Source organism: Lactuca virosa, chromosome 4, assembly GCF_052849685.1.
Source record: "Lactuca virosa cultivar CGN04683 chromosome 4, Lactuca_virosa_CGN04683_v6, whole genome shotgun sequence".
NCBI lineage: Eukaryota > Viridiplantae > Streptophyta > Magnoliopsida > Asterales > Asteraceae > Lactuca > Lactuca virosa.
In genome coordinates this window covers 59212057-59281815 of record NC_136429.1, presented here as the reverse complement: position 1 = coordinate 59281815, position 69759 = coordinate 59212057, and the positions used below count along the sequence as shown (strand labels likewise).

At 38.6% G+C, this 69759-nt stretch overlaps 2 protein-coding genes across 2 annotated transcripts; one reads left to right on the top strand and one right to left on the bottom strand.

The window, feature by feature from the left end:
- Positions 1-17167: 17167 nt before the first annotated feature.
- On the bottom strand, positions 17168-17818 carry LOC145104513 (uncharacterized). The gene has a single exon (XM_079041743.1). It carries the CDS (start codon positions 17816-17818, stop codon positions 17168-17170), a length of 651 nt encoding a protein of 216 aa, XP_078897869.1.
- A 3695-nt stretch (positions 17819-21513) lies between these two features.
- On the top strand, positions 21514-23603 carry LOC145104512 (uncharacterized). The gene is made up of 4 exons (XM_079041742.1): positions 21514-21618; positions 21764-22625; positions 22688-22866; positions 22947-23603. Exons 1-4 carry the CDS (start codon positions 21514-21516, stop codon positions 23601-23603), a joined length of 1803 nt encoding a protein of 600 aa, XP_078897868.1.
- Positions 23604-69759: the final 46156 nt, after the last annotated feature.

Here is a 69759-nt window from a genome sequence, read left to right as displayed (position 1 = left end):
ATGTATGAATATATTAGAGTACATTATAATTTTGGGTTTTGAGTTTTTTTGGTTTTCTATTTTTTTTAATTATTTTAGTTATCTATGGTTTTTGTAACTTATTTTTTATTTTGATTCGAGTAAATTAAAAAGTTATGTTTATTTTCTTTATTTATATTTGTAAATATAACTATTTTATTTACTCGAATCAAAATAAAAAAGCTATAAAAACCATAAATAACCAAAATTATTAAAAAAAATAATTAAAAAAAAAACTCAAACACCAAAATTCTAATATACTCTAATATATTCATACATTTTACAATTTTTGGAAAAGGTAAAAAAAAGTTATCAAATTGATAAAAAATAAAACGAAACAACGAAAAAAATAAAAATAGGAAAAAATTAAAAAATAATACAAAAAAATTAAAAAATAATACGAAAAAATTGAAACAAAAATACAAAAAAAAAAACCAAAAAAGATGAAAAGTGTAAAATATATTAATATATTAGAGTGTATTACAATTTTGTTGTTTGAGTTTTTGTTGTTGTTTTTTTTTTCATTACTTGAATCAAAATAAATAAAACAATAGAAGAATAATAAATAACTAAAAGTATAAAAAAAATAGAAAACAAAACGTGAAGTAATGATAATGATAAATGCAAACATAAAGTTGCTAACAATATTAACTATGGAGTATCCAAGTAAAAAAAACATGATCCGTAACGTCATATAATAAAAAAAAAACATTAACGATTCATATCATAAATAAGAAAAATTACAGACATGGTTATCAAATTTAAGTTTATTTACTTGAATAAAAATAAATAAAGACACTAAAAAACCATAAATAACTAAAACTATAAAATAAAAATAGAAAACATAATGTCAAAAAGATAAAATAAAAAAAAGTTATCAAATTGTTGAAATTATATATATACATATCTATAAAATTTATATTTGTATTTTATATGTATACAAAATTTATATATACACAAAATTTTAAATTTAAAAAATTACACAAATGATCCTTGAGGTTTGTAGTATATTGCAAATTTGGTACAAAGGTAAAATAGTCTTTTTCATTAAAATCTAACAGCTGAAAAGTTAGATTTAACGGTAGGGGGGCCTTACATGTAATTTTGCAAACCAAGGGGACCAGTGTCATGACGTTTTCCTTGAAAGTCCTCAAAGTGAGATATTTTGCAAACCACATTGACCAATTATGAAAATTTGTCTTTTTTTATAAAAATGTGTTGTATACAAATGCATTTATTATAAAATAGGTGTTTGTATTTTTCTTTTTTATAAAATACGTGTTTGTATATATATATATTTTTTTTTATAAAAAACGGAGTTATAAAGGTTTTTATATAGAAAAAAAAATGTTTTTTATGTGAAAATGTGTTTTTTTTGTAAAAATATGATTTTATAAAGCAAAAAAAAAACATATTCGAAACAAAATTTTGAAAAAAAAGATGTAAAGAAACTAAATCTAGATGAATTTATAATAAAAATTTTAAATCTAGGCTAAAAGTGTAAAATTTGGACTATATTTGTAATAAAATTTGAAATTATGGCCAAAAGAGTAAATTTTGGATCAAATTTGTAAAAAAAAATAAAATATGGGCAAAAAATGTAATTTTTGAAAGTTAAATGACCTGTTGACTTGGTAAAATAATCAAAATGAATATAGTTTTTGATTTTTGGGAATTAATTGATTAAAAAAGATAATCACTAAATCAATTATGAGGTCTAAACATTAAAATTTTTCAGTAGATTTTCGTTAATTAAATTACTAATAGATCTACTTATGAGAGCGGTACATAGGATAGACATATTGGTGAGGTAATTAGATTTCAGAAAAGTTATATGCCGAAATGATCCTACATACCCAACTGTCACGACTGACGAATCCTTACTTGATAGTCATGAAGTATAAAATAAAATTAATAATAAATTAAAATTTTATATAAATATGTAATTCATCATACCGAGAACTCATATCTTCCTGGAAATTTCAAAAATAACTATAAACTCACAAACTCAAGAATTTAGGTCAAATACCTTAAATAAAGTTAGTAAAGTACATATGTCAAACCACAACTAAACGTACACTGTACACCTAGGTTTAATTATGGTCGGACTACAAACTACATATGTCAAATACCTTAAATAAAGTTAGTAAAGTACATATGTCAAACCACAACTAAACGTAGACTGTACACCTAGGTTTAATTATGGTCGGACTAAAGCACAAACTAAACTGATATACGGTAGTTGATAAACTAAACTTTTGAGAATTCCAAAAATTCAAAGAATAATTATGTAGTTCAGGACGTTAGTTACTTGAAATAAAATACACTACTTAAAACTCGTTATGATACTTATAAAACACTTATAATTAACTTCATATCCATTATAGATCATAATAAAGTACTAACACACATAAACATCAACCCTGTCTGACGTTTTACATACGTGTTACTATCACCAAGATGTCTTCACCCTTTAGGATGATCGCATCTAATCTTGATGGTGAACCGGTTGCTCCATATTACTATAAGGACAATGTAGTTCCACACTCACCACCTCATTCCCCCACCCCATACTTACCATCTCCTCTGTGGATTGACGGTGAGGAAGAACCCTCTGATGAGGAAGAGCCCAGTGAGGAGGACAAGCCTAGTGAGGATTCTGTTGAGGAAGAAAAGTATTCTGAAGAAGAAGAGCCCGTACTACCCCCACCTTCATTCTGACCCTACCGATCCGTTCCAGGTGATTTTCTACGCATGAACACACCTAGGAAGAGGATCATATGACCTCTTCATCAGAGGAGATCATTCACGTCGTGCCTTCATATGAACCAACACTAGAGAAGACCTGACCATCATCTCGGAATTCGGGTTGGTTTACTGATACCTTGGAGCAGTGGAGGACTGATGAGGGAATACTTTCCATGTATGAGGTGGCTGAGTCATCTCAGGCTCCCCGACCCATCTTTCTCACTAGAGAGCCAGTAGATAGCATCGTGTCCCTTCTAGTGGCATGTAGTGCTCGTCTTGGTTATCAGATTAGATCAGTAAGTGATGACATAAATATGATGGAGGATACTATCAGAGCCCTGACTAGGAGGGTGCAGAGCATCAAAAAGGGTCGCTATCTTGACGAACAGGCCCTTCACATGTTGCATTACATGCTGGGAACTACACAAGGGAACATGGGGCCCACAACACCAGGATCTCGGAACTAGAGTACATGACCCATCATGTAGAGCCAAGGGTGACAGCAACGAATATGTGGGCAGTAGTAGCGGAGCAGGGATTGAACTCAGTGCAAGTACAACTTCCTGAGCTAGTAGACATATTAGTCTCTCATTTTGGACTCAAGTAGAACTACTATGGGCGGGTTGTGCCCTAGTATTAGTATTAGTATTAGTATGTGGATAAGAGGGAAAGCTTGTAAAAGTAAAGTTATGTAACCTTGCTTATTTTTTTTTGGGCATTTTCTTTTGGAAAACTTTGTATAGAGATTTTCGTCCGTAAAACCCTACATGTTTTGGGATTTTGCGGCAAGCTAGGACTTGTGTTGGATAACGAAAATGGATGTGTGTGTTATATATATATATATATATATATATATATATATATATATATATATATATATATATATATATATGATGCACATCTTTATAATGAATCTTGTTATGAAAATAAAAACTATTTTGAATATTGTGATTATTTTAACTTAGTTGGAAAAACATATGCGGACACTACAACTTATGATATCAACTATACTTACGCACTTATAACAAATATATTTTGCAAATGGCTTATACTCTCTTGAACATTTTAAAATAGGACGAAAGTCATGTCACCTAGAAGATAGGGGTTAGCACGGTGCGGTTTGGTACGGTTTTGGACCAAACCGACCCAAAAACCGAAAGTGCGGTTTTTATATCCATATAACCGATAGGTGCGGTTTTTTTATTGGTTCGGTTTTGTGGTTTATTGCGGTTTTGGTTTTTTTCGGTGCGGTTTCGGTTTTTAATCTCGATAAAGAAATGGTGCGGTCTTCTTTGGATGGTGAAGTTATTTTTATGTCTAACCTTAATTTACAGGTTTCGACTTTCATTTATTTTCCTTATTAAGGTTTGACTTTCTTATATGACAACTAGCACCGGTAATACATAACATCGATTCATATTATATCAATATATCCCATTTATTTTTTTTCAAGTTTTTCAAGTTGCAACTTTCCAACTTAAACTTGCAACCACAAGATAAATAAAATATCATTTATGAATTATGACAAACTTGATCAAATTTCATTAAGCACTTGAAGAGGTACCCGAGGTCGTCCACGCCACAACCAAAACCAACATCGCCACTAGACTCGGCGAGTATCAAAGTATTGATTATGTAATGTGTCGCCGATGTCTGGCCACTTATGAGGCTAATTAGGGAAACACATATGGGAAAAGTGGCAGCGGGGGTGGAAGCGACATCCATATTGATAATAGAGGCGGTCCAAGAGTGTGCATCTACAAAGACTTTCATGAACTCCAAACCAAGATCTTTTATGGCAACGGGGGAGTAGTCTGATCCGCTAGATTGAAAAGACTGAATCGGTTTTTATGTATTTCTATTGGTTCTAAATATTTTCTAGGGTTTATACATTTTTTTTATGAACTCTCCCATATATATATATATATATATATATATATATATATATATATATATATATATATATATATATATATATATATATATATATATATATATATATATATATAATATGTTTGGTGCTTAAGATTTTAAGAGATTTGATATAATATTTATTGTAGTAGTAAACTTTAAAGTTTCAGCTTATTTTGAATTGTCATATTTTCGTCCACTGTTTTCACTTTTAAACTAAGTGTAGAAACTAATAAAATACGTTTGGATTGAATTTTCAATCTCATTCATTACAAAACTTTTATTTACAAAACCTTCATTCACTTTTCACAACGCTGAAGAACATGAAAATCCTCATTCACAAAGCTTAAATACATGTTGGTATATATAATTACCAACATGTATCAACCGAAATTATTGGTATCCAAACAAGTTGATATCAACTATATTTGGTATGACAATGATAACAAAATTTATATACCAACTATAATTGGTACAATATACGATTTAAAAAAAATGATTGGTACCATATCAATTCGACCCCTAATATTTCTGGTCTCAAAATATATTTTTTTATATAAATTACATTTTTATATAGTTATAAACTACGTTGTAGTACTTAATACAAATCAAAATATATCATTGCGACAAACTTATTTTACTATTTTTATTAATTTTTATCTTTACAATAAGTTTAAGCTGTTTAGCCTAAATTTTGTATCATAATTTTTATTGTGTAATACTTACTATAAATCTAAATATATCATTAAAATTATTTTAATTATATCTACATTATAAAATAGTTATTTTTTTTTAAATATATATTAATCTATTAGACATGACATACTCTATTTCAAAATTCATTTTTCTTTATATCATTAAAAATACATTAACGCTTTTTTCTATATATAGAATTATACAAACATTTATATCCATATAAAATTAATAAATTGTTCATAATTTTCTATTGTATATAATATCATTTCAAAAAATTCATTATAACGTTATAACTTATAATCATTAGCCAAATAAAAGTAAAAGTTTCGAAAAATGGGCTGAAAAGCCCAATGGGTTTTTCCGTGGGACCGGAGGATAGACAGAAAGTTTCGATTTGATTGGTATTTAATGAGTATGTACGTAATACGTTTGCTCAATAAAAGAAATACTTAAAAGAAAAAAAAAAAAAAAACGTTTCCCATCCCTTCCACTTGTCTTATTTGCCATTTCCAATTTTCACCAATTAATTCTATGTCGGTGTATATTCTCGATAATGTTATTTATTTTTTGAGTAAGTTATAAAAATACCCCCTCTAAGTATTGTAATATGCAATTTCAGTCTACTGAAATGATTGGTCATGTGGTTTAGCTCCGTTAGAAACGTTAAAGCATTGTAAAATAACTATTTAACCCTCCAACACAAATATTAGATATACACAAGACCATAATGTAAATAAGACAAAAAAGCGTAACCCTTCTCCTCCCTTTATCAGTTTTTATTCAATTATATCCCTTGGCTCTTTTCATGACCTTGTTGGAACCCCAATACATGAACTTAGGAGCCTTCCATACCAAAATCAAAAGGTATGGTCTTCTGACATTCGAGATGACACATGGTGACATCGGGACTAGTGATATTATCGTCAACACCGATCATCCAGACTTAAGTTGTTGACATATTTCCAGTCAGACAATAGTTATGTTGAAATATGTCACACTTTCTTATGGTCAAACTTAATACTAATTCATTCTGGGGTAACTTTTGTATGTTTCTATTTCTTGCTGGGTATATTGTGTAACTTATGCAGGTTATCGGGTTTTAGCGTGGGTCCTAGGTTGCTCCATGGAGCTTCTGCTGATTCCTTTACCAGGTAGTATTTATTGTGTATTTTGGAGCTCGTTTGTAACACACTCATTTCATTTCTCTGATAGAACTCTCTCATTTTCATATTAGGGTTTGTATAGATTTAGGGTTTGTTCTTATGTGAAGTTCATTCTTCTGTTTCTTGTATTCATATGCGTGTGAGTGTGAATGTAGTGAGATTTTCCTTTGTATGTTGATGCATAATTGAATTGGTTTATAGTGAATAAACTGCTCAAGTTGGGAATCTCTTGCATTTTTTACTTTCTTCACATGGTATCAGAGCTTTTAGGCTCCGATTCTTCTTCTCCGACGCTCGTTGGTGGTTTTTCTCTCCGATCGTCGATATAAAAAGGTTTTTTCTAATCATTTGCTTGTTTTCTGTTATTTCTTCACAATTTACGTTCGATCTAGGGTTTCTCTTTGAAATCTCTAGGGTAGTTACATAAACTGTGATTTTTTCGGCTATTTGTTTCAATCTAGGGTTTACGCCTCTTTCTTCCCAATCGAAACAAATATATGAGTTTTTTACTTAAGATCATGGTACTGCGAGTTCTTTTGTGTTCTTGCAGTGCAATTGCTTACTGCTTGTGGTGTATATTTCATATGTTGGAGTTTCGTTGATGGGATGTCAAGTCCACCAAGCAAATTACACCCTTTGTTTGCAAATAAAACGTAATATAATGGTAAAAAGGGGTATCGATCCTCGGGGAAATGGTTGTATTCAATCACCAATGCAATCCAATAGAACTAGTATAAATAAACTAACTAACTAAAATTAAACTAAAAGGGGGTGTTGTGATTACTTGAAAACTAAAAGACTTGAATAACTAAAAAGCTTGCAATTAAGCAAGATGATGAGATGCTCAAATATTGAAGACAATTGGTTAACCAAGGCAATTCAACACAATGAACATTTGTGTGTTTATCATTAGGATTCAATATGAAGCTTATCATTCACCCCAAATTGGTTATAACAATCATGAAGCATGATATGCCAAGATTCCTCATAGGTAGTATGGAGGTTGGGGAAGCCCACAACACACCTTCTTAATCAAAATCAAGGATTCAATTGAAGCAATTGAACCTAAGAAGTTGATTAGCCTTAAGAATGAAGGAATCCCCAATTCCTAGAGGATGTCAATGCCTACACATACATAAAGGAGTCATGATTCATAAGCTAAAGATGATTTCTACCATCATAAAGCCCTTGTTCTAAGTAAATTCAATGATTCAATGCTAAACCAAAGAAAAAAACCAACAATTGTTCATTCAAGTACCAAGCTCATGATCAAAATATTAAACAAGCATAAGAAATTTGAACTAGAATCACAAACATAAGATAAATGACAATTAAGCATGAATCCTTCAAAACCCACAAATATCCAAGAGTTTTAGCCAAAGTTAACCAAAATAGAGAAATTAGCCACTCATGGCAACAAAATAACAATCACAAAAGTATAATTGCATCAAGAAACTACCAATTACTTACAAAGATGAGAAGTAATGAGTATCAAGCTCCAAAAATCGCCTCTCCAGGTCTCCAATGGTGGAAAATCGAAGTGTGTGCTGATACATCCAACCCCCAAGGTAAATGGTAAGCAAAATGACCAAAATGCCCAAAAAGTGTGCAGTTGCGTGGGTACCCTCGCAAGTGTTGCACGACTGAGACTCCACCCTCGCAAATATTGTTGGAATGCTATTGGCTCATTTTTCTCCACTACACACCCCACTACCCAAGATTCCCTTGGTCCCCTCCACACATCACATGATTCAAATTTGAACAATCATCTTCAAGCTATAATTATGGATAGTCCAAGCCCAAAATAAGAATCCATGACCCATCTTCACATGCCCACTTCATCCAAATCTTCAACTTTTTAAGCCCAAATCTCCTTTGATGGATCCATAAAGCCCAATAATGCATCGAAAAGCCCATCAATCCCAACTCCAGTCAAACCGCAACCACAACGAGCTCCAAAACCCTGCAAAATATCTCATGCAAAATAGAAAGTACACGACACAATCCATGATAAAGAAAATAAAGAATATACAATGCAATACCAATAAAAAGAGAGAAAAATATTAAAATAAACTATAAAAAGGAAGGAAATAAAATAAACTATCAAATCACCCCAAGCTTAAACCTAACTTGTCCTCAAGTTAAAACAAGACTAAAATGAGCTCGGGATGAGCTAAACTAAAAAGAAAAAAGAAAGATACCATAGAACTTGGGCAACATCAGTCAACATGGTCATAATCAATCTTGCATGGACCCTACGTATCTTCAAAATGTTCCCTGCTTTAGAGCCATAAACCACAGTTTTGAACCACTTGAAGGGCGAATAGATCACGCCTGGATGTAGTCGCGGTGTGCAAGACAAAGGAAATAGAGGATGCGCCCAGTGGGGGCACTTTAAATCACCAATGCAGATCATAATGCATGAAGGAAAGGCGCCTCTTCATACACGATGATTCCTATATTTGTCAGGCTAAAGTGTATAGTAACGAAATAGGGTTTTGCAGCGCGGCGTCCGGGCAAACATCCGGCTTCAGGGGCTTCTCCCTTGTACTGTCCTTTACAATTTACCGTCTCATCTTCATTGCCTTTTCTCACCAAAATAAAAAATAAAATAAAATTAATGAAAAATCTACTTAACCTAAATCTAAACTTATCAACTTACATCTTCAATCTCGAAATTTTGTTATTTGGTTTTCAGTCTCCTTGCTGCTCGATCTTTTTTTTTTAGGAAAGTCTTGAACTTGGATTCTTGTTCTTCTTCTTTTTTGTGTTGCTCTTTTTCTTCATTCTTTTTGTTGCTTTTCTTTAATCTTCTTCATTCTCTCTTATTGTCTTCGCTTTTCCAATTTCTTCATTTTTTGTGTTTTCTTCTTGTGAGGTCTAAGGAATTTCACCATGTAACATAGGTCTCCAATAGTGAAAATGGAGTAATAGATGGAGGTTAACATGAACACCTAATGATCATTGACAATATGTCAAGATCTACTAAAAAGGGTGGGGAATGACTCAAAAATGGGTGTTACCGAAAAAACTTGGTCCCAAAAATGTGAATTGGGGGACCCGCTTCAAAGTTCATCAAGCACCTCAATGCAAGGTGTGATAAACAAAATATATCTAACTATCTACTCCAGACCCCTAGAAAAATGATGACCTATCCTAAAAAGGTGGTGAGAATCTAACTAAGTAAGGCTCGGATGAGACTCGGGAGTACTAAGGGGTATTCCCCCCAAAACCAAGATGCGAGTCTTCAATGTCTTCAAAATACCTTACCGGGATAATCTTTGCTCGCACACATCGGTTTGACAAACCACATCCCTCTGCACCTAGACTCAATCAAGCTACCTGCATCTGACTCCCACACAAGCGGTCTCAAAGTGGTCTGTAAGGCTCAAAGCGTGTCCCATTTATCCAATACAAGGAATTCCATATCAAGACCCGGGACCAATCTATGATTCAATACTTATGACTCGGCGCTATGGTACCTGTAGGGATGAGAAGACAAGAGAGAACAAAAATGCATGAACTTAAACTAGAATGCATCTAAAAAGTATGAAAATTAGAAAAGAAAGAAACAAAATATGCTTTTTTTTTGCAATTTTATGAATGAACTAAATGACTTACTCTAGATGCAACAATATACAACCTAAAATGCAATAAAAAATAAAATATAAGAATACCTCACCCCAAGCTTGAAATTAAGCATTGTCCTCAATGCTTAGGATGAGAATAAGGAAGGATCATACCGGGATCAAGGTGGAGGAGGCCCGCGAGGATGGTAACCGCCTTCTGGCTGAAAATGATGCCAAAGATCCTCCATGTAGCTGTTGGCGCGAGCTTGCTGCTCCTCGATGCGTCGAATGGCTGCTTCATTCCGGTTGCCCTGACAGCGCAAGGTAGCAAGCTGACTGTATATATCAAGAGGAAACTTGGGTCCTTGCTCGTTGTGTTGTTGATAGGACTGGTACTCATGTTATGGCTCGAAGTGTGCTCCCGAAGGATGATCATGAAAGGGTGGTGGTAGTTGTCGGATTGGGAGGTCATAATGGTCTTCGGCCTCGAATGGGCTATCAACATTGGCATTGTCTACCTGCATGTCATCATCATCACCTGCATCATCATCATTTGCTTCATCATCAACACGTAACTCTCCAGGGAAGAACCAAGTTTCGGGGTCCCTGGTGGTAAAGGCTGAAATGCTGGAGTGAGGTAAAATGTAGACAGATTCCTTGGCATGATTGAGCTAAGAGTAATGGCTATCGCTGGTCGGTAGCAACAATTCCATCCGAGTGAGAGCTACACAGTCAAGGAGGTAGATAGGTGGGTCATCCACTGGCACATACTCAAACTCGGGAAATTGAAGGCCCACACCCAAACCAATTAGGGTAATGAGACCTCCGATGCAAATGTCTCCGGTGGACTTCATGCATATGCTGTCACATTTATCTAGGAAAAAGGTGGTGAAACCGGGGCAAGACCAACCGCTGCTGGACATGCAATAGAGGAAATATAGTTCAACTGTGTTTATTTGTTTCGGTTCGTGACGACCAAAGATGGAAGTTGAAAGAATCTGGTGGGCGATTCTCCAATAAGGATGGATGATGTAAGGGTATTTTTGTTGACTTGGATTGAAGTTTGGAAGACTGGTGATCTGAGTCCAAAACTCTACTTTGGGCAAGCTCTTGAATTGAGTCCATTAGTGTTGTGGCTGTTGTATGTGCCCATGATAGTGTTGAGGGTGTCGTAGGTGAGTCGGTGCTGCCGACCCTGGAGTCTAAATGTGAGCACCTCCACCGCATTATCCTGTGCATAAGTGGAAAGGAACTCGAGTGTGGGTTGCTTGTATGTGCATGCGGAAAGAGCTAGGTAATCACGCCAACCCATGTTGAGGAACATTTGTTGCAAGCAATCGTCAAGGCCAAGGTTGATCATGGATTCCCGGTGGTAAAATCTGATGGCTTGGATTGCACGTTTTTAGTGGTTTGAATTGAATTGCTTGATTTGTGCACTGGTGAGGACAAGGTTACTATCACGATCGACATGATCAGTTGAGACTTTTTTTGATGATCTTGATGATTGAGCTTGGCGGGAAGAACCATGAGACGCATGAATCGTTTTGTTCTTTCCCATTGTACCTGTTAATAGAACCTAGCAAAGACAAAAACTTGACCAAAATTATCCCTCACACTCGCCTCACAGCAATCTAATCAATCCAAATAAAAAAATATAAATATAAATCGGGCAAACACTCCAAACTTGCAATTTGGCACAATTCAAGGCAATGTAATCCAATCAATTACTAACAAGTCAATTCTAAGCACCCTAATGCATAACATAAGACTAGAAAAATTATAAATTGAATGCAATAAAATTGAAAGGAATATACCAAATTCGAGTGTCGAAACCCGAAAAGAAAAATGCTAAAACCGCACCCCAAGCTTGAATTGGACCTGCAAGGTTGAGTCTTTTAAATCTCTGGTGAGAAACAAAAATTTTTGGAAATTTTCGTCAAAATGAGGGGCGGCGGTCGGCGGCGGCTGCAGACGGTGGCTGGTGGCGGAGCTAGGTTTTCCGGAGAGTGAATTCTTCCAAATTGAGTGTAGATCGGTGTGTACGGTTGTATTTGGTGAAGAATGCCCAAAGAAATATCGAATTTTGAGAAGAATTGGCGGAGATGTGGTGGTTTTACGCTTTTCCGACGAGTTAGAGAGGTGGTGGCGAGATTGATGTTTACTAGTGGAGAAAGGGTGGTGAGGTGGTTGGAATTGGTTGGGGGTTAGGATGGTTGGGAGGCGCCGGTGGTAGCAACAAGGAGGACGACTGTAGGAGCTGGTGACGACTTTCCGGTGATGAAGGGGTAAGGGAAAGAAGGGTGCTGTTGGCGGCTAGCGGCTGTAGGGGAAGAAGGTCGGTGACTGTCGGCAGGTGATGGCGAGGTTGGCAGCGCCGACCGGTGGCACCGATTGGAGGCAGTGGTAGGAGGTTCTTCGTCAGCGGCAATGTAAATCGGGTGAGCGACTTGCTGCTGTGTTCGCTGTGGACGGGAGTTACAAGGGGGAAGGGTTTAGGGAGGTCCGACGGGTGAATGGGATATAAGGTTGGGTCGGAAATGGGTCGGGGTATCAGGTGGGGCACGGGTCGGATGACGTTGAATCGGGTCCGGGTAGGAGTGTGAGTTGGTCTCGCAAAGGTAGGGTCTCTTTTGTTCTTAGCCGCGCAAGAGTGTGCGAGGGTAGGAGGCAGGCCGCGGAAGTGGTTGTGAGGGTGTGTTGTAGGCCACGCAAAACCTGCGCGGGTGGGGAAGTAGCTGCACGCACACATCAGAATACATCACGTGTTGGGGTAATTTTTTGAGCTCGTATTTGCGCGATTGGGGCTGGGTCGCGCAACGTTTGCGCTGGTACCCGCGCAAATTGCAGATTTTTTACACTTTTTGCAAACTTTACCAAGATCATTGCTAAACCTCAAGATGCTTGTTTTTGACAAACTTTAAGCCTAGAAACATCAAAACTTCAAGCGGAGATTATTTATTTACAATGCATTTATTTAACGTCTTTGCCAAGACATAGCCCCGCTTCCGTCAACCTTCGTAAATCGGAGTTTCCAATGTTTCGTTGTCGAATTCTCCCATGTCAAAGCCTTCATAAAATGGTTTCAAACGGTGCCCATTCACTTTGAATATTTGATTCATTTCCAAACTCTTAATTTCAACCGCACCATGATCAAACACTTTTATAACAATAAAAGGTATGTGCCATCGAGATCGCAATTTTCCCAGGAATAGCTTTAACCGCGAATGATAAAGAAGGACTTTTTGGCCCAGAATAAAATGCTTCCGAGTGATGTGCTTGTCATGAAACGCTTTTGTCTTGTCTTTGTAGATGCTTGCATTTTCGTAAGACTCGTTCCTCAACTCTTCGATTTCTTGAAGTTGCATCTTTTGGTGTTTCTAGATTTCTTCAATATTGAAATTACACTTTTAACCGCCCAATATGCCTTGTGTTCCAATTCCACCAGTAAATGACAAGACTTTCCATAGACGAGGCGGAATGGAGACATGCCAATTGGGGTTTTGTAGGTGGTCCGATACGCCCACAATGCATCTTCTAACTTCCAGCTCCAATCTTTTCGTGTAGTGTTGATTGTCTTTTCAAGAATTTGCTTGACTTCTCTATTTGACACTTCAGCTTGGCCATTTGTTTGTGGATGGTAGGCGGTCGATATCCGGTGTGTGACACCATATCTCTTCATCATGGCTTGCATCATTTTGTTGCAAAAATGAGTGCCCCTATCACTTACCAAGGCTCTTGGTACACCATATCTTGAAAAAATATTTGACTTCAAGAAGTCAATTGCGGTTTTAGAGTCATCATGCCTTGTAGCCTTTGCTTCCACCCACTTTGAGACGTAGTCAACCACTAAGAGTATATAAGAATAACCGAAAGAGACGGGGGAATGGGCCCATGAAATCGATTCCCCATACATCAAAGATCTCATAAATGAGGATATGGCTTTGAATCATTTCGTGGTTCATGGATACGGTTCCCATTCTTTGACATCTATCACAACTCTTGCAAAATAGATAGGTATCTCTTGATATTATTGGCCAATAGAGTCCACATTCTAGCACCTTCCGCATGGTTTTGTTTTGACCAAAATGGCCTCCGCATGCATATTCATGGAAAAACGTCAATATTGATTTGACCTCATTTTGGTGAACACACCTCCGTATTAGTTGATCCGGACAATGTTTCCAAAGATAAGGGTCGTCCCACACGTTGTATTTGGAGTCACTCTTCAACTTGGCCTTTGGTACTTGGTAAATGTGTGGGGAATTTCTTTAGTAACCAAGTAATTGACTATATCCGCATACCATGGAATGGTGTTTGAAAGATAGAAGAGGTATTCATCCGGAAATTCATCAAGGATGGAAGGAGAGGAGCCACCAATATTCAAACGACTTAAGTGATCTGCAACTAGGTTTTCGGCACCACTTTTGTCCTTTATCTCAAGATCGAACTCCTGTAAAAGAAGAATACACCGAATCAACTGTGGCTTGGCATCTTTCTTGGTCATTAGATACTTCAAGGCCGCATGGTCGGAGTATACAATTACTTTTGTCCCGAGAAGGTATTGTCGAAATTTCTCCAATGCGAAGACAATGGCTAGAAGTTCCTTCTTGGTGGTAGAATAATTAGCTTGAGCATTATCCAAGGTTTTGGAGGCATAGTAGATAACAATGTTGTAAAAATCGGTCTAGGCGGCCGATTAATCGGGGATTACTCACTAGGCGGTCTTCAACCGAATATGATTAAGGCTAATCGGTCGGCTTAATCGGTTTTGGTCAAAGTCGAACCTAGACAGTTCTAATCGGTCCTAGGCGGTCCTAATCGGTCCTAGGGGGCCAAATCGGACAAATTTTCAAATTTTCAAAATTTTAAATTTTCAAATATTAAACCAAAATTTTCAAATTTTCAAAAGTTCATAGTATTTCAATGTTCAACTAATATATAAAAAGATTTTAAAAAAAAAATTAAATTTTAAAGTTTTTCTCCAAAATTTTCAATATTTCTATGTTTTCACATATATAAATACCCAAATTTACTTCTTTTCTTAAGATATATTAAAATCTGAATAACTTTTCTTATTAATTGGATGATAAATTGTTGTGCTTGTTAAACTTATCATTAAACTTTTATGCTTATTTATTTAGATGCTTACAATTAAAGTTAGATTTATAAATTTTTGAATAATTTTCTTAATAATTAATAGTCCCCGATTAATCCCCGCCTAGCCGATTAATCCCTAGACCCCAGTTCACCGACTAGCTAACGTCTAACGTTTTCTGCAACCTTGGTAGATAACATGTGATGCTTTGCCCTCCTTTTGACCTAAAATCGCTCTAATGGCAAAATTGCTTGCATCGCACATGATTTCAAAAGGAAGCTCCCAATTTGGAGGTTGGATGATGGGAGCGGATGTGAGTAGGTCTTTAAGTTTGTCAAAGGCTTCTTGACATGCTACATTGAAGTCAAAGTCAACATCTTTTTGGAGAAAGAGGCACATCGGTCTCGTGATCTTGGAGAAATCTTTGATAAATCTCCTATAGAATCCCGCATGGCCCAAGAAAGATCTCACTTCTCTAACACATGTTGGGTAAGGAAGGGTTTGTATGACATCAACTTTGGCTTTATCAACTTCGATTCCCTTTTTGGAGACGATGTGTCCCAAGATGATGCCTTGATTGACCATGAAGTGACACTTCTCAAAGTTTAATACCAACTTCTTCTCAATGCATATTTTCAAAATCTTCTTATGGTTATCCAAGCATTCATCAAATGAATTGCCATATACGGTGAAGTCATCCATGAGCACTTCAATTATATTCTCAACATACTCGGAGAAGATGCTCACCATGTATCATTAGAATGTGGCGGGGGCATTGCATAATCCAAATGGCATCCGTTCGTAGGCAAATGTGCCAAAAGGGCATGTAAAAGTTGTCTTGTCTTGATCTTCGGGGGCAATGTGTATTTGATGAAAACCGGAGTATCCATCAAGGCAACAATAATGCAATTTGCCCGCCAATCTCTCGAGCATTTGGTCAATGAAAGGAAGGGGGAAATGATCTTTCCGTGTGCTTGAATTCAGCTTCCTATAATCAATACACACCTCTATCCATTTGGAACTCGAGTGGGTACCATTACTCCCTTGTTATTTTCAATAACCGTGATTCTCGTTTTCTTGAGAACAACTTGAACCGGACTAACCCATTTGGAGTCGGAAATGGGGTAAATCATATCCCCATCAAGGAGTTTGATTATCTCTTTCTTGACAACTTCCATCATTGGAGGATTTAATCTTCTTTGAGCTTCCCTCCTAGGCTTACAATCATCTTCCATGAGAATCTTGTGAGTGCATACATTAGGACTAATCCCCTTTATATCCGTTATTGTCTACCCCATGGCCTCTTTGTGATATTTCAAAACTTCAACCAATTGGTCTTCTTCAAAGTCTTTCAATTGAGAGGAGATGATCATTGGTAGAGTTTTGCCTTTACCTAGATAAACATACTTCAAGTGGCTAGGTAAGACTTTCAATTCAAGTGTGTGTGTGTGTGGGGGGTGGATTATGGAAGGGGGAATCTTGTTTGGAGAATGAGATAAGGCAACTTGAGAGACATCCTTCTTTGTTGAATTGTTAATTTCTAAAGTCTTCACAATCTCTTCAACTTCGGAGTCCAATGTATACATATCCAATGTTTTCTTCAAACTCTCACAATCAAGACTCATGTTGAGTACCATCTTCAAAATATCCCCATGTGATAACTCAACTACTTCATGGGTGATTGGCTCAATCACATCAACCCGATACAATGGAGAAATGTTGCTAGGGTACCTCATTGCTTCAAAGATGTTGAAGTGAATGGTCTCTCCATCAAACTCCATGGTGATCTTCCCATTATGGACATCAATAATCGTGTGAGCGGTATTCATGAAGGGTCTTCCAAGGAGGATCATGGATGACTTGAAAGGAGTCTTCTCTTCAAGGTCAATGACATAGAAGTCCGCAGGAAATACTAGTTGATTAACTTGCACTAGTACATCCTCCAACACGCCTCTTGGAAATACACTTTACTTGTCCGCTAATTGAATGATTTCTCCGATTTCTTCCAAAGGTCCAACATTAAGAGATTGAAAAACCGAGTATGGCATGACATTGATTGAGGCTCCAAGATCTAGCATGGCACTTTCAACATGCAAATCACCAATAGTGCAACGGATAGCAAACTTGCACGGGTCCTTGCATTTGGGTGGTAACTTCTTTTCGATAACCACAGACACATTTGCATTGACTTGAATCTTTTCATTCGCCTTAAATTTCCTCTTGTTGGTGCACAAATCCTTAATAAATTTGGCATAGCTTGGAATTTTCTTTATGACATCTAATAGTGGAAAGTTGATTTGGACCTTGCAGAAGGTTTCAAGAAACTCCTTCTCTTCCTCCTTTTTATTTAAAGGGGCCAACCAGGAGGGAAAAGGTGGTGGTATGACCAATGGCTTGATGGTCTTGATGGAAGATTCAGGTTGGTCAATGTTGGGAACAACCGGTTCCTTTGGAGGAACTACCACCTTTGAAGGCTCAACAATAATAACATCATCTTCTTCTTTTCTTGAAACTCTTTTAGGGTTGCTTTCTCCAAGTGTTTTCCCACTTTTCAAGGTGATTTCACTCACATTGGGATTCTTCTCGATTTGAGATGGAAGTTTACCCCTTTGTTCCATCTTGTTGATAGCGGTAGTCAAGTCTCCAATTTGTGCTTGAATGTTGGAGAAGGTGTTCTTGGTCTCTTGTTGAAATTGGGTTTGGCTTTGAGCAAGAGAAGTAATGAGTTATTTAAGACTCATTTTATGGTTACCACTTGATTGGCCTTGTTGATGAGGTTGTTGGTAATTTGGAGGGGGATGAGATGTTTGTGGATATGGACGTTTTTGTGATGGGTATTGTGGATATTGGGGTCTCATCATAATATTTGGCGGGTTTTGCTTTGGTGGGTATGGATTGTTTGGGTTATTCCTCCAATTTGGGTTGTAGGTGTTTTGAAATCCTATGGGTCTTGGTTGACCATGATATCCTCCCATTGCATTAACATCCTCCGGTTTACTACCAAGTGTGGGACGCTTATACGTACAATGCCCCGTCATTGCACAAATACAACACACCATCAATTGTTGATCACTTCCCACCACCATTTGACTTAACACATTAGTCAAATCCAAGAGCTTTGATTCCAAGTGTTGGGTGTTGCTAACTTCACCAACCACTTATGGATAATTTCTCTTCATGTCATTTCGAGTCCTGAAGTTTCTTTGATTTTGAGAAATGGTACCAAAAAGTGATCTTATCTCTTGAGGTGCCTTGTTGAAGATGTCACCACCACTTGAAGCATCAATCAGCATTCGATCTTTTTCATTCATACCCTCATAAAATTGTTGAAGAAGTAATTGTTCGGGTATGTTGTGTTGAGGACAACTTGTACACAAGTTGTTGAACCCGCTCCGAAAAATCATGAAAAGTCTTATTATCCCCTTGACGAATCCCCAAAATGTCACTTCTTTGACTTGATATTCGGGAAGTGGGATAGAACTTGCCATTAAAGAATTTGAGTAACTCTTACCATGTGTGAATAGATCCCGGTGGTAAGTTGAATAACCACTCTCTAGCTTTATCTTTCAAGGTGAGAGGGAAGGCGGTTAGCTTGAAATCATCCAATGTCACATGTTCGGGAAACATACTAACACATATCATATAAAAGGACTTCAAATGCCTTTGAGGATCTTCTCTATCCAAACCATGGAACTTGGTGGGTTGATGTATTAAACTTGAATTCAATTCAATCCCTCGGCGGTTTGCGGGATAAACAATACCAAGGGGTGTGTGAGTAACATCTGTCTCCATCATTTATCGAAGTGTCAACTCTTGAGGGGGGATTGGGTGGATTGGGGTTATTGGGATATTGTTGCATGTAATTGGGAAGTTGTTGGTAAGGTGGGTATGGGTATTGTTGATTATTGTACATCGGTGGTGGATAAGGTTGGTAGTTAGGATATTGGTTGTAGGGAGGTTGTTGTTGTGGGTACATTGGTTGTTGGTAAATTAGAGGTTGTGGGTAATTAGGTTGATTTGGTTGATGTGCTTGTTGTTGTTGAACTTGAAAAGCACTGTTTTGAGGTTGGTTGTTTTGATGGAAGTTTTGGCTTTGTGGTTGTGGTTGTTGATAATTGGGTTGATTTGGTTGATGAGGGGGTTGATTCCAAGGTGGCATATCTATGAGAGGTTCTTGGTGTTGTTGTTGTCTTGGTTGTTGGGGTGGGGTATTGGAATCTTGATTGTTTGGGTTTATTTTGGGATTGTGAGGTGGAGTGTGATTCATGGCTATGTAGTTTTCAAACAGAATGTCTTCGAAGGAATGACTAATAATTGGAGAACTCGGCTCGGTGTCGGTATCTATTGAAGTATGAACTTGATCTTCTATGTTGATTAGTGGAGAAGAGGAAGAAGCTTGAACGATTTGTTTTTGCTTTGCTTGTTTGGCTAACTTTTTCCACCTTTTTACTTCTTTTTCAATCTCCGAATTGTAGAGTAGTTCACCGGTTCTTGTAGACCTAGGCATAAACAATCAAATAACAATAACCAATATCCCCGGCAACGGCGCCAAAACTTGGTGGGAAGTCAAGTCCACCAAGCAAATTACACCCTTTGTTTGCAAATAAAACGTAATATAATGGTAAAAAGGGGTATCGATCCTCGGGAAATGGTTGTATTCAATCACCAATGCAATCCAATAGAACTAGTGTAAATAAACTAACTAACTAAAACTAAACTAAAAGGGGGGGGGGTGTTGTGATTGCTTGAAAACTAAAAGACTTGAATAACTAAAACGCTTGCAATTAAGCAAGATGATGAGATGCTTAAATATTGGAGAGAATTGGTTAAACAAGGCAATTCAAGACAATGAAAATTTGTGTGTTTATCATTAGGATTCAATATGAAGCTTATCATTCACCCCAAATTGGGTATAGCAATCATGAAGCGTGATATGCCAAGATTCCTCATAGGTAGTATGGAGGTTGGGGAAGCCCACAACACACCTTCTTAATCAAAATCAAGGATTCAGTTGAAGCAATTGAACCCAAGAAGTTGATTAGCCTTAAGAATGAAGGAATCCCCAATTCCTAGAGGATGTCAATGCTTACACATCCATAAAGGAGTCATGATTCATAAGCTAAAGATGATTTCTACCATCATAAGCCCTTGTTCTAAGTAAATTCAATGATTCAATGCTAAACCAAAGAAATAAACCAACAATTGCTCATTCAAGTACCAAGCTCATGATCAAAGTATCAGACAAGCATAATAAATATGAAGTAGAATCACAAACATAAGATAAATGACAATTAAGCATGAATCCTTCAAAACCCACAAATATCCAAGGGTGTTAGCCAAAGTTAACCAAAATAGAGAAATTAGCCACTCATGGCAACAAAATAACAATCATAAAAGTATAATTGCATCAAGAAACTACAAATTACTTAGAAAGATGAGAAGAAATGAGTATCAAGCTCCAAAAATCGCCTCTCCAGGTCTCCGATGGTGGGAAATCGAAGTGTGTGCTGATACATCCAACCCCCAAGGTAAATGGTAAGCAAAATGACCAAAATGCCCAAAAGTGTGCAGTTGCGCGGGTACCCTCGCAAGTGTTGCGTGATTGAGACTCCACCCTCGCAAATATTGATGGAATGTTATTGGCTCATTTTTCTCCACTACACACCTCACTACCCAAGATTCCCTTGGTCCCCTCCACACATCACATGATTCAAATTTGACCAATCATATTCAAGATTTAATTATGGATAGTCCAAGCCCAAAATAAGAATCCATGATCAATCTTCACAAGCCCACTTAATCCAAATCTTCAACTTTTTAAGCCCAAATCTCCTTTGATGGATCTGTAAAGCCCAATAATGCATCGAGAAGCCCACCAAGCCCAACTCCAGTCAAACCACAACCGCAACGAGCTCCAAAACCTTGCAAAATATCTCATGCAAAATAGAAAGTACCTGACACGATCCATGATAAAGAAAATAAAGAAATACAATGCAATGGGTCGGATTTTATCACCGATAAACTAGAGTAGGGAACGAACAAAGAGAGTCGACTCTTCGTCGTGTCTGCTTGTCAGCTCTGTGAGGTTTTCTTGTTCTTTTTTTCATCTCTCACTAATATTGCATTGGGAGATCCTAGTTGTCTTGTGTACACCAATTATTTTTTGCTTTCATCTATATGTAATTGTTGATTGGTTTTCTTTGACTCTGTGTTGGTTGTCCTGGGCCCCAAGAAACGTGGTGACCATCCGGACTTAAGATCAATACAGGTGTTTGTTTTGTTTTTTTTTTTTGTGATTTTATTGCTTATTCTCATGGATGGTCCTGATAAAACTCATGGAGGAAGTGGAAATGATGATCAAAATAACTTTGATGATCCTCTCTATGTTCATCCATCTGATAATGTTGTTACAACTACTGTTACAATGAAATTAATTGGTAATGAAAACTTTAGGTTGTGGAGGAGTTCTATGTCTATAGCTCATAGGGACAGAAATAAACTTGGATTTTTTAATGGAACTTTAAAAAAGAATAACGTTGATGAAGCTAAAAAAATCTAAATAGGATAGGGCTAATGTTGTTGTCTGTTCTTGGCTTCTGTCTTCTATTTCTGATTCCATCTATCAGAGTCAAGCTTATTCTGATGTTGTTGGGGACATTTGGAAAAATTGTTTTGAAACTTATAATAATTCTGATGGATCTGTTGTTTTCAATATTCACCAACAGATTAATTCTCTTAAACAAAATGGAATTTCGTTGTCAGATTACTTCAATAAGCTTGATTCCTTATGGAAGGAATTTGATGGTCTTACTAGTTTAACTGAGTGTACCTCTGAGGCTTTAATTAAACTCAAAGATCATTGTAATCTCATGAAACTTATGCAGATTCTTAGTGGTCTTGATGACTCTTATAATCAAGTCAAGAGCCATATTTTACTCATGGAACCGTTACCTAATGTCAAAACTGCTTTTTTGATATTGTCTAGGGAAGAGTATCTTCAAAGAAATGGTTCTTTGTCTTCTCTTCAGTCTTCTCAATCTTCATCTAAATCTCAGTCTACTGCCTTCAATAGTAGGTTCAATAATAGATTTAACTCAAATAATTCTAATAAAAATAAGAATCAAGTTGTTCAATCCAAGAATTGTGGTATTAAAGGTCATTCCATAGAAAAATGTTACAAGTTAATAGGCTATACTAAGGACTTCAAACCAAGGAGTGAATCTAACAATCAAAATAACTTTAACAAAAAAATTTATGTTAATTCTGCTACCACTTCTTCTGGGAGTTCTAATACTTCCAATCTATCTGAGTCTATTGGAGATTATGAGTTTCACCGGCTTACTAAGGATCAGTACATTAAGTTTTTACAACTTATCAATGATAAGCAAACTAATGAGGAAGTAACTACTAGTGCTAATATGTCAGGTACTTGCTTGTTTCAAGCTTTTAGTTCTTCTGTTAACTGCTAAAATGGATTGTTTACTCAGGAGTCAATCAACATATGATTGCTTCTAAATCCTTTCTTCGTGACACTGTGGATGTGTCTAAATTGGATCTTCTTGTTAGTTATCCTAATGGTACTTCTGTTAAAATTGAAAAAATTGGTAATATGAACTTGTTAGATTCCTTAACATTGTTTCATGTCTTTGTTGTTCCGGATTTTAATGTAAATTTGTTATCTATTCATAAAGTCTACATAGATGTAACTATGAGGTCATTTTTAATGAGCATAACTGTAAAATTCAGGGTTTACAATCAAAGGAGATGGTGGGGAATGGTAGAGAATCCGAAGGTATCTATTACATAAATAGTTTTCCTTCAGGTAAATTTTCTAAGATTAATAGTTCTTCCTCTATTTGTTGTGTTTCTAAACTTACATGGCATAATAGAATTGGTCACCCCTCTGTTCAAGCTTTAGTTTCTTTTAAAAACAAACTTAAATTTGGAAATGAAGTCCATCCTCCTTGTGATATATGTCATAAAGCTAAGAAAACCAGAGAGTCCTTTCATATTACTCAACATGACACATCTAAACTTGGTGAGTTAATTCATCTAGATGTATGGGGACCTTATAGAGTGACCAACATAGAAGGATTTAGATATTTATTGACCATTGTGGATGATTTCACTAAAGCTACTTGGGTCTACTTGTTGAAGTCAAAGGATGAAGTTTATGATTGTGTTCTTGCTTTCTTTAACATTCTTTTTAATCAGTTTGAAGTTAAAATTAAAGTTGTTAGGTCAGATAATGGAACTGAATTTTTAAATCATAAAATGAGACAATTATTTGAGTCAAAAGGAATTTTACATCAAACTTCATGTGTTTATACTCCACAACAAAATGGAGTTGTGGAGAGAAAATACAAGAATATTTTAAATGTCGCTAGGTCTTTGATGTTTTAGTCTGGTTTACTTCTTAAATACTGGGGAGAAGCTATTTTCACTTCTGTTTTTTATTAATAGAACACCTACATCTATTTTAAAGGGTGCTTCTCCTTATAAGCTTGTTTATAAAACTTCTCATACTTTTGATAAACTTAGAGTATTTAGTTGTTTGTGTTTTTACAACCAAATTGAATAATTTTGATAAATTTCTAAGAGAGCTGATAAATGTATATTTCTTGGTTATTCTTCTGATAAAAAGGGCTATATAGTTCTTAGTCTTGATTCAAATCGTATTTTTGTTTCCATGGATGTGAAACTTTATGAATCTATGTTTCCTTTCAAGCTAAAGTCTTCATCTTTGACTGGTAAATCCATGTCCCTTTGTGTTCTAGTGATCCTTTTTCCTATAACGAGTCATTGTATTCTAGTTCTCTTCTTGATAACACTAGTTTAGACAACTTAAAAATGTCCATCAGTTGGATGGTGCTAGTACAGGTCACAACCTGGATGAGACTAGTCCCTTTGGTGTCAACAACCAAACTGGCGAGGCACATGTGCCTCCTTCTGGTGAGATGTTTCCAAGTTCTTCTACTTTGACTGAGGAAAGTGGTCAAGTTAATATTATTCCTTCTGAGGGTCGGTCTACTAGGGTCACTAGGTATGGTTGTGATTTACACATGTCAGTTAGATTTAGTGACTATGTTATGGAGGGAAGGCACAAATGTGGAATTCAACGTTCTGTTAACTATTCTGCTCTTAATAATGAAAATATATGTTTTGTTTCTAATCTTAATAAAACCAATGAACCCAACACTTATAGTGAGGGCGCTTTAGATTCAAATTAGATAAAATCAATGAATGAGGAAATGGAGGTCCTTTATAGGACTAACACTTGGGAAGTCACTAATCTTCCTAAAGGAAGAAAAGCTATAGGATGTCGTTGGATTTACAAAATAAAATATATGTCTAATGGTGAAATAGAAAGGTATAAAGCTAGGCTACTAGCAAAAGGATACAGTCAAAAGGAAGGAATAGATTATATAACATCCCAGGTTTCAGGTATTTTCAAATCCCTCCTTTGGTTTTAAATTATGTCATTTCGGTCCTTGGATTGGAAGCAGACAGCCCTAAAAAGCCCTAGTGGCAAAATGGTCATTTTTGGGCTGGTGGTGTACGCTAAGTGTACATGTGGGTACGCTAAGCGTACTAGGGCGTGCCCTAGTAGGCTGTGCGTACACATATGTATGCTGGGCGTAAACATATGTATGCTGGGCGTACTAATGTCCGGGCGAAACCCTAATTTTTAGGGTTTGAGGAGTATTTAAACATCTTTATGGATCATTTAGCCTCATTCTTTCAGCCTCCAAGCCCTTGAGACGTTCTTGTCAAACCCTAACCCCTTAAGAGAGTTTTTTGAGCTTAAAGAGTGTTCTTTGTGTGCTTAAGGAAGAAGGAATTGCATAAAGGAGCTTAGGAGTTGAATCAAGCTTGTGGATCTTGGATCATCACCTTCTTGGGAAGCTCCAGAAGGTAAAAATTTGCTACCTTTATGATTTGTTTGCTTGGATCTCATCTTGTTAGCTTTATGATGTTATTTTGTCCCAAAAAGTCTCATTGTTGTGCATGTTTGGTTTTGGAAGTTTTGGGCTGTCCTTTCAGGCCCTAGGAAGGGTTCTAAGCCATAAAAATGGGGTCCCTTTAGCTAGTTTGGCTCCATGCTTCTTGTAGAGGGTATTAATGGATTAAGACCATGTATTAAGGACTATTTGGATGTCTAAAGTCATAAAGTTGGAGTCTTTATGACTCTGGGGTGCATTTGGACCATGGATCTGAAGTTTGGGCTTAAGTGCTTAATCCATTAAGCATTTATTGAAGTTTTGGGCTCTGCGAGGGTATGCCCCGCGTAAAAGGGAGTACGTCCTGCGTACTCGGTCAGCGTCCCCGAAATGCAGTCAATGCGAAGCCGCCTGTACGCTGAGCGTACCTCCGGAGTACGCCCCGCGTACTCGCATGGTTCAACCATTTTCAAGTTAACTCGGTTGGGTTGACTCGGCTGGGTTGACTCAGTGGGTTTATAGATTTTGACCAGTTGACTTTGAGTTGATCAAGTTTGACCATGTTTGACCAAGTTTGACGTTTAAGGGTATTTTGGGTATTATTGGGTTTTGATGGAATTGGTCACTTGGTGTTTGTAGGCATTTGAGTTGGGAGCTGAGATTCGGAGTTGGGACTTATCAGTTTTGTGATGTTTGTGAGGTGAGTTTTCCTCACTATACTTTCAGTTTGAAGGCACCAAGGCCGGCCCATTGGTTTGATAACCTGATATTGTGGATATGCTAAGTATGGAATAGATATGCATGCTAGTTTTGATATGCTAGATTGGTAGATTTGTAGGTCTACATGTGATACTATCTGTTTATCTATATATGATATTATTTGTTATATGTTGACATATGGTGTAGGTTGGGTTGACGTTGTATTGCTCCGTGTTGTAGCCAACAAACCCTGGAGCATACCAGATATGAGCTGAGGGCCAGGGAGGGCATGCCAGACTCATACTGAGGGGTCATGAGCATTCCAGATATGAGCTGAGGGCCGGGAAGGGCATGCCAGACTCGTATTGAGGGTTTAGTGGTAGTCAGTATGAGGACTGATCAGGCCAGGGAGCAAGCCAGACATAAGCTGTGGGCCCAGGAGCAAGCCAGACTTATGCTGTGGGCTCAGGGGTAATCTAGTCTGTTAGTTGTGGACCCATTGCATGTTGTTATATTTGTGTTGTTTGCTATGTATTAGTATTTTTGAGGAACTCACTAAGCTTTGGGCTTACATTTTTCGGTTATGTTTCGGGTACCTGAGAGGATCGTGAGAAGGCGGAGGCGTGATCGTGCACCTCCTCATGTTTTGTTTCATGATTTTGGGATTTCTCTGATATGGAACTCATTTTGAAAACTATTTGTAAACAATGATGGTTTTTGAGTTTGTTTAAAAGTTTAAATTTTTCATGAATTTTTATGAGTGTTACAAGTTGGTATCAGAGCCTTGGTTTGAGTGAATTGGAGAAACACTCGTGTGAATCCAGTCTCAAACTAAGGAAAAAGATTTTTAAAATGAGTTTCAAATGGTTTTCAAAATAATCAAGGAGGATGCGATGTGTACAATCTGTCGGAGCCAGTAAGTAGACCCCAAAATACCATACTGTTATTTGATATTATGATATGTTAGAACAACATGATAGCGACAGGTTAGGGATCTTCAGTATTTTTGCATGATAGAATTGCCTGATTATATGATGCCTGATAGCCTAGGGTTCTTCTCCAATGGAATTGACATCATTACTGTAGTTGCTTAGTGTATGCATCATGGTCATGCATAACTTAGATTTTATAGCCTGAGAGTGTTTGGTCTGACCTTATTTCCTGTTCTTGTTTGATGAAGGGCTTAGGGTAGGATCAGATATTCGACTGTCTATAGGGTCCAGTGTTATGTATGGCTAGTATACACGAGTGTTTCAGGGTTGGTGGAAGTTTCATGGATGAGTGGTGTGGGGTCAGCCGGCTAGTTTTGAGATATATAGCCTTCCTCTAGGGTGTGAGGATTGAGCGTATGAGCATGCGGGTGAGTATTGTTAAGGTGTTGTGTTGATCCTCTGAGACAAATACGGATAGGTGTGGAAGGTAGTATGGGCCCGTACTACTGAAAGCACAAGACCCGTATGCACAGTAAGGAAGACACAACCCCTAGGGCTATGTTGGAAGTTGGTTCCCCGTTATGATATGTGTGTTATCTGATAACCTCCTAGATTATTTTTAGTATGGTGACTACGCGTCGAGTTGAGGCAAGATCCAGTTCGGGATCAGGAGCTAGCCGTCAGGGTGAGTCGACCGCGTTGGATGACTGGATCAGGGAGATCCTGCAGGAAGAGGTTGTAGCTCATTTCCGAGCTCAGATGCCAGAGATGTTTGGGTCTATCAAAACAACCATGGTTGAGTACTTCGATGAGCGCTATGCTGCTTTGTCTGATACTGCTGCTGTTGCAGCCACCATAACCGTTGTTGTTGCAGGGGTTGGATAGGGTCGGGTTTTTCAGTATCGGGACTTCGACAATATTAAGCCCCCGACTTTCAATGGGGTGCAGGACCCGATCATTGCCATGAGGTGGCTGTCTTATGTGGAGGGGTGTTTCTTCAGTTGTTCTTGCCCAGCTGACTAGAAGGTCAGGTGAGCTCTGAACCTTCTAAGGTACGAAGCGAAGGATTGGTGGATGCTTTATACTAGTTCTTATTCTGCTGAGCAGAGTGTTGTTGTATCTTGGGAGTAGTTCTCTGAGATGTTTCGCTCCCGATATGTGCCGCAGGTGGAGTGTGAGAGGTTGGCCCAGAAGTACCTAAATTTGAGGTAGAGTTCTGAGACGGTGACAGAGATCACCAAGATGTTCACGGAGAGAGCTATGTTCTGTCCTGAGTTTGCTGCATCTAAGCAGGCTCAGATGACCCGTTACTTGCGCATGCTCAAGACGGAGATCAGACAGTTTGTTTTCACCCAACGCTATAGTACTTTGTTGGATATGCAGGAGGCCGCCAGGCGGCGTGAGATTGAGATTGATTTACAGACGAGAGAGCAGAGGCTGGCCCCGGTGCAGTCGCAGCCATCGCCGAAGCGGTTCAAAGTCGCTGATGTCAGATCTGGGGGCCGGAAGGGCCGCACTTATGGGAAGTGCGGGAAGGCGCATGAGGGTGCTTGTTGATTGTCTTCAGGGTACCACAATTGTGGCCGGCAAGGCCATATGGAAAGGGATTGCCGCCAGGAGGCCATGCACTCAGTTCCAGGATTTGTTATCATTACGACCAGGTTGTCCATGTGAAGGCCAACTGACCATCTCTTGCTGCTAGGCCAATGCAGGTTCCAGCGCCGGCTACTCTGAGGATCATTGACGGGAGTCAGGGCTCGAGGTAGCACTTTCCAGCTTACTACAGAGGAGGCCAGAGTAGCTCCAGATGTTGTGACTGGTATGTTTCTATCCCTTCTTATGTTGATTATGTTTTGTGTTATGCTTATATTTGTACCTCTGTTAGGTACGTTCCTAGTAAACTCCTTGCCTGCTCTAGTGTTGTTTGACTTAGGTGCGAGTCAGTCTTTTGTGTCTCGATCGTTCAGTAGAGAGTTAGATATGCCCATTGGGGAGTTAGAGTGTCCATTGCGAGTCTCTATCACCAACGAACACGGGGTTTCTGCATCGTCAGTATATCAGGCTTGTGTTTTGGAGATCTTCAGGGTACCTTATCCGATCGATTTGATACCTATTCCCATGGGGGATGTTTGCGTGATTGTGGGATGGATTGGTTGAGCCGTTTCAGTGCTATGATTGATTGTGAGGGCCAGGGGTGGTAGTTCGAATCCCAAGTGGGGGAGAACTGGTTATCTATGGAGAGGGCACCAGGATGGGTTCGGGGTTTTGTTCTGCAACCAGAGCTCGACAGTATATTCAACACGGGTATGCAGGTTATTTGGCTTATGTGGTGGATATGCGTGTTGGGAATCAGGTTTCAGTTGCAGAGGTCTCGGTTGTCAGGGAATTTTCCGATGTATTTCCAGAAGAGTTGCCCGGGGTGCCTCCCGAGAGGCAGGTCGAGTTCAGGATCGACCTTGTGCAAGGTGCGGCCCCTATTGCTGTAATAGCCCAAAATTTCAAGTAAAATTTTTCATTTAAATATTAACAATCCATGGTTAATAATTAGAAATTCCAATCATAAATTGTTTCCAAAAATCCAATACATCAACATATTATTCGGAAAGATCTGAGTGTCCATAACAACTAGTGGGTAAAAATGTTGGAGAGTGCACGCTGCGTCATCAAGTCGGGCCCTTTCCCTTAGAACTAGAAGTACCTTAAACATGCAACAAAACTGTAAGCACACACTTAGTGAGTTTCCCAAAATACACAACATAAAATCACATAATACCATGCACACATACATATAAGTTTGCCATGGACTCCCTCCATGGTCTTCATTGGAATGCCATGGGCTACCCCCATGGTCTTATATCTCTGAGCCATGGGCTCCTCCCATGGTCTTGTCAAACGCCATGGGCTCCTCCCCATGGTCTACACATAAATCCACATATAGATAAAATAACAAACAATTACATACTCCAATACAAATCATCTCATAACCATTAATGGGTCGGCCTTGGTGCCTTCGACCCATGAGTGTAGTGAGAAGACTCACCTTGAATACTGAACGATAGCTGACTAGGTCCCGGCTCAGAATATCAGCTCTACTCAACCCCTAAACAGAAACAATTCCTTAGATACAACTTAAAATGCCCCAAAACCCCTTATAAGTCAGAATTGGCGAAAGACTAAAGTCAAAGGTCAAAGTCAACGGCCCATGTTGACCTAACACGCCGAGTTGTCCTTCAACTCGTCGTGTTTCCCCATTAACTGCACAGATCGGGAAAACTCTCATCAACTCGCCGAGTTATCCAGAAATCCAACAACTTAATGCATTAAGCTATTTCCCTCGAATCTAGGAACTCTAAATCTCAGATCTCGTCCAAAATGATGTCTAGAAGGGTAAAGTTTCCAACTTTACCCTTAGGAACCATCAAAATGAGTCAAACCTGAACCCTAGACTCATTAGAGTGAGGCTTGACCCATTAAGCCCTTAAACTCCCAAGACATAGTCCCAAAATACAGATCTGGCATCCAAAGGCTGGAAAATCACGTAAAGTTTCCACCTTTACATCCATGCATGCTAAAAAGAAACCATAGGGCTCAATATGGGCTTAATAAAGGACTTATTGCATGAATGGGACCTAGAACCTAGTGAAGCTTGCAACTTTAAGCCAAAAGAGGCCATAAAATGGTCAGATCTAACATAAAAACCCCTGGAACACTCAACTTCTTGGACAACGCAACTATGAGCCCAAAATCAAGATAAAACCGCAAAACAAAGTGATCTAAATGATAGCAAAGCAAGGTATAAACTTGATACCTCCAAGAGACTGCAACAAGTGGGGAGATTCTAGATCTAAGTCATCCCTCCAAGCTTTACACCTCCAACTTCAAAGCTTCTTCAAAAAAGCACAAAGATGAACACTCAAGACCCTCCACAAGCTCACACACTCACAAAAGAATATGATACATGCTATTAGGGTTTCTGGACAGACGAGGCTGGTAAGGAGGCCATCCAAGGGACTTAAGGCCTTTAAATAGGGTGCAACACCCTAAAACTTAGGGTTTCCTTCCCAACCGCCAACTCGCCGAGTTGAAGCACCTCGAATCGCCGAGTTGGTTCATTAATTTTCGCGGCCAAATCCCTCTCGACACGCCGAGTTGAAGCTTCCAACTCGCCGAGTCCCAAAATAAAATACAAACAATTTGAAGAATAAACCCGAACCTGAACCAAGCGTTAAAAATCTCCCCCATTTGAACTAGACTTCGTCCTCGAAGTCTGCTGATGCAAAAAGATCAGGATAATGCTTTCTCATCTCGTCCTCCGGCTCCCAGGTCCATTCGGAGCCTCTCTGGTGCAGCCATTGCACCTTCACCAACTTCACCTATTTGTTACGAAGAGCCTTAATCTTTCTATCCAGAACTGCAATGGGCTTCTCAACATAATTCAGGCTGTCATCCACTTGAATGTCATCCAGTGAAATAACCGCAGATTCATCTGATACACACTTCCGGAGCTGAGACACATGGAAGGTGTTATGGATCTGACTCAACTCATCCGGAAGATCCAATTGATAAGCGACCCTACCGACTCGAGCAGAAATCCTGAACGGTCTAATAAATCGGAGCCCCAGCTTTCCCCTCTTCCGAAACCGGATGACCCCTTCCAAGGTGACACCTTCAGCAGAACAAAATCTCCCACCTGAAACTCGAGATCTGAACGACGCCAGTCAACATAACTTTTCTGAAGGCTTCGTGCGACTCGCAGTCTGTCACGCACCTACTGAATCAACTTGGTGGTCTTAAGCACCACCTTGGTGCTTCCCATAACTCGATGTCCAACCTCGCGCCAACAAATTAGAGTCCTACACCTCCAATCGTACAACATCTCAAACGGGGGTCGGTCAATACTATCATGATTACTATTGTTATATAAGAACTCTGCTAAAGGAAGGAAGTATCCCAACTCCCTCCGAACTCCAATACACATGCTCGAAGCATATCCTCTAGCGTCTGGATCGTCCGCTCGCTCTGACCATCAGTTTGGGGGTGGTAAGCGATGCTGAAATGCAACTGAGTACCCAACTCCTCATGAAACGTCCTCCAGAATCTGGAGGTGAAACGTACATCGCGGTCCGAGACCATAGATACTGGCACCCCGTGCCTGACTACCACCTCCCGCACATAAATGTCTGCTAATTTCTCGGCGGAGATACTCTTGGAAATCAAACTATTGGTCAACCTGTCCACGATAACCCAAATGGAATCCACACCCCGCGCCGTCTTAGGTAACTTCATGATAAAATCCATGGTGATCTCTTCTCATTTCCACATGGGAATAGGTAGTGTCTGCACCTTGCCGTGAGGCCTCTGATGTTCAGCTTTGACCTTCCTGTAAGTCAGACACTGCTCAACGTACCATGCAACCTCTCTCTTCATGCAGGGCCACCAATAACTGTATCTCAGGTCTCGGTAAATCTTTGTGCCCCTAGATGGATAGAAAACTTGGACTTGTGCGCCTCCTCCAATATCTTCTGTCTCACCTCCCCAAATGTTGGAACCCAAACCCTACCGCACTGAGTCAATAAACCCCGACTATCTCGAACAAACAATGGAATTTGACCCTCAATCCATTCAATCTTCCAGTTCTCCTTCTTCAAACCATCCACCTGTGCCTCCTTGATTATATCTAATTAAGGTGAAATCACCGTCACCCTCAAGCAGACATCTCGAATCGGAGCACTCACTATCTTACGACTCAAGGCATTGGCCACCACATTGGCCTTCCCGGGATGATACAAAATCTCGCAATCATAATCTTTTACTACATCCAGCCATCTCCTCTGTTGCATATTCAAATTCTACTGATCCATCAAATACTTCAAAATCTTGTGATCAGTAAATATGGTGCATCAGACCCCATATAAATAATGCCTCCAAATCTTGAGGGCGAACACCACCGCCCCCAATTCCAAGTCATGAGTGGGGTAATTCGCCTCATGGGGCTTCAGCTGCCTCGAGGCATAAGCAATCATATGCCCCCTCTGCATCAGAACAACTCCTAATCCTAAAATAGAAGCATCACAATACACTACAAAATCATCCAATCCCTCGGGTAGTGCTAGAATCGGGGCCTCGCATAATCTCTTTCTCAAGGTTTCGAAAGCCAATTGCTGATCTGGACCCCACTGAAAGATCACACTTTTCTTGTTCAAATGGGTCAAAGGTACGACGATCTTGGAGAAATCCTAAATAAATCTCTGATAGTACCCTGCTAGACCCAAGAAACTCCGGATCTTGGATGCATTCTTTGGAACCTCCCAACGCATTACCGCCTCAATCTTGGCTGGATCAATCAAAATACCTCTTGATTGATGATGTGCCCCAAAAACTGTACCTCACGCAACCAAAAATCACACTTCGAGAATTTTACATAAAGCCTCTCTCTCCTCAAGGTCTCCAATACCTCCCTAAAATGATGCTCGTGTTGTTCCTTGGTCTTAAAATAGACAAGGATATCATCAATGAAAACAATCACAGACCGATCCAACATCGGTTTGCAAACCTGGTTCATGAGATCCATGAACGCTGCTGGAGCATTGGTGAGCCCAAATGGCATCACCACAAACTCGTAATGACCATAACGAGTCCTGAAGGCCGTCTTCGGTATATCCTCATCCCTAATCCTCATCTGATGATACCCCGACTGAAGATCAATCTCGGAGAACCAAGATGCACCCTGAAGCTGATCAAATAAATCATCAATCCTCAGAAGCGGATAACGGTTCTTCACCGTTAGCTTATTCAGCTCCCGATAATCAATACACATCCTGTGTGACCCATCCTTTTTTTTCACAAACAGAATCGGTGCTTCCAATGGGTAACTGCTCGGACGAATGAATCCCTGGTCTAGCAGCTCCTGCAGCTGTATAGACAACTCCTGCATCTCCGGCGGAGCTAGACGGTATGGCAACTTGGCTATCGAAGCCGCACCAGGCACCAAATCAATATGGAACTCCACTTGCCTCTCGGGTGGCACCCCAGGCAACTCCTCTGGAAATACATCCGGAAAATCCCGCACAGTAGGTACACTGCTCATCTATGACGTGACCTTCACCCACGTATTCGATACATAAGCCAAGAATCCAGAACAACCCTGCTAAAGAAATCTCCTAGCCCTCGCAGCCGAATAGAGAGTTGTACCATGTGAGGCTCTCTCCCCGTAGATAACCATTTCTCCTCCACTTGGGGTTCGAACCCTCACTAACTGATGCTCACAATCTATCATGGCTCCATTGGCCCCAACCAATCCATCCCAATAATCACCTTCAATCCTCTCAAAGGAATCGGAACCAGGTCGATAAGAAACCTCTCCCCAAACATATTCAGGACAATCCTTCAAAATACCCTCGCAGCACTCACGGTGCGGTCATCCTCAATCTCCACCTCGAGTGGGGAATCCAAAGTCCCCGGAGCATCTCGAAACTTCTTGCTGAGCGTAAGAGATACAAATGATCGGGTAGCCCTCGAATCAAAAAGAATCTGAGCCAACAAACCATTGACCAAAAAGGTCCCTATATGACATCATAACAATATAAGCATAACATTAAGATAAACAAGACAGAAATAGGTCACATACCAGTCACGACGTCTGGCACTGCTTATGCCTCCTCGGTAGTCAAATGAAATGTGCGGCTCTTCACCGCAGGAGCTTCCGCCCTGATCGGGCGGCCATGAGTAATCCTCATCGTGGCGGGTGCAGGCACCGCCACCGCTCCTCCTCCTCTATCCAACCTCGGACAGCCGGCCTTTTTATGACCATTCTGGTTGCATTGGAAACAAATCAAGCCCTTCTTGGGGCAATCCCAACTCATGTGACCCGACTGGCCACATGCATAACATGCCGAGCCTGCATCTCGATAAGCTCCACTATGCGACTTACCGCACTTGGCACATCGGCCACGGCCCTGCTGGCCCCTGTTGAGAGGATCAGAGGTCTTAGGCTTCTTGGCTAACCCACTGCTGCATGAACCTGCTTCGGCTTCCACTTGGTCCAGAGCTCCAACTCAATTTCCCGTTCCCGGGCCTTCTCCACCATGTCATTCAGGGTCTTGCACCCTGAAAAGCTCACAAACTCCCGAATATCATCCCTCAGCATGAAATGATACCTCGTCTTCTTCATCTTCTCATCCGCAGCGTACTGCGGGACCAATAATGCCCTCTCTTGAAACTTGGCGGTGATCTCCGCCACCGTCTCGGTAGTCTGTTGTAAATACTGGAACTCTCTCACCAAACGTTGCACCTCAATGGACGATGCAAACTCCTGATCAAACCTCCTCACAAACTCTTCCCAATACATCTCAGCCACACCTGCTGATCCCACCTCACGGGTAAACTCCTCCCACCAGTCTCGTGCTTGATTCCTCAACATACAGGATGCGAACCCCACCTTTTCCGTATCGGGGAAAAAGATCGTGCTCTAGGAATTCTCCATGTCTGCCACCCAACGTCGACTAGTGATGAGACCCTGACCCCAAAGAACTCAGGTGCTCCACACACCTTGAACTCCATGAACGAGGGAGCTCGGTCCCAAATCCGGCTTGTAGTAATCTCAGCTCGGAAAGACCTGAGCCGCTCCTCCGTGATCTCCATGATTCCTCCTTGAAGGTACCAAAGATCACCGGGGTAGCGTCAAGTATGCCACGAGTAACCTCGGCTACGATAAGATTGCGCAGCCTCTCATCAATGGGCTCTACACAAAAGCCTGAACCTGATCCTGATCCTGAACCCGAACCTCGTGTGATCATCACCATCCTCAACTGAAAATATCGCAAATAACAATGATAAGGAATTCAAAACGGATCCCTCTTCACCGGACTCCTAAGAGCTATCAGGTATGTCATTGATTCGGTTACAGGTCATGTGCTTTCAGTAGTACGGGCCAATACTACCTTCCACACTTACCTGTACCTTCCCCAAGGACATACCTGATATCCCTAACTCACCCAATCATAAATCATAATCCATAAGCACAACACTAACTCAGATCCTAGACTATTCTAGGATTTCTCAATCCTCATCAAACCAGAAACTCAAATCGATCATAGCAGGTTTCCCTATGCATGCAAGTTATACACAAAGAGAATCACATAGACTGTCAAATAAAGCTTCTACCCTAAACCACAACCAGACAAGGAACATGAATAAGGCGGATTCCCTCATTCTAGGGCTATGCAATCCTAAGCATGTATAACTTTGAAAGCATACACTTAGGAAATAATCCATTCAACATCAATTTCCATATATATATATATATATATATATATATATATATATATATATATATATATATATATATATGTGTGTGTGTGTATATATATATATATATATATATATATATATATAGTTAAAACATTGGGAACACTTACTTGAGCTCGGCCGATTACGTGCTTTGAACTCTCCCCTTTTCTTACAAAATCTTTTTTAGGAAAATTTTAACCTTTTGGTTTCTTTTTGAAAAACAAATTTTACCATTTCCTCAGTTTGAGTTCTGACACACCCAAGAATGTGCCCGAATCCCTCAAACCAAGACTCTGATACCAACTCGTAATGGCCCAAAATTTCAAGTAAAATTTTTCATTTAAATATTAACAATCCATGGTTAATAATTAGAAATTCCAATCATAAATTGTTTCCAAAAATCCAATACATCAACATATTATTCGGAAAGATCTGAGTGTCCATAACAACTAGTGGAGAAAAATGTTGGAGAGTGCACGCTGCACCATCAAGTTGGGTCGTTGCCCTTAGAACCATAAGTACCTGAAACGTGCAACAAAACTGTAAGCGCACGCTTAGTGAGTTTCCCAAAACATGCAACATAAAATCACATAATACCATGCACACATACATATAAGTTTGACATTGACTCCCTCCACCGTCTTCATTGGAATGCCATGGGCTACCCCCATGGTCTTATATCTCCGAGCCACGGGCTCATCCCATGGTCTACACATAAGTCCACATATAGATCAAATAGCAAACAATTACATACTCCAATACAAATCATCTCATAACCATTAATGGGCCGGCCTTGGTGCCTTCGACCCATGAGTGTAGTGAGAAGATTCACCTTGAATATTGAACGATAGCTGACTAGGTCCCGGCTCCGAATATCAGCTCTACTCAACCCCTAAACAGAAACAATTCCTTAGATACAACATAAAATGCCCGTGTTGACCCAACACGCCGAGTTGTCCTTCAACTCATCGTGTTTTTTCATTAACTGCACATATCGGAAAAACTCTCATCAACTCGCCGAGTTCACCAATGAACTCGCCGAGTTAGCCAGAAATCCAACAACTTAATGCATTAAGCTGTTTCCCTCGAATCTAGGAACTCTAAATCTCAGATCTCTTCCAAAATGATGTCTAGAAGGGTAAAGTTTCCAACTCTACCCTCAGAAACCATCAAAATGAGTAAAACCCGAACCCTAGACTTGTTAGAGTGAGGCTTGACCCATTAAGCCCTTAAACTCCCAAGACATAGTCCCAAAATACAGATCTGGCATCCAAAGGCTGGAAAATCACGTAAAGTTTCCAACTTTACATCCATGCATGCTAAAAAGAAACCCTAGGGCTCAATATGGGCTTAATAAAGGACTTATTGCATGAATGGGACCTAGAACCTAGTGAAGCATACAACTTTAAGCCAAAAGAGGCCATAAAATGGTCAGATCTAACATAACAACCCCTGGAACACTCAACTTCTTGGACAACCCAACTATGAGCCCAAAATCAAGATAAAACCCCAAAACAAAGAGATCTAAACGATAGAAAAGCAAGGTATAAACTTGATACCTCAAAGAGACTGCAACAAGGGGGGATATTTTGGATCTAAGTCTTCCCTCCAAGCTTTACACCTCCAACTTCAAAGCTTCTTCAAAAGAGCACAAAGATCAACACTCAAGACCCTCCACAAGCTCACACACTCACAAAAGAAGATGATACACGCTATTAGGGTTTCTGGACAGAGGAGGCCGGTAAGGAGGCCAACCAAGGGACGTAAGGCCTTTAAATAGGGTGTAACACCCTAAAAATTAAGGTTTCCTTCCCAACCACCAACTTGCCTAGTTGAAGCACCTCGACTCGCCGAGTTGGTTCATTAATTTCCGCAGCCAAAGCCCTCTCGACACGGCGAGTTGAAGCTTCCACCTCGCCGAGTCCCAAAATAAAATACATTCAATTTGAAGAATAAACCTGAACCGGAACCAAGCGTTACAATTGCCAAGGCACCGTACTGCTTGGCCCCGCTTGAGATGCAGAAGTTGTCATCTCAGCTACAGGAGCTGCTAGGCAAGCAGTTCATCAGGACGAGCAGTTCTCCATGGGGAGCGTCAATTTCATTCGTCAAGAAGAAGGATGGTTCACACCGGATGTGTATTGATTATCGGGAGTTGAACAAGTTAACGGTGAATAACCCTTATCCCCTTTCGCGGTTTGATGATCCCTTTGATCAGTTGCAGGGTGCGTCCTGGTTCTCCAAGATAGATCTAAGGTCCGGGTACCATCAGGTCAGGGTGAGAGAGGAGGGCATGGAGAAGACCGCATTTCAGACTCGTTATGGGCATTATGAGTGTGTGGTGATGCCATTCGGGCTCACCAATGCGCATGCGGTATTTATGGATTTGATGAATCGGGTATGCAGGTTGATGCTCGATCATTAAGTTATTGTGTTTATTGATGATATCTTGGTGTATTCTAAGACCAGAGAGCAGCATGAGGAGCATCTTCGCAAGCTTTTGGGAGTTTTGAGGCGAGAACGACTTTATGATAAGTTCTCGAAGTGTGAGTTTTGGTCACGAGAGGTTCAGTTCCTTGGATATATCGTTACCAAGACGGGATATTGGTCGATCCGGACAAGATCGAGGCGGTGATGCAGTGGGAGGTTTTGAAATCCCCCTCGGATATCAGGAGTTTAATGGGGTTGGCAGGGTACTACCAGAGATTCATTTAGTATTTCTCCAAGATTGCAGTACTCCTCACTCGTCTGACGAGGAAGGGGTGGATTTCTGGTGGGGCCTTGAGTAGCAGTCAACATTCGAGACCCTTCGACAGAGATTATGTGAGACCCCGGTTTTGACGCTCCCAGAGGGAATTGAGGATTTCGTGGTTTTTTATGATGCTTCCATCACTGGTTTGGGGGCGGTTCTCATACAGAGAGGACGGGTGATAGCTTATGCTTCACGACAGCTAAAGATGCATGAGACAAGATATCCCACACATGATCTGGAGTTGGGGGCAGTGGTTTTTGCCCTCAATATTTGGTGGCATTATCTGTATAGGGTCCGATATACTATCTACACGGATCACAAGAGTTTGAGGCACATTATGTATCCGTCGAACCTGAACATGAGGCAACACATGTGGCTGGACGTATTCAAGGATTATGACTGTGAGATCCTTTACCATCCAGGTAAATCGAATGTGGTGGCGGATACTTTGAGCTGCAAGTCAGCCGAGACTTCACGTGGGGTATCATGTATGTGGATATCAGTGGATTCCCCGCTTTTGGGATTGATTAGGGAGGCTCAGGCCGAGGATTTTTGGAATGAGAACTAGATGATTGAGAGGATCAGGGATGAGATCACCAGATTTGTTCCGGATAGTCGTGGATTGTTGACCCATTGTGGTCGGGTATGGGTTCCTATGTTTGTTGGGGTCAGGAAAATTATGTTGGAGGAGGCTCATAAGTCTCGTTTTTCTATCCATCCGGGTATTGGGTTTTCTATGCATCAAATACACTCTAAAACTAGGCAGCGGAAAAATCAAAACAACGATATACCTAAGTGTACATGCATCCTATGGATCTATGGCTTCATGCTAATTACATCAACCCTAGAAAGTAAAACATAAGTAAGAAAACATACCTCTTATGTAGCCCTTGATCTCCATGCTTGAGATCTTTATCCTCCATGAAGTTGCTTGGATGAAAGGATCCAAACCAGAAATCCCTCTAATGGTATCACACCCAATGAAACCAAAGAGTGGAATAAAAATAACTAGGAGAAGGGTCAATTTCTCAAACCCAAAGAGGGTTAGAAATCGTCCCTAAGAGGGGGAGGAAGAAGGGTTGGCGAAACTTCAAGCCAAGGTGCAAGGAGGAATGAAATCCCTAAGGCCCTATTTATAGACTTGGATGCCTCCCTAGGTTTAGTACTCCTTCCCATGTGGGATGGAGGCCTAACCACGAAGTGTCACTCCTTTCCCATGTGGGATGGAGTGATTTTCATCCAACCCTAATCCCATAAGGGTTCTGGAACATTCCTGATTAACCAACTATCAATTAATGAACATTCAACCCTTTAATTAATTAAACTGTTAATTAATTCCCATAATATATTTCCAAAATATATTTCCAATTACTTTCTAATTAATTATTAACTATAATAATTAATATGCCAATTTCTCCTTTATTTATTCTACTCAATTTGGGTCTTGAGGGCAACCCAAAAGGACCCTGCTATTATTTGAAATATGACCAATAGTTAATGACCTTGGACACTATTCCAACAGTCTCCCACTTGGACAAGTCATCAACTATACGAGGTCCAATATTTCTCAACAATCAACAGAGAGTTAGCCATCCAATGCAACTACGGAACTCTTGATCTAATCAAGATTCAGCCCTTAGATAAGTGATCAACTATCCCTTCGTTCTATGATATCTGTATGAATTCAAGACATGGATAATGGTCAATCTCAAGAATTCAAGATTATGTTTCCCGATATAGATTTGTGACGACTGCATCTGACTACTAAATTGAACACATCAATTCCAGTTAGGGCTCGGCCAAGCACTTTAGATGTCAGCACCAAATCATCGAGGGGCCCTTAGATATCGCTTCTCCTATTAAGGCAGAAGGAACGAATAAACTTCAAATACATAGTTTCTGTCTATTTCATCATGTCACACATGAATATACCCTTTATAACTACCAGTTATGGTTAGCGTTGGAGTAGTCCAATGCATAATAGAATCATAAAGCAAAACCCCACATGTATCTAGGTTTGAAGAATAGAAGATATTATCGTCTTAGAATTACTCGTGACTGAATCCATGAAGTAATCTCTAAGCGTGGGTTGGTCCAATACTTAAATCTCTATTAAGCACTCATGAGTGTTAGCGCAATCTCTTTGCTATGTCCAATTAATATGGACAATCCACTAATACTCATGACAGTCTTGAATCACTACTTACTTCCAAGAGTATGACCGACTGTGAACGTTTGAGTAAATTAATACTCGGGAAGTGGGTTCCAAACATGCAAAAGTGAGAACGCAGTGATAAGCTGATTGAAATGACCGAACTCCATCATATATTAAGATCACCACTTAATAATCGCCAAATCAAATTAAAACTTATACCGCTTAAATTTCTCGGGTTTTAAAACAAACCAAACTAAGAGTGTTTAAGCCAATTCATTTGCAAATCTAATGCCTCTTGACTTTGTCCGACTGTCAGACTTTGTCAACGACATTGGCTTATGGAATGGATCGACAAGATTATCTTTCGATATGACTCATTGACTATGATGTCTTTACATTTGACTCACTATCAAATGTGTTGGTACTTACTGAGTGTGTTTCATGTGAGCTCGTGTGACTTGGGATCCATACTCGAGGTAAGTTCACCCAAAGTCACAAGAAACTTCATAAGGACCATCAATGATTGAATTTCAACAAAGATGTCACTAATGAATCTCTTTCAGTCACATTGTCCACTTTGCAATTTAACCAACTGCAATATACTCTAAGTATGTTAAATCCACTATGGTGTATTACCTAGTACTCTTTCAAGCTAATATATCACCATTCAGTAAAAGCACGAATTCCGACTGCGAACGGAATTGCCTTTATTAGTGCGGAACTTAGCATAATGTAACTCTTACAATGATCTCTTCCATACTATCAAGACCAACTCTTATGTCCTCCAAGGACACTTAAGAATATTCTTGATCTTGATTCATTGATTCTTGCCAAATTGATCTAATCAAACTTGTCATGCTCAAGGCATACGAGTCATTAGATCTAGTACATGTCATGGCATTTATGATCGATCCCATAGCAGAAGCATGTGGGACATGACTCATTTGCTTTAGCTCAATAGTAGAACTAGGACATTACCATTGCTCAATGTCATGCCAGTCTAAACTCCTTTTTGAGTTCTGCATGTCGAGTTTCCTCAACATTCAATGTACTTTGGCTTAATCCAATGAATCACTTTGATCTATCTCCATAGATCCTTATTATGTATGTGTTTTGTATCTCCCATGTATATCATAGCGAAACAATTCTCACACTAAGCCAAGCTTTTACACTTGCTAAGTTAGAATATAGTTTCTTATGAATCGTACATTATCTATGTACAACACAAGGATGACTACAGTGCTCCCACTAGCACTGACATATATATGGATTATCTATGTTTCTCGAAATTCAAACTCCTTGAACATTCTCATTGAAACAAAGAATCTAATTACTCCCACTAGCTTTGACATATATATGGATTAACTTTATTTCTCGAAATTCAAACTCTTTGAACTTTCTCACTGAAATAATGATCCATCTTGCGAGATGCTTATTTCGGTCCATAAATGAACTTGTTAAGCTTACACATCCTTCAAAAACTATCTTGGTTTAATTATGTGTTTGTTCCTATCCATGATTGTCTCTACTTGAAGATCCACTTGCACCTAAGGGTTAAGGTCAAGCGCTAGATCTACGAAATAACAACATACACGGATTGAATCTCGCTTTCCAATTCCTCATTCCATGTTGTTGCCTTTAGGGCCTACCATAGCTTCCGATAGCTGGTACACTCTGATTGCTATCTACCAGTGACTCACATACCTTAGCAATATAAACTTTTATATAACTAGGTCCATGACGTCTTCTATCAGATCTATAAGGAAAAATGGAAATATGTCAGTTTCCTTAATAGCTCTTTCAATTCCAAATTGAATTTTATGTCCAACTTTAGGCTCTTCGTTGGTTGACTCTTGAATCTTATCAAGATCAATGTGACTCCCACTAGCCCTTTTGGAAATCAGCTCCCTCTCTTGAAAGACTGCCCTTTGAGCAACATACACTTTGTTCTCAGATGGTTGTTAAACAATTATCCAAAATGCTTGATGGGCTCTCCAACGAGATAACACATCTTTAATCAAAGTCCTAGATTGTCGAGCGCTTCACGACAAGTGTAAGCCTCATAATCGTAGACTTCCATATATGGCAGTGAGGATAGAATCCCACTTCACATACCATAGAGTGTTTCAAGAACCTACTTAGTTGGCACAAGACCAAAGGACTTCTTGTAACGTTATTCATGGTATAATCCACGAATTGTTAGCAAACATAGCGCGACTCATCTAGTACAAAATCAATGAACGATTTGTTTCTCTATCCGACTAACACTTCCTAGTGGTAGTGTTTTGGGCGGAGATAGATCTTGAAACTCTTTCACGATCACTTAGACGATCGATAAAGTTTGGACTGAGATTCTCACTATGAGTGTCTCATCCTATTGCCCAATTGATTCTTAACTTCGCTATATGAGAGCCCTGAACACCTGAGAGGTTCCAAACTCACATTCATACGAAGTTGGTCTCACTATGTATCGTGGTTAATCTGAACGGTCCATTAGTGGGAACTAATTCCAACAGATACTCACATCACCCAGTGACGCATTCATCATCTATCTTGATAAACAAGATTTGCATTTATCATAAGATTCGAGGTCACATGATATCCAAAATTTGATCCAACTGGATACTTGGTAATGCATTTCTCATTTATGTATCGAATACTATGATTCCACAAATACATTTCACCCAAACATTTGGATGTATTTGAATAAGTACCTATTATGGTCAATCTGAACGATCCATTAGTTGAACTAACATCAACAAATATTCACAATAATACACCTTATTCAAATGTTCGAATCAATTTTGAACTATTGCTACTATGCCAGCTTCATAGATTTGATGACTTTCTTTTAACATGTTAGAATGCTCCACATTTAAATACGTCAGAACTATCTCATGAATCATAGTATAAACAATTTCAATTATAAAACCATAGACTAAATATTTTGAAAAGAGTTGTCTTTTGATCCTAGGAATGTAGCAAGGGCTTGGCATTCATGATCAAATTATCTTCTCCATGTTTCAATCTTCTTACTTCATTTTAGTCACTGCTCACTCTTGCAAATGTCAATACTTAAACCTTTACAAAATACTTAAGGTTTAGAAGTAATGTTCTCATGGCATTATAAATCCATATATTTGATTGAATACCAAACATGGAAGAACCAATTATCTTTTGATCCTATGGAAAGTAGCACGGGCTCGTGATCCATGATCAAGTTTAACTTCTTCATGTTTAGTCCTTTCACCTCAAATATACATTTGGGCAAGTTTTCTTTCTTAGTCCTTTTCTTGTTATGGAAACGAATTGCTATCAGAACATGTCTCAAAATAAGCCTTCCTTTGTCCTAGGTATTTGGACCTAGATTAGGTATACCAAAACTAATCGCCTTTTAACCCATGGACAATTGACTTTCTTTCTCTTGACACTTCTATTCATGATAGTAAAATATGGGAGTGTTTTGAAGTATGAGTTTCTATGATTGCCATGTTAATTCCAAAAGGAAACCTCAACATGCTACACAACTCCTTCATGGTCATTCCAAGTTGTTCATATCAAAATCAAAATGAATTGATTATATGTACATGTCAGCTAGTTGACTAACCCTAGTCAACTTCTAACTCAAGGAAATTCCATTTTACTTCAATATGTCAATTTACAACGTACATTTGATAATTGTTCTTTCTAACAATTTAGAATGCAATGTTTGAAGTAACCTAGGAAGAGCTTTAACAAAGGCATGATCTTTCCTTTCGTTTATGAGAACTATTCCCAAACTACGAAATTGACAAGATTGATCATCCTCATAGCTAATCTTTTCAAAGGTTTTATAGCAGTAGATTTTAGTGGATAAGGTTATAGACATCATTCAATAACAAATTCCATTATAGTTTGTTTTACTTGTCCTTAGAAAATAATCACCCTAAATAAAATTATTTTAGAAGGCTAGGATCCATATTTGGCTCTATGATGTGTAAAGGGATGCCGTAAACACACCATAAAGTTATTTAGGTAGGCAAAGCCCTTTGCCAATTTTGATCACCACGAAATTCCTAGATCTTTGAGATTCATTGACTATCAATGGCATGTTAATCTCAAATTATGTTCATCTCAAATTCAATGACTGGGTCGCCGCGGATCATTGAACAGATGGTGAATCGACCATACAAAATCACATGGTCCCTGGCTCAAGTTACGCTTGAGATTCGCGAGTTCCACATCATTCTCTACCTATAATCTCAAATTGACGTGCCGGTTAACCACGCGAGCTCCATCAACAAGTTATAAAGAGAATGTGCAACTTTTATGGATAACATAAGATTCACATTAAATAGATTGAGAATTAACCATACAAAATCGCATGGTCCCCGGCTCAAGTTACGCTGGAGATTCGCGAGTTCCATATCATTCTCAACTATATTCTAGATTGATGTGTCGGTTAACCACACGAGCTCCACCAACAGTATATAAAGAGTGTGCAATTTTCATGGATAATATAAACTCACATTCTATTAATAAAACAAGATTTTGTTTTATACTTGTATTTAGAATACTTTTAGATTTACCATTATCACTATCAAACCCTTTCGGTAACTCCATTCTCAAAATGCAATAGGGCGGTGAGGGTGGTAAGCGCGAAGCATATTAAAAACCGACATCATTAGGAATCAAAGAGACCTCCTTAAACCCTTACATTAGAACGAGTGAGCCTAGTCGAGGTAAGACTGACAATGTCAACATTTAAATACGCGAGGGCGCATGTTGTAACTTTCTTATACATATAATAAACACAATTCTAATATATATAAATACAAGGGGTAAATTTAAAACTCTTTAAATTTAGTTGTCTATTATTAATTCTAATTAATTTCGAGGACACAATGTAACAATTAATAAATCATGAGGGGTTAATATTCAAATTTATAAATCCATATTATAAACAATATTAAATATTTAAATTCACTATTTAAATAACAAATAAATATTCAAATTCAAATAAACACATTTAAATAATATATATCAATTAATAAATATTCAAATTCAAATAAACATATTTAAATAATATTTATCCATTATAAAATAAATATTCAAATTCAAATAAACACATTTAAATAATATTTATCAACTTTCCAGATTCAAAAACAATTTAAATTAGGTATTTATCCATATTTTATAAAGCTTCATATTTGAAAAATGGCAAAAATCCGAAACCCTAATTTCTGCCAAGCTCACGTCGTGACCTCCTTGTTCACGTCGTGAGCTACGACTAGGGTTTTTTATCAATTACGAATTTTTCATCTAATCTTCTTCCATTCAGTTTCAAACAAGTTTTTACAGAACATATGGACCTACGGTGAAAGTAACCATGAACCAATGGCTCTGATACCAATATTGGGTTTTCTATGCATCAAATACACTTTAAAACTAGGTAACGGAAAAATCGAAACAACGATATACCTAAGTGTACATGCATCCTATGGATCTATGGCTTCATGCTAATTACATCAACCCTAGAAACTAAAACATAAGTAAGAAAACATACCTCTTATGTAGCCCTTGATCTCCATGCTTGAGATCTTGATCCTCCATGAAGTTGCTTGGATGAGGGCAACCCAAAAGGACCATGCTATTATTTGAAATATGACCAATAGTTAATGACCTTTGACACTATTCCAACACCGGGGGCCACCAAGATGTATCGGGATCTGATGCTATTGGTGGCCGTGTATGAAGAGGGAGATCACCTGGTACGTGGAGATGTGCTCGACCTGCAAGATGGTCAAGGCCGAGCATCAGAGGCCACATGGCAACCTGTAGCCCATGGAGGTTCCTATGTGGAAATGGGAGCATCACCAAGTTGCCAAGGACGACAAAGGGTTGATGCTATTTGGGTCATCGTGGATCGATTGACCAAGAGTGCCCATTTCCTGGCAATTCGGGAGAGTTCTTCGGCCGAGAAGTTGGCCGATGTGTATATTCACGAGATTGTTGCTCACCATGGGGTTCCGATCTCTATTGTTTCAGACCGTGATGTTCGTTTCACCTCCTGTTTTTGGCAGAAGTTTCATGAGGAACTGGGTACGAAGTTGCACTTCAGCACAACTTATCATCCACTGACCGACGGCCAGAGTGAGCGGACAATACAGACCCCGGAGGATATGTTGCAGGCCTGTGTTATTGATTTTGGTGGGAGTTGGGACTCCTACCTGCCTCTTGCAGAGTTCTCCTACAACAAAAGTTTTCACTCCAACATTGGTGCTTTGCCTTTTGAGCTCTTGTATGGGTGGAGATGTCGTACCCCGGTCTACTGGGGCGAGGTTGGTCACAGGGTTATGGGGCGGACCGAGGTGGTCCTTCATACTACAGAGATGATTCACCAGATCAGGCAGAGATTGCAGATTGCTCAGATTCGAAAAAAGAGTTATGTTGACCAACACCAATCCGAGTTGGAGTTTCAGGTCGACGACATGGTGTTGCTGAAGGTCTCACCTTGGAAAGGTGTGATTCGTTTCAGGAAAAAGGGGAAATTGTGTCCCCGATATATTGGGCCATTTCGGGTTATTTCCAGGGTTGGCAAGGTTTACTACAGATTGGATCTTCCTGAGGAGCCTAGTCAGATTCATAGCAATTTCCATGTGTCGCGACTGCGGAAGTGCGTATTGGATGAGGTTGCAGTGGTTTCGTTGGATGATATTCATGTTGATGAGCGTCTGAACTATGTGGAGAGTCCAGTGGCTATTCTGGAGAGGAAGGTAACTGTTTTGCGCAGCAAGGAAGTACCGTTGGTAAAGGTACGATGGAAGCATCGGAGGGGCTCCGAGTGGAACTGGGAGCCGGCGGCTGAGATGCGGGAGCATTACCTAGATTTGTTTACTGCAGCAGACTTCGAGGACGAAGTCTAGTTCAAGTAAGGGAGAGTTGTAACATCCCGGGTTTCAGGTATTTTCAAATCCCTCATTTGGTTTTAAATTATGTCATTTCGGTCCTTGGATTGGAATGAGATAGCCCTAAGAAGCCCTAGTGGCAAAATAGTCATTTTGGGGTTGGTGGTGTACGCTAAGCGTACATGTGGGTACGCTAAGCATACTAGGGCGTACACATATGTACGTTGGGCGTACTAATTTCTGGGTGAAACCCTAATTTTTAGGGTTTGAGGAGTATTTAAACATCTTTATGGATCATTTAGCCTCATTCTTTCAGCCTCCAAGCCCTTGAGACGTTCTTGTCAAACCCTAACCCCATAAGAGAGTGTTTTGAGCTTAAAGAGTTTTCTTTGTGTGCTTAAGGAAGAAGGAATTGCATAAAGGAACTTAGGAGTTGAATCAAGCTTGTGGATCTTGGATCATCACCTTCTTGGGAAGCTCCAGAAGGTAAAAAGTTGCTACCTTTATGCTTTGTTTGCTTGGATCTCATCTTGTTAACTTTATGATGTTCTTTTGACCTAAAAAGTCCTATTATTGTGCATGTTTGGTTTTGGACGTTTTGGGCTGTCCTTTCAGGCCCTAGGAAGGTTCTAAGCCATAAAAATGGGGTCCCTTTAGCTAGTTTGGCTCCATGCTTCTTGTAGAGGGTATTAATGGATTAAGACCATGTATTAACGACTTTTTGGACGTCTAAAGTCATAAAGTTGGAGACTTTATGACTCTGGGATGCATTTGGACCATGGATCTGAAGTTTGGGCTTAAGTGCTTAAGCCATTAAGCACTTATTGAAGTTTTGGGCTCTGCGAGGGTACGCCCCACGTAGAAGGGAGTACGCTCCGCGTAGAAGGTCAGCATCCCCGTAATGTAGTCAATGTGAAGCCGCTTGTATGCTGAGCGTACCTCCAAAGTACGCCCCGCGTACTTGCATGGTTCAACCATTTTCGAGTTAAATTGGTTGGGTTGACTCCGTTGGGTTGGCTCGGCTGGGTTGACTTAGTGGGTTTATGGATTTTGACCAGTTGATTTGAATTGACCGAGTCTGACCATGTTTGACCAAGTTTGACTTTTAAGGGTATTTTGGGTATTCTTGGGTTTTGATGGAATTGGTCACTTGGTGGTTGTAGGCATTTGAGTTGGGAACTGAGATTCGGAGTTGGGCCTTATCAGTTGTGTGTTGCTTGTGAGGTGAGTTTTTCTCACTATACTTTCGGGTCGAAGGCACCAAGGATGGCCCATTGGTTTGATAACTTGATATTATGGATATGCTGAGTATGGAATAGATATGCATGCTAGTTTTGATATGCTAGATTGGTAGATCTGTAGGTCTACCTGTGATACTGTCTGTTTATCTGTATATGATATTATTTGTTATATGTCGACATATGGTGTGGGTTGGGTTGAGGTTTTACTGCTCCGTGTTGTAGCCAACAAACCTTGGAGGATACCAGATATGAGTTGAGGGCCAGGGAGGGAATGCCAAACTCATACTGAGGGCTCATGAGCATTCCAGATACGAGCTGAGGGCCGGGAAGGGCATGCCAGACTCGTACTAAGGGCTTAGTGGTAGTCAGTCCGAGGACTGATCAGGCCGGGGAGCAAGCCAGACATAAGCTGTGGGCCCAGGGGGCAAGCCAGACTTATGATGTGGGCTCAGGGGTAATCTAGTTTGTTAGTTGTGTACCCATTGCATGTTGTTGTTATATTTTTGTTGTTTGCTATGTATTGGTATTTTGGGGGAACTCAGTAAGCTTTGAACTTACAGTTTTGGGTTATGTTTCAGGTACCTCAGAGGATCGTGGGAAGGCGAAGGCGTGATCGTGCACCTCCTCATGTTTTGTTTCATGATTTTGGGATTTCTCTCATATTGAACTCGTTTTGAAAACTATTTGTAAACAATGATGGTTTTTGGGTTTGTTTAAAAGTTTAAATTTTTTCATGAATTTTTATGAGTGTTACGGATTATGAGGAGACGTTTTCTCCTATAGCTAAGATTATCACTGTTAGAATTGTTTTAAATTTTTCATCATTCTATTTCTTATATTCATATGAGTGTGAGTGTGAATGTAGTGATGTTTTCCTTTGTATGTTGATGTATAATCGAACTGAATAAACTGTTCAAGTTGGGAATGTCTTGCGTTTTTTACTTTCTTCACAAGTTATAAGTTTTTCCTGTTTCTATTATTTTTCTAGGTTTCTAGTCTTTAGCTTTAGGGTCTGTCTCATTGCTATGGTCTATGTTTTCTCGAATATGTTCCTTTGCACTCATTGGTTGTACTATTTTTTTATACTTTTATAATAATCTGTCTGAAGCTCTACCTCTTTCCAAAACAAAAAAAAAACACATGGCCTCACCAACAACCCACTGTTACTCCCTCTCCGTATCTAGAGTCACCACCGCCACCACCACCCCTCCGTCTCCACCCACCACCATTACTCCTGCATTCTGTATATACAACCCTTCCACCCTATAAGAAAATATTGGATTGTCAGCCGAAAATAATCGTTTTGATTGTAATTGTGAGATGGATTCAATTTTTTTTCTTATATGATGTTTTTAAAAATCTAGATGATGAGTTTATATTTCATGTTTTATTTCCTTTTTGATGTTATCATCGATTTTGTATTTGTTGCTTTGATGTTTCTGGGTTTGCTTCCAACATCCCTTTGTTCTTCATTGAGATGAGTTTGATCCATTTGGGCCATCAATTCGGTTATCTAGGTATGAATCACATCAATTTGATACCTTAATTTGGGATTTGAGTGTGATTTGTGTTTGGATGAATAAAAAACGTTTAGGTTATGTAGATGTTTCTACGTTCGCTTTCCACATACATTTGTTCCTCATTTAGATGGGTTTGATAGATTTAGATGACATGTGTAATGTGTGAAGATGGTTGTTGGAAACTAGCCACAAAGACAACTTGGGAAAGGGGGGAGGGGGGAAGGAGGTGATGGCAAGAGATGGTTGTGGGGGTGGGGCGGTGGTTGGTGGTTGGTGGTGAACCCCTAAAACGTATTAAGGAAATTAAGGAAATTATAAAATAAAATAAAAAAGACAAAAGAAATGTATATTGATCTTTTTCTGTGTCTTCAACGTTGATTTTCTAAGAAAGTTATACGAAAATACTAAGTTACTAACCATGAAAAATGAAACCACAAGGAGTGCCGGTGTTAAATTTCCGAAACTTGGAATGAAAATGCAAATTTTCGTATACCATGATTTCTATGACATGCTCTTATTATCTTTAATATGAATTGGATTGACCTTTCACCATCAAAAATTAAAAATGGAAAAGCCACCATGACAGTGATCTTCATGAACGAAGTCGACTATAATTAATCTTCACGAACGAAGTCGACTATAATTGTTCTGTCATCTTTTTGAATTATCTGATATACATGAGTATTAATGACATCGCTTTTGGTTTCTATGCTTTATATTCTTTCATTAATAATGATTTAAGTATATAATTAATACCAAATAAAACATAACTAATTAAAAGAGACATTCGAAGTTAGTCAAGTTACATAGGACAAATGGAATGTGATCACATCTTATCGTTTCATATCAATGTTAAGTATATTATTTTTGCATCACATTATTTTCACTCTTCCTCGTTTTATAAGGGTGTAGTCATACTCTCTATCACTCCAAAATTATTATTTTTAATATAAATATTATTTATTAAATAAATATAAATATGAATATAAAATTAAACATATTTCATTAATTAAGAAAAATTAAAATTACATAACAAACAAATAAAATTAAATATTACATCTACTCGTAATTGTTTTGGATGGATTCTTGTTGTATATTAGTATATATGCTCCATCTAAAACTCTCGATAAATATAGTTATAGTTGGGAATGATGTGGTACTTCAAGTATTCAAGTACTTCAAGAAGTGGAAGTTATTCTTCAACGTTGAACCATCCATTATACCCACCACATACCACATATGTGGTGGGTGCCACATCAACACCACTAGCATGAGATACCTATCACTAACACACCACTCTACCTCATTTTTTTATTTAAATTTAATTCAAAAATACATTAAAATCATTTTTTTAATACTAGTTTTTCCATTAAATTAAAATACCAAATTACATTAAATAAAAACTACATTAATTGAAATTAAAAAAAAAATAAAACTAACAATAAAAATAAAAATTACATTAGTTAAAATAAAAAAAAATAAAAAAAAACATTAAAAAAAAACTAAAAATTTCAACCATAAATAAAATAAACTACCCCCTACGCCTACGTCGGGCTCGAAGCGACTCTTTCATCGCTTGGAAAAGTTCCAAGTCTTCGCCCTCGAGGTCGTCCGCTTTCATTTTCAAGATTTCCATATCGGTTTTTGTTTGGAGTGTCTCTTGTGCCTCTTGAAATGATGATTGTGCTTCGATCATTTTTCGTTCCATCCGAGTCATCACCTCGGCCTTAGTTTCTTGAAGTTGCACATATCGATCAAATTTATCGCCAAACATATCCATAACACTAGAATTCGAAGATGTTGACGCCGCTTTTTTTGCTTTATTTCTTCCAACGGGCCGACGAAGAGGTTGGTCGTTTTCAAGATCTATCGGATCGTCGTTGATGTCGATGTGTGTTCGGCCGTCCGATTGTTGAGAAGTTGCATCGGGGTTTCTCGAACGCTTTGAACCGGAAGATTGTGAAGTTCCTTCCGTTTGCTCTTTCCATTTTGGGGCATCTTTCAATTTTAGCCACGGTTTCATATACGGAAAAGCTTTGCGTGTTGGCGTTGTTTTTTCAAATTGGTCCATGGCCGCCTTGAAAACATCAAAATCGTTCGAGCCGCTTTTGCGTATGTTTAGGAGGTTGTTGTAGATTCCTCCAAACTCGGTGCATTTTAGTCGAATATCTTGCAATTTCGACGTAATTTGATCGGCATTTCGAGTTTCACTTTCCATTAACTCGTAAAAAATGGCTCAGACTTTTTCCCAAAAACTTCCGTAAGGCTGACTATCTCCTACAATTGGATCTTCGGAAGCCGCCACCCATGCCTTCGCTAACTTTTCTTCTTCTTCTTTTGTCCATGGGACCCTTTTCTTTGGTGGTAGTGGGTTGGGCCGGTTTTTTTTCTTTTTTTCTTTTTTGGTTGAGGTGGTGGTGAAGGTTGCGTTTCCGCAACAAAATCCGGTAAAAGTGGTGGTTGTGAGCTTGGTGGTTGTGAAATTGGTGGTTGTTGTTGTTGTGACGATTGTTGTTGGAGTTGTTGTAGTTGTTGGAATTGTTGAAATTGTTGGTATTGTTGTTGCATTTGTTGTTGTTGGAAAGACGGAAAAGGTTGATATTGTTGTTGGAAAAGTGGTGTTTGTTGGATAGGGGAACCGCTTTGAAGTAGATTGATAAAACCGCCTTGAGGTGACTCCATAGTCGGGAATTGGCGAGGAGTTGTATCTAACGCAAAAGCGTTATCGGGCTTGCGATTTCTGTAGTTTGGAGGGGTATTTTGGTTGGGATCCATGGTTTTTGGTTGTGAAAATGTAGTGTGTAGTTTGTGTATAGAGAAAGAAAAGAATGGTGTAAAAATTAAGAAGTTAAGGTGTTGTATTTATAGGTAAATAAATTGGGTAATTTTTTTTTTAAACCAAAGTAGCCGTTGAACGGCTATAAAAAATGGTCAAATGTGGGCTGCGATTCTATTGGCCGTTTACGTCCGTTGTGTAGAACACGAAACACCACGAAAACGAGCTACCACGAACCAACGGGGCGGTGTGCACGGCCGTTGTTCGTGGCCAGCTCAACCACAACCGGTCTCGTGCTAGGTATACCATATGGCCTTATACATATAAATGACTTTATGTTTGTCTTAGAGATATCCATTATACCCACCACATACCACATATATTGTGGGTGCCACATCAGCACCACATTTCCTACCACTAACCAAGGGATACCTACCACTAAACACACCACTCCACCTCATTTTTTTATTTAAATTTAATTCAAAAATACATTAAAATCATTTTTTTTAATACTAGTTTTCTATTAAATTAAAAGACCAAATTACATTAAATAAAAACTGCATTAATTGAAATAAAAAAAATAAAAATAACAATAAAAATAAAAATTACATTACTTAAAATAAAAAAAATAAAAAAACATTAAAAAAAACTAAAAAATCCAACCATAAATAAAATAAACTACCCCATACGCCTACGTCAGGGTCGAACCGACTCTCTGATCGCGAGGAAAAGTTCCAAGTCTTCATCCTCGAGGTTTTCCGCTTTGATTTTCAAGATTTTCATATCAGTTTTTGTTTGGATCGTCGCTTGTGCCTCTTGAAATGATGTTTGTGCTTCAATCCTTTTTTGCTCCATCCGAGTCATCACCTCGGCATTCGTTTCTTGAAGTTGCACATATCGATCAAATTTATCACCAAACATATCCATAATTGCACATATCGATCAAATTTATCGCCAAACATATCCATAACACTAGAGTTCGAAGATGTTGAAGCCGCTTTTTTTGCTTTATTTCTTCCAACGGGTCGACGAAGAGGTTGGTCGTTTTCAAGATCTTGCGGATCGTCGTTGATGTCGATGTGCGTTCGGCCGTCCGATTGTTGGGAAGTTCCATTGGGGTTTCTCGAACGCTTTGAACCGGTAGATTGCGAACTTCCTTCCGTTTGCTCTTTCCATTTTGGAACGTCTTTCAATTTTAGCCACGGTTTCATATATGGAAAAGCTTTGTGTGTTGGCATTGTTTTTTCAAATTGCTCCATGGCCGCCTTGAAAACATCAAAATCGTTCGAGCCGCTTTTGGGTATGTTTAGGAGGTTGTTGTAGATTCCTCCAAACTCGGTGCATTTTAGTCGAATATCTCGCCATTTCGACGTAATTTGATCGGCATTTCGAGTTTCACTTTCCATTAACTCGTAGAAAATCGTTCGGATTTTCTCCCAAAAACTTCCGTAAGGCTGACTATCTCCTATAATTGGATCTTCGGAAGCCGCCACCCATGCCTCTACTAACTTTTCTTTTTCTTCTTTTGTCCATGGGACCCTTTCTTGGGTGGTAGTGGGTCGGACCGGTTTTTTCCTTTTTTCTTTTTTGGTTGAGGTGGTGGTGAAGGTTGCGTTTCCGCAACAAAATCCGGCGAAAGTGGTGGTTGTGAGCTTGGTGGTTGTCAAATTGGTGGTTGTTGTTGTTGTGACGATTGTTGTTGGAGTTGTTGTAGTTGTTGGAATTGTTGAAATTGTTGGTATTGTTGTGAAATTTGTTGTTGTTGGAAAGATGGAAAAGGTTGATATTGTTGTTGGAAAAGTGATGTTATCAAATATTGACAACCGAAGAAGAAGAAGATTGAGGTTATATATAGAATTAAATAGAGATTTATTTGTAATTTGTTTGGATTTTTTTATTAAATTGTTTATTATTTATGATTAGTTTTTAGGGAAATCTCCTATAAAATCTCTACATTTTAACCTCATATTTAATTAAGGTAGTGTTTGTTTTTTGTCTGCAGATCTGCGTGGCCTCTTCTGTCTGCGCCGCGCAGATCACGCGCAGACATTAGCCTTCGCAGACTGTTTGTTTTTTTGAAGACTGCAGACCTAAAAATGTCTGCGCGCCCTCTTCTTAGCGCAGATGTGGACCAGAGTCTTCTAACATCTTCAGACATCTTCTAGCCTAAAAAAACATATATATATCTTTATTTTTTTAAGTTTTTTTTTAATTTATATTTTTTCCAACTTTATTAATGATAAACAATTTGAAAAAAAAATTACAAAACTTAAAAAAAAACGTTCGACGATTCAAACATGATATTTTTGACAAATTTATAAATAAAGATTTATTACAATAATAGTCGTTGAAATTGTTTATATAAATATGAAAAAAAATCATAATATATTCTTATATTTTTTTGCCAAATTTTATAAAACATTATTTAATACAGTATCGTCGATTTTTCGAGAAAATATTTATGGTATGTTTTTAATGGACTGAATTGAAAAAATCGAAGTTTATTTCCATCTATTTATGTATCAAATTCTTTGATCACTAATTATAATGTTTAGTTATAACTTTGCACCAAAGTTGTTGGTTTTTATCAAATATATACGTTAATTCATACTATTTTTATTTTTATTTTTATTTTTTATACAATAATAGATAAAAACTGATTTATATTCGTTAATTATTTATAACAAAGTTATAAAAATATTAAAAAACCACTTTGAAGTTTAAAAAAATCAGTTTATTTAGATTTCAGTTTATTTTAGTAGCCCGCAGATGTTAAAAAAAAAACAAACAGTCTTTTTTTTTCAAACTGCAGACGTTTGGTCCACATCTTCTACTGCAGAGGTCTACATGTGTGGTCCGCAGACTGCAGACATTTTGCCTCAGAAAAAACAAACAACACCTAAGTCTCTATAAAATATTTATATTAAAACAAACTATATTATTTATTTTAAATATAAAAACAAACTAAAAAAAGATATTAAGTATTAAGTATTAAGTGTTAAATTTATTTTTAAAACTACATCAATGATAAAGAAAAATTATTAATTACAATTTCATTATTTTTTAATTTTAAAATAATAAAACAATATTAATGAATATATTAATAAGTTTGTTAAAAAGGTAAAATAGCCCATGACAATTTTGACTTGCTACCTTATGTCAAGAGTCAAGTAGAGGAGCACCGACCACCGAGCGCCAAAGTTGGTTGGCAACATTTACATTCTTGTTTTCTTCCTTTAGTTTTTTGTTTGTAGGAATGGCGGCAATTTTATTAAAAAAACTAGCATAGAAAAAGAACATTACAATAAAGAAGAAAATAAAAAAGGATTATGGAGCCAAGAGGTCCACATTAAATTAACTTTTCGACATCTATTGAAAATCCAGAAAAAAACTCTATCAACCCCCTCATCAAAAATACCAGATTTTCTAGGTAAACTCGTCCCAAACATAATGGAATTACGAAAATTCCAAAGACACCAACAAGAAATCCACATAAGTGTCTCAAAAGCCGATCTTTGACCACTCGACCACCTTATCCGGCCAGGACATCAAGGACTCAATCGAATATGTCTCTGGAATATCGAAACCCCACCAAATAGCAATACGGATCAATAACTGAATAAACTCACTGCAACCTGTGAAAAGATGGTCATTAGTTTCAACTGATTGAGAGCAAACTGGACAAATAATCGTCTTCACCTCAATACCCCTATAAGACAATTTCTCTCTAGTAGGAATACTAAATAAACGTAACCGCCAATTATTCACTCAATCGAATATGTCTTTTAATTAATATTGGATTTTATATTTAAGAAGTATCACCGATCTAAGTTTATTTTTGATGTTTACGTTATGTTTATGTAAAAATTTATGGTTAATCTTAAAAAAGACCTTATATTTTATATTTTTTCCAGATTAAACCCCAATTTTATTTCTTTTTTAAAAAAAGCCTTACATTTTTTATTTTTTTTTCCGGTTTGACCCTTTTAATCGTTTTTTTAGAAAAAACTTATAAAATGTGAGTTTTTTCGGAAAAAACTAAAAAAATTGATAAATCGCTATCATGAGTGATACTTGATAAAATGTACTATCTTTGTATCCTTAACATCTGAGATACATAATAAGTCTTAAGTGTAGGGAGTACTATGCTTTGATATGGTCAAATAATGATCCTTAAATAAGTAGTTATAAAAGCCATTTTCAGGTATGGTATAAACTATGCAAGAGACTTATGTAATCAAGATGGATTTGTTCCTCGTATGTGTTGAGAGTTAGATATCTAAGGCGTCTTCCTAAAAGTTGAACACCTAATGAGATTGATCGCGATCCGTATCTCATGTTCAACTTGATGTCTGTGACAAAGGGATAACTGATAACTTACCTTATACACCAATTGCAACTTTGAGCTTCTGAGGAACTGGATGTTGATAAAATGACACACATTCATATATTACTAGGGGCAATGAAATGTTGTTAGACGTTCACCACTATCTATATCACTCTATAGTGAGTCTTGTGCAACTGGGAGATTGAAAGATCTATATGTTCAAAAGTCATTATAAAATGATATTGCTAGATAATATATGATCCTAAAGGGTCACACTAACAACAACTTGATACAAATGATTATTTATTAGAAATAGATTTTAATGAATATTCAACAAACTCTTATAATTAACTGGAAATTATTTATTTCATGGAAATATTAATTTTCATTAGCAAGTAACATAATATATCATATCGTATGATTTATTAAGTCATGTACATTATGTTGGACTAGAAAGACTTTTGTCTTTTAGCCAAAAGCCAAACTTTAAATTTTATAAAAGAAGTTTACAAAATTTATAAACTTTTGCTTCTTTTATATCTTTATAATAATGAATAAAAGAAGCACGACCTTTTGATTATTTAAGTAAAAGAAAGCCTGGCTTAAAGGTATGTGGAATACTATGGACATTGTAAGTTAAAGTGATAAGACCTTAATGGTATTACCTTTGCTTTAAGACTATACATGGGGATTTCACTATTGGTTAGTTTTTAAGCCAAAACTGTATTCTCCATGCTCTTCCCTTTTCTCTCTAGTTTTTGGTTTAAGACTTGAAAAATACTTGCACTTTTACTCTCTTGAAGTTCATACTTTGGTTATGAACTTTAAAATTAAGAGTATAAGAGTTTGTGGACTAGCATCTATATCAAGTTGAAGTATTGTTGGTGGATTACTCAAGGTGAAGTTCTACTTTCATTCTTCTTCAACATTCAAGTCTCCTCTTAAGGATTCAAAGATTACAAAGGTTGTCATCTTCTTTCTTCCTCTTTGGTTGTTGTTTTTCTTTCTAAACTTTGCAAGAAGATTCATGGTGGGTATAAACTAGTTTTATGTTTATTTAATTTTTTTGAAGTTTTCCGTTGTTAAAATCTTATGTTTTTTAAACTAATTTTTGAATAAAACCCAACACCTCCACCATCTAGCCCTGCCAACCTAACTCGAAAAAAACAAGATCTAAAACAAAATTAAAGGAATCTAGAACTATCGTAAGTTTGAGTTTTCTTTTAGAAATCTTGCTTTCGGTAGACTTTTTTTTTGTGGGAGTTCTTGGGTGGAGATGATGCGGTGAGTGTGGAACTTTTGTATTTCAAAATGGAGACAAAGAATAACCAAATATGATAATTGTAAGGAGTGTGGACCTTGTGTATCAAACAAATCAAGAAAGTTCTCATTATTTTCTTATTATTTTTTATTCTTAATTTCTCCTAAGCAATCAATCCATGTTTTGATCCTGTCATTTTGATGTTCTTAAAATATTTTCATGCTAGTTCACATGTTTTATCTTTATTGTGAATCTTTTTTTTTAATTTGGAATTGATGACAATTTTAGATGTCCATTAATATAATAAAAGTTGTGACAACGTATGATTTGTTGCATGCCGCTTCCAGGTTCTTGTCTACAAGTCCAACACATTATTTGTTGGGCTCGTATGTATTGGCATCTCATCGGAAGGGCTGTAGATACTTGATCTGGGGCTACTGTGCAACCTATGTCCTCACCGACAATATGCTCTTCTAAAGTTTTTTACCCTTTTTCATTTAGATATGCGAATCCACTTTACCGCAAATGAACATGATAATAGTTTGTTACTTATAAAAAGATGATTATTAATCATATAGAAGAACCAAACCTAAGAACATTCCTTACAACTACCAGTTTTGTATTTTTGGTGGGAAGGTGAACTTTGGGAAAATTACGATCAGAGAAGATGGGTTTGTAGCTTGATCGAAGGCAACGTAGAAGGAAAACGAATCAATGTGTGTGTTAGGAGATAAATTTGTGGTTTATACTTTGCTTTTCAAGGCTTTTATAGTTCTTGGTTTAGGACCGAAATCTCCATGATCTCGGTGGTGTTTGGACTGAAATCTATGTGATTTCGGTGGGTCTTTGTAACAACCATCACTTGAGGTAATAATTATTAAATATTTCTTAATTAATTGTTGGGCTAAGTGTTATTAGAAGGACCAATTAAGTGGACTTGTAGTAAGTGGGCCGAAGACTTGGGCCGCCCATAAGACGTACGTTGGGCGTAGCCTTGGTGTACGCAGGGCGTAGAGAAGCATTGGATGCGGGGGACGCATGCATGTATGCGCAGCGTACCAAGGAGTACGCGCAGCGTACGTGAGCATATTCCCAAACCCTAATTTTTAGGGTTTAAGCCATATAAATACCACATTATGACTCAAACCCTAGCCTCCTTACCAGCCCCTCATTCTCAGAAACCCTAGATAGCCTCTCTTACTTCATTCTTGTGTGTGTTTGGGCTTTTGAAGTTTGTTTTGGTGAAGTGAAGCTTGGAAGAAGAGAAGAGAAATTGGAGAAGAAGAACTTTAGTATCTTGAGCTCAAGGATCTGAGATTACCTCACCATTTGGCACTCATTGGAGGTATAAAGCTTCCAACTTTCCTCATGAATGCTTAGATCTAGGTTTATGGAGTTTTGGACCTTTTTAGGTCCAAAGAATGGATTTTTATGGTGCAACTTCGTATTTAGGCTTAGGGTTGCCACCCTTAGTGCTAAATGTGTCCCATAAGCAGTAAAGTTTCAATCTTTAGGGCCTATTTGTAACCATGCATGAGATCTAGCCATTTCCATGGAAGTTAGTTGTTATAATTCAAGTTCGGGTTCATTTGGTGGGTTGCAAGCCACCAAGTAACCGACTTTATGAGTTGAGACATGTCAATGGACCCAAATCTGTAATTTGGACTTAATGTCTTAAGGGATTAAGCAGTTTGGAAGAAGATGGCTTAACAGAGTAGTACGCTGGGAGTACATGCCAGTACGCACAACGTACAAGCCATGCAAGCTGTACGCGTAGCGTACATAGGAGTACGCTCAACGAACTCTCAGACTTTGGGCTTTGCGACATTTGGGCCTCGGTTTGGGCCAATCTTTGGGCTTAGCAGATGTTGGGCCGAAATGGGCCATCAGAAGTCAGATAATGGACCAAGGACATGTTTGGGCTTAAGGGAAGGCTCATTCAAGGAGTTGAGCCCAATTTAGGAAATTAGGCCATTAGTGAGTTTGGAAAGGTTAGAAGAATTAGGCCTAGGTCATGGTCCAAAGTAGACTAAAGGGTAAAATGGTCATTTTATCCTAAGAAGGATTATGGATTTTTGACTAAGTGTTGTTATGATTATGATAGTCGGGGAGTCAGTGGAGCAGCCACTATAGATTCCTCACTGTGAAATTCAGTTGTCAGCTTTGCGAGGTGAGTTTCCTCCTAGGAATGGGTCTAAGGCACCAATATCGGCCCGTTTATGTATGTTAGCAATGTCGGGGTTAGCCCGATGTAGTTTATATGTTTCCGGACTTCGTTCCGATGTCGGGGTAAGCCTGAGGAATGTTTGTATGCTTGATGTCTTTGTGATTCTTGCATGTGTTTGTTTATATGTTCCGGGCTTCGGTCCGATGTTGGGGCAAGCCCGAGGAATGTTTAGCTTATATGTTATGTTTATGTATACCGGACTTCGCTCCGGTGCCAGGGCAACCCGAGGAATGTTTATATGTTTATGTTATGTGTTTATGTTATATGCTTGTTGATATGTTATATGTATACCGGACTTCGGTCCGATGTCGGGCGGAGCCCGATGTCGGACTTCAGTCCGATGCCGAGCGGCGCCCAATTCCGGTGGGGCCGATGCTGGACTTCGGTCCGTTGTCGGGCGGGGCCCGATGTAGCGGGCAAGGCCCAATGTATGTTATTATGTGATTATGTGTATGGTATGTGGTAGCTTGGGGAGACTCGCTAAGCTTCGTGCTTACAGCTTTCAGTTTTGGTTTCAGGTACTTCCACTAGCAAGGGGAAGATCTCGGGATGACCGCATGACACACACCACATCTTTTAGCCTGAGATGTTTAGACTCTGATATTTGGCACATGATTTTGATACAATATTTTATTTGTGATGATTTGAGATATATTACTTATTATTTGTGAAATGACAAATGGTATTTATGGTTTTTTTTAAATAATCAAAACGAAAATTTTGGATCGTATTTTTCGGTCAACGTCTTCGGTCTGCGTATTCGGTGCACGTCTTCGGCTTTGCATTCTCGGTTAAGTTTCTTGGATTATTAAGATATCGGCCAAGGTTCTCGGTCAAGAAACCACATTCTCGGTCAGACGTCTTCGGCCTCGCATTCTCGGTTAGATTCTCGGATTATCAAGATTTCGGCTAAGGTCTCGGTTTAGAAGCCTCTTTCTCGGTCAAGATTTTTTTTTTAGACAAAAGGTTGACTTTCAAGGTTCTTGGTCAACAGAGAGTTGACCATTGTTATTTTCGGTCAGAGAAGAATTTATTCTTGATTTTCGATCAAAATCAAATTACACAAACAGATTCCTTTTTGGTAAATTATGATTTCTTACAACAATACCAAGAAGGTAAGTGAAACCCCATGCTCTCAGTCCTGTGAAGCTAAAATTAAACATTATCGCGATCAACATGATTTATTAATTAAGGAAATTGAGGACCTTAAATATGAAGGATATAGTCTCAGAAAGGCCTAAAAACCCTTAAAAGAAAAATTAGAGGCCCAAACCAAAGATCTAAAAAGAATTAAGGAAGAATACAACACTAAATGTGAACACTATGATTATGCTCAAGAAAAGATTGCCAGTCTAACTGTCGAGCTTGACACATTGAAAATTAAGTTTGAAAATGTTGATTTCAATTTTAAAAAATCGGATGTGTCAAGTAAGAAAGTTGAGACAATGATTGAAAAGCAACTTAAATGGCAAGACAAAAAGAATGTAGGTCTAGGGTATAATAGTGTTTCTCCTCCATTCAATGATAACTACACTTTTACTCCTATGACTGAGGAAGAAAGGGAAAGGGAAGCACACCTATAGTATGACAAACCTACTGTAGTTAAGACAGTAAATAATGATAGTGTGAACGATACTAATGTTTTTACCTCATGTGTAGATAAGGTCACATTGGAAGATGGGCATGAGCATAACAAAAATAATTCTAGTTCTGCTGAAAATGATTCAAAAACTTGTGATGAGGTGAACAATACTAATGCTTCCGTTTCATGTGCAGAGAAAGTAAAAGTGCAAGATGGGATTGAGCAGAACAAAATTAATTCTAGTTCTGCTGAAAATGCTTCAAAAGCCTATGATAGCGCTGCTAATAATCTTAAGCCTCATAAAGTTATGAAACAGTTTAATAAATGTGCATGTGCTTGTGTTTGTGAAAGTTTTTCGAAATGAACTTCAGTTGGACAAGGACCAAGTCACAATCTTATTTATATGAAAAGACAGACTTGTTTTAACTGTGGGACTCCCAGTCACATTGCTAGAAATTGCCCACATCGTTCATATGTTCCCTATTATGAACAAGGTTGACAGAACGTGTCAAGGGGGAGATCTTCCAAAAGAAATCCTTCGAGTTCACGTTCACGCAATGGTAATTGAAATGCTAAAAATGCCAAAAATCAGACTCCCAAGGACAATAGGGGCATGTCGGACAAGAAGTCTAATTCGAGAGATGGTTCAGCCAAACCGCAATCGATGAGGTCGAATTCTTCTCAAGGATTGTCCTCTAGCTCATACTCACAATACAAGCCTAAATCGAAAGGTAGTCATGTTCCAAAGGAAAGTGAAAAGGGTCCCTTTCGGTCCAACAAGAAAGTACCCAAACCTAATTACCAATGGGTTCCCAAAGGTCACATTTAAAAATTATCCAAAGGTCCTATAACTTCTTTATGTTCTTTATCTAATAAACAAGATATGTCATGGGAAAGAGTATCATGCGTAGATTGTAATGGTAAACCAAGTTTCAAAATGGACTGGGTTCCAAAAACCAACTAATCCTGCACTCTGTGTCGGAGCAGCTATGGAGGAATATCATCAGATTTCAGTATGTTGATAGTGGTTGTTCTAGGCATATGGTAGGAGACATCTCTCATCTGCATGATATTCAGAATTTTAATGGAGAACATGTGTCCTTTGCGGGGAGGGAGAAGGAAAGGATCACACAAATGGGGAACGTATTTAACGACGTGATGAATTTTGAATATGATTAACTTCGTTCCGAAACTGAAACACAGCTGAGGCTGAATACGTTGTTGTGTCTGCGTACTGGTCTCGGGTCATCTGGACGCAACTTCAATTGTTGAATTACAGTTTGAATTTTCTCGATACTCCTGAGTTTTTCATAAAATGATTCGTTTCAAAGACTATTTTTTTTATTTTAGTTTGTTTAAATTTGCGCATCTATTTTATTTGCTTTCTTCCCTATTCACAAATTTAGGGGAGAAATCAAAAATAAAAAAAAATTATAAAATCAAAAAATTTATAAAAAAAATTAAAAATTATAAAATAAAAAAATTAAAAAAATATATCTTCTTTCGTAAGTGTTCTTGGGAAGTGAGATGAAGTTTAGTGTTAAAGGGAAATATGAAATACGTGTAATGCATTGAAGCTGAATTGTTTAGACTTTGTGTTCAATGTGCTGGTAGGCACGAATGACTCAAAATGAAAGGACTAGACATTGTTGACAATGAAAGGACTTGACAGTGTTAAGTCATCTAGACTTAGATAGTTTCATTTGGACTGACCATACGACGCTTGGGTAGATTGACGAGTGAGATAAACAAGGGAACCTGCGAGATACATTAAAGTTACTTATCATCTAGAACTGTGGCTCAACACTTCTTCGACGTACAGACTTATGTCCTTAATTCTGGTGCTGATAGGATGACTATGGGGTTTTGATAAAGTAGGTCTGTGTGAAATTGTTTTTATTTCTTATCCTCTATGTCAGTCATATGTTGCCCCCTTTGCGTGATTGGAAGAGATCTGACCTGGGACGCAACATATGCATCTCTATTTCTATGCATCTATGTATCTATGCATCTCTCTATCTATCTATGTCAGTCATATGTTGTCCCCCATGTGTGATTGGATGAGATCCGACCTGGGACACAACATATGCACCTTTCTATCTCTCTATCCCTCCATCTATGTTAGTCATATGTTGTCCCTCTTATATCTATCTTCTCTCTCAAATAATTGAACACTCACCTAAAGTAAAGAGCTCTTTGGAATTCCTTGATTAATAGGGTATGTCGTGAAGCGGGGAACACGTTCTAGTGCACTTAAAATTAAATTGGTTCATGATTAAAGTTGACTGTAGATCTCGCTGCTGAATTTAAGTTGACAACCATATCTTTGGTCGTCGGCAGCAAAATGGTCTATTTAGGAATATAATTGCAATGTATTGTCACTTATAATCTTTCCAACTTGCAAATATCCTTTGTGTTTAAGTGGACCACAATATTGGTGATTAACCAGAGTTATCTATGCAGGCGTGTGCTGATAAACGATATTGAATTGTTTGACAACTTTTGATCCCAAAAGTTTTAAATTTAGTTATTAAAATGTGTTTATTTTACTTTATTTTATTTTATTTTATTTTTGTTATTTTATTAATTTTTGTTTATATTTTTCCTCTATGCACAGATAAAGGGGGATAATTAAAACCAAACAAAAATCTTAAAAAAATCCAAAAATATGTTTGTTTCTGTTTTTATTTCTTTTTCAGAAAACTAAAATCCAAAATATTGTTTTTGAGCGTATTTTAATTTTATTTTAATTTTTATTCTTAGTCGTTTTATTGTGTGCTAAGTATATTTTTAATTTTATCTAAAAATTTCATTTGTCTTAAGACGCGAATTCAAAAGAAGAAGAGACTCAAGGAGATTGTATTGGAACTTTCTGAGCAAGGAGAAGAAACTTGGAAAGGAATTGATGGTCATTACACTTCACACTACTTTCACAAGGAATTGAAGGCTTGAAATTGTACAAACTGTCAATTAGGCAGTATCTTTCTAAGAACTGTCATATTTACGAATTTAAAAGTCTGAAACTGTATAGAATGTTAAAATTGGTCTTGTCAGTTATCTTTACCTAAGAACTGTCGTGGCACCAGGGTGATTCACCCAACCGGGAAATAGATATCGCTGAACATCCCGCCCAGGGTCTTGACATTCTTTGTGTCATGCAAAACTGTGGAGACTCAAATGTATTCTTGGATATGTTCTTCGCAGGTAAGGAATTAACGGTAATGGCACTAGGGCGATGCACCTCGCAAGGCACGATTATCGCTGAACGTCTCCCCAAGGGCCAAGTTAACTTGTTAACTTGAAAAACTGTATTGAGATCTTTGATCTATGATATGCAGGGGCTAACATCAAAATAGCCATGAGTAGTTCTCCGATACTCAACAAATCGCAGTGCGTTCCTCCGTGTTCACACAGATACTGCGAGTAGTCTCCATCTGAGCCAAGGCTGGGTCCTTGAACAACTGTGGTGAGAAAGGTCTTTATGACTCTATGATCCACATGGACTTTTTAGTCATGGTTACTTTTCAAGATGCATATGTGATCGACAAAGAATATTCATTCGAAGGAACAAGAAGTTAAGATTATTTTTCAATTCATAATTTTTCAACCCCAGAAGCAAGGTGAAGCTGTATTTGAAGTTATGTGACGAATTGCGTTGAAGCCTCCTCAATCAATTTGCTGCTATCTATGAACTTGCTGAAGTGATCCAGAAGAATCGGTTTCTCTGTTACTATATCTGAAGTTTCTCAAACTAAAGGTGTTGATTTGCAAGAACATATACAAGAAGCCTCTATACCCAATGTGTGTTCAAAGTCAAATTTGAAGGAAGTCCAACTACTAAAGATGAAGTTATTCATGTAGAAGATTCATATGTACATCTTGTAGTCAAGTCGTGAAAAGATCGAGGAAAGAGTTGAAAGTCAAGATCAAGGAAGACTGAAAAGAAAAGAAAGCTATAAACCAAAGGGGAGATTGTTAGGACATAAATTTGTGGTCTATACTTTGCTTTTCAAGGCTTTTATAGTTTTTGGTTTAGGACCGAAATCTCCATGATCTCAGTGGTGTTTGGAACGAAATCTCTGTGATTTCAGTGGGTCTTAAAGGTTTTCGGTTTGGGCTGGGCCTTGTAACTAGGTCTTAGGTATAAAATGTTTGTTATTAGCCTATTCGGTGGTGATTCCAAGTGGTTGTTTTTCGAGATCTGAGAGAGAAAGAGAGAACCGAGAGAGTCAATATAGTGTGCATTGAAGATTCATATCGTGTTCTTAATTTGTTATTACTATTTTGCATTAATCATTAGATTGGGATTCCACACCAATTCTATTGATTTCGATTGATACGTCAAGATTGGGTTTTACAGTGTGTGTCGTATTTGAGGTCTTAAATTATGTTTGTTTCAAAAGTAGAAGGAAACCAAGGAACGAAGTTTAGACGACGTGTGATGAGATTCCAAAAAGGTTACAATAATTAGGGCAATTTTTTCATTTCATTATAAGTAAAAAGAGGTTTTGATATTTAGAATGAATATGATCGATCTACATTCTTCTTTTTAAACTATAACGATTCTAAAATATAAAAAACTGATTATAAATTATCAAAAAATATTAAAAAATAGAATTTTAACAATTACGATGTTTTGAAATTTAAAAAATATAAACATCATATTTATATTTAAAGTAAGGCAAATGTTATATTATGATACTTAACAACAAATGTATATGTGAAATTCAACCGAATAAAAAGTCATGATTTTGAATAAAGGCGTGTTTGGCAAGGAGTATTTGGGGTTTTCTAGTTTTTAGCTTTTAACAAAACACTTGATTTAATCAAAAAGCTTCGTTTGACAGGACGATCTTTTACCTTTTAGTTTATAGAAAACACTTCAAATCTAAAAGTTATTTCATGTAGCTGATGTGACCTAGAACTCCACTCTTCATCCTCAGGACCGAGTAATTTCGGTGAACCTGCGAGGTCACAATAAGAAATAGGCCGTCAGCCGTTCTCCGGGAGGAGCTCCAGGGAAAACGCTCCGACGGTCAAGTCAGTGGGTATTATCTAGGGTTGAGTGGAGTGTAAACTAGTAAAGAATCACTTATTTCTCAAGGCATCGAGGGTAGTCCGTACAGGACAAGGGCGTCAGACCCGACAGGATCGGGGACGCTGATTGGTGGATCGTGCTCCTGAATCTGTCAGGGCCAACGATTGGTTGCGGCGGTAATGTCCTGAGCATCTGCCTTGTCACCTGGCCGTTATGTTTGTCCTGGAACGAAAGGTGACCCAAGCGGGGCCGAGCCTTTTTCGAGAGCGCCCTGCTCTTAGGGGAGCTGATGGGCACTGGATTCTATTGGGTTCGACCGTCCGGGCATGCTACGCCTTGGGGCGTCTTCTGCTGTGGCTGGGCGCGACCTTTCTGTGCTCGCTGAGGCACGTCATCATTTTCTACCGTAGCCGGGCATGATTCTTCCGTGGTTGCTAGGGCACGTCATCAAGTCCCCTAGTCCAGTATCCGTAGCATTGCTAGGCTAGCTATGATGTTCTGGACTCAACTGCTTGGTACACGCGTCAGCTCTTGATTCAACTGTCGCTTCGATTTTTTATGGAAGTCGGTTACGTCATTATGCCAGGGATTTTGAATGTCCCACCCCTTCTCATCCTTTATAAGATTACATAGCGTTTCCCTTTTTACGCCATCTTTTCCCCGTTTTCTTTTCTTTCTCTTAGGGTTTTTTCTGCTTCTCGTCTTCATGGCTGCTCAATCTGGTTCTACCCCGTCTGAAGCCGAGTTTAATCTTCTCGGAGATGCGTACGGTCTTTCGCCGATGGATGGAGTTGAGTTTCTGTTACCGGAGTCAATGATTTCGTCTCCTCTGTCGGGTAAGGTGGGTGTTTATTTGAAGACCCTTGACGCCAGCTTGCGTCTTCCTCTTTTAGACTTTCAGGAGGAAGTTCTGCATAAGAGTGGGTGTAGCATTCAGATGCTCACTCCCAACACTGTGAACAAGGTCGTGACGTTCGAAATGGTCTGTCGGGCTAATGGCTTGCTCCCAGACTACTTCGTCTTCAATTACTTCTTTAGGTTTTGCGCTATCGGTGATAAGTACACCTTTTCCGTCCGACGAGGGGGTCATAATTTGGTTCCCGACAGGAAAACCCCTAAAAACTAGCAGGATAAATGGTTGTGGGTGAACCATGGTTTAGTTGGCAGTGGCCGGTATCGAGTGAATACTCTTGCTGATGTCACCCCTAAACTGTTTCCTCACAAACAGGTTGTTGTTGATCTGTTGAAAGGTGTTCAAGTTTCTCCTGAAGAGTATTATGAGGCGTTGCTTGCTGGTGTAGGGATGAGTCCCTCCGGGAGACATCGAGGGAAAATTCCTATCTTCTTCACTATTGTTGACGGTAAGTAATCCTGCTGTTCTTCTTCTTTATTCTTCCCCCTACCCCCCCCCCCCTTTGATGGGAAAGGGACAATTAGTCTGTGATTTGTAATGCTTTTCTGACTTGCTGTTGTGTGAGCAGGCATGGAGACTTCGCTGTCTATGGACAAGGTTTTGCGGAAACGTTATCAGGGAAAATTAGAGCATCGTGAGACGGATCTAGTCGAAACTCTTCATTCGCCTCGTCGAGCTGATCGACTTGCCTTGACTGCTGCTACTTCCGTACCAACGGCGGCAGAAGGTTCGTCGGCGTCTGCTGCCTATTCACGATTGTTGCTCCTTCCTCTGCTGCCTGTTCTGGTCATACAAAGATGGTCGAAGACAGTAAGAATGGTATTATCTCCGACGCTCGCCGGGTTTTTGCCAAAAGGAAGGCCATCTTGGCGATGGGCGAGGCCTCCACCAGTGCTTTTAATATTAGGAGAAGGGTTCAATCAAGACGTAATGTTACTCGTCTGTTAAACTCAATATCTTCGATTCCGGAGGCAATTGTTGTGATCCCCAAAGACGACGTTCAACAGTCCGAGGGGGATC

Bases quoted from the DNA above. Each gene is read 5' to 3' on its own strand.
- LOC145104513 (XM_079041743.1), bottom strand. From the start codon at position 17,818: ATGGAACAAAGGGGTAAACTTCCATCTCAAATCGAGAAGAATCCCAAT.
- LOC145104512 (XM_079041742.1), top strand. From the start codon at position 21,514: ATGGATGGTCCTGATAAAACTCATGGAGGAAGTGGAAATGATGATCAA. The intron at 21,619-21,763 runs GTTACAATGAAA...AAATCTAAATAG, and splicing joins ATAATGTTGTTACAACTACT to GATAGGGCTAATGTTGTTGT. The intron at 22,867-22,946 runs GTAAATTTGTTA...TGTAAAATTCAG, and splicing joins TTGTTGTTCCGGATTTTAAT to GGTTTACAATCAAAGGAGAT.